The 72,089-nt window shown below is 42.4% G+C and overlaps 2 protein-coding genes and 1 long non-coding RNA gene across 7 annotated transcripts; 1 reads left to right on the top strand and 2 right to left on the bottom strand.

Annotated features, from left to right (window-relative positions):
- Positions 1-11,610: 11,610 nt before the first annotated feature.
- On the bottom strand, positions 11,611-25,819 carry gigyf1.S (GRB10 interacting GYF protein 1 S homeolog). Of its 5 annotated transcripts, none has more exons than XM_018239769.2 (25): positions 24,402-25,819; positions 21,950-22,005; positions 21,654-21,783; positions 21,394-21,489; positions 21,184-21,304; positions 20,983-21,091; positions 20,725-20,765; positions 20,435-20,614; positions 20,155-20,360; positions 19,824-19,920; positions 19,548-19,751; positions 18,803-18,927; positions 18,578-18,728; positions 18,258-18,424; positions 17,681-17,772; positions 17,464-17,556; positions 17,228-17,328; positions 17,064-17,149; positions 16,709-16,840; positions 16,416-16,586; positions 15,572-15,735; positions 15,309-15,457; positions 15,030-15,184; positions 14,310-14,442; positions 11,611-14,148 (listed from the first exon to the last, which is right to left on the bottom strand). In XM_018239769.2, the coding sequence occupies exons 2-25, from the start codon at positions 21,982-21,984 to the stop codon at positions 14,096-14,098; spliced, it is 2,991 nt and encodes a 996-aa protein (XP_018095258.1). In that variant the 5' UTR covers positions 21,985-22,005; positions 24,402-25,819; the 3' UTR covers positions 11,611-14,095. The 5 variants fall into 5 exon arrangements, with proteins under 5 accessions (XP_018095258.1, XP_018095256.1, XP_018095259.1 ...); XM_018239767.2 differs by having other exon boundaries at positions 19,824-19,923; positions 24,402-25,818; XM_018239770.2 differs by having other exon boundaries at positions 19,824-19,923; positions 21,190-21,304; positions 24,402-25,818.
- Positions 25,820-35,499: 9,680 nt separating this feature from the next.
- Positions 35,500-44,451, top strand: LOC121402291. Its single transcript, XR_005966723.1, has 2 exons — positions 35,500-35,622; positions 44,286-44,451. It is a non-coding gene; the product is annotated as an uncharacterized LOC121402291 (long non-coding RNA).
- Positions 40,882-66,147, bottom strand: LOC108703568 (chloride channel protein ClC-Kb-like). Its single transcript, XM_041589003.1, has 22 exons — positions 65,811-66,147; positions 61,359-61,487; positions 59,769-59,897; positions 59,520-59,659; positions 56,316-56,393; positions 55,585-55,663; positions 55,382-55,507; positions 54,945-55,029; positions 52,537-52,638; positions 51,810-51,897; positions 49,817-49,999; positions 48,853-48,922; positions 47,238-47,348; positions 46,669-46,882; positions 46,390-46,523; positions 46,079-46,209; positions 45,786-45,831; positions 45,406-45,470; positions 44,951-45,019; positions 44,740-44,844; positions 44,536-44,622; positions 40,882-41,201 (listed from the first exon to the last, which is right to left on the bottom strand). The coding sequence occupies exons 1-22, from the start codon at positions 66,007-66,009 to the stop codon at positions 41,079-41,081; spliced, it is 2,493 nt and encodes an 830-aa protein (XP_041444937.1). The 5' UTR covers positions 66,010-66,147; the 3' UTR covers positions 40,882-41,078.
- Between the last annotated feature and the right edge of the window lie 5,942 nt (positions 66,148-72,089).

Genomic DNA, 72,089 nt, shown 5'->3' with positions numbered 1-72,089 from the left:
TATAGCTCATGTACAGATGATATAAGTATCAAGTGTTGGTGCTGCTGGGATGCATAGCGTTAAAGATAAAAACATGGTGCTTGTTGTGGTAACAGAAATCTCCTGTGCGAGGCTTCTCTATGTGTGATGCCTATGTGAGTGTTCACAGCAAGTCAGCAGAACATGTACTGATGGAACCCACCACTTTCACGAGGAACAGAAAATGTTCTGTATATCACAAGGTTCTGGAGTATTACTGCTCTGAGAATGGTTTCTGTGTTTGGCCCGAGAGCACAGGGGCCACAGGGTGGAGCTGCTGAGTGAGGAGTCTGAGAAGAAGAAAGAGAATCTGAGGAAAGTTCTGGAGAAACTGAGGCCAGAGAGAGGAGACAGAGAGAGGTGCCCATAGGCTGCAGGAGCCCAGGAGAGAAGTGGGAGAAAGGGCAGCCGGTGAGATGGAGAAAGTCACTGGCCAATTTGGGGGCACCATGGAATGTCTGGAAACTCCAGAGAAGCGAGTCCTGAGTGCCATTGACAGCCAGATACCTGTGACTTGAGTGTGAGAAGAGCTAAGCCTTTCCGGAAGCCCTCCACGAGGAACTAATTACTAGGTATGGGAAATTCACCCTCCCAGTGGAGACCCTGTTGTTGGCAAGGTTTTTTTTTTGATCTCTGGGGTGCCTCATCTGTGCACCAGTTGATGAAACACTTTGTCGTTAATTAACAATTCCCTATGGACACTTGGGTTTAAAGCACAAATCTGAAGGTAACCTGTATTTTTTCTTACAAGGAAGAGATTGGAGTAAAAACTTCTGTATTTATACATAGTTACATAGTTACATAGTTAAATTGGGTTGAAAAAAGACAAAGTCCATCAAGTTCAACCCCTCCAAATGAAAACCCAGCATCCATACACACACCCCTCCCTACTTTTAATTAAAATTCTATATACCCATACCTATATTAACTATAGAGTTTAGTATCACAATAGCCTTTAATATTATGTCTGTCCAAAAAATCATCCAAGCCATTCTTAAAGGCATTAACTGAATCAGCCATCACAACATCACCCGGCAGTGCATTCCACAACCTCACTGTCCTGACTGTGAAGAACCCTCTACGTTGCTTCAAATGAAAGTTCTTTTCTTCTAGTCTAAAGGGGTGGCCTCTGGTACGGTGATCCACTTTATGGGTAAAAAGGTCCCCTGCCATTTGTCTATAATGTCCTCTAATGTACTTGTAAAGTGTAATCATGTCCCCTCGCAAGCGCCTTTTTTCCAGAGAAAACAACCCCAACCTTGACAGTCTACCCTCATAATTTAAGTCTTCCGTCCCTCTAACCAATTTAGTTGCACGTCTCTGCACTCTCTCCAGCTCATTTATATCCCTCTTAAGGACTGGAGTCCAAAACTGAACTGCATACTCCAGATGAGGCCTTACCAGGGACCTATAAAGAGGCATAATTATGTTTTCATCCCTTGAGTTAATGCCCTTTTTTATGCAAGACAGAACTTTATTTGCTTTAGTAGCCACAGAATGACACTGCCCAGAATTAGACAACGTGTTATCTACAAAGACCCCTAGATCCTTTTCATTTAAGGAAACTCCCAACACATTGCCATTTAGTGTATAACTTGCATTTATATTATTTTGCCAAAGTGCATAACCTGCATTTATCAACATTGAACCTCATTTTCCAGTTTGCTGCCCAGTTTTCCAGTTTAGACAGATCACTTTGCAAAGTGGCAGCATCCTGCATGGAACCTATAGTTCTGCACAATTTAGTATCATCTGCAAAAATAGAAACAGTACTTTCAATGCCCACCTCCAGGTCATTAATAAACAAGTTGAAAAGCAAGGGACCTAGTACAGAGCCCTGTGGTACTCCACTAACAACACTGGTCCAATTAGAAAATGTTCCATTTACCACCACTCTTTGTAGTCTATCTTTTAGCCAGTTCGCTATCCAGGTACAAATACTATGTTCCAGGCCAACATTCCTTAATTTAACCAGTAACCTTTTGTGTGGCACTGTATCAAATGCTTTAGCAAAGTCTAAGTAAATCACATCCACTGCCATCCCAGAATCGAGGTCTCTACTTACATTCTCGTAAAAAGAAATTAAGTTAGTCTGGCAAGATCTATTACGCATAAAACCATGCTGGCACAAACTCATAGTATTATGATTTGCTATGAAGTCCAGTATCTTATCCTTTATTAACCCTTCGAAAAGCTTTCCTAATACTGACGTCAGACTAACTGGCCTATAGTTTTGAGGCTGAGAACGGGATCCTTTTTTGAATAGAGGCACCACATTAGCAATTCGCCAGTCTCATGGCACAATACCAGATCTCAATGAATCCTGAAAAATTAAGTAAAGAGGTTTGGCAATCACAGAGCTAAGCTCGCTAATTACCCTGGGATGAATACCATCTGGCCCTGGACCTTTGTTAATCTTAACCTGTTCAAGTCTCTTTTGAATTTCTTCTTGTGTGAACCATGCATCATTAGTTGTATTACTAGAATTGGGAGTGTTAAGAAGGAAACCTTCACTTACTGGTTCTTCATTTGTGTAAACAGATGAAAAATACGAGTTCAGAATCTGCGCTTTTATGATCGAGTGGAAGGTCCTGTTTTACTCCTGTTTGCTGGAGCAATTGAACCGCCTGTTGTAGATGTTCCTTTTGGGGGGGGTGGAATATGTGCGGAACCTCCTTGGTGGTAGGTGGAGTGAAAGGGGAATTCAGTAGCCCTGTTGGATTATAGACAGTACCCAAGAATCTGTAACATGTGTTTCTCTGTAGCCTACCACCTACCAGATCTGGCCCCTGCTGAACGAGTCAGGCCGATGTGGTTCGGTTTGTGGCTGGTTTCTTGGTGTTGAGACGACGTTGTTGTTGCCATGGTGTTCTGCGTTTGTTGGTCTGGTCAGATGGAGATGACCTAAAGGTAGACTGAAAGGGGCAAAATGGTCTGGACTGAGATGCCCAACCCCTTCTATTGGAAAATCTGTTTGGAGTATCGAACCTTTGTTTCTTTCCAGTAGGTAGGAAGGCGCTCTTCCCTCCCGTTACCTCTGCTTTGATTTATTTTATGTCAGGGCAGAACAATGAATCACCTGTGAACTTTATGGATAACAGCCTCAGCTTAGAAGCTGTGTCTCCTGACCAGTGACAGAGCCACAAGGCTCGTCTTGTGACCACTGCATTTGTTGTTGACTTGGCTGCTAGTTTAACAATTTTTATTGCTGCCTCTGTGAGGAATGAAAGTGCAGCCATTAATGCCTGTAGTTCCTGTTTTGATGATGATGATGGGTTTCGGGCCAATTCCTGTGCCCAAAATCTGGCTGTACACGCCAAGCCAGTGGAAGCCGTTGCTGGTCACAATATTAGTAGTAGTCTTTTAGATACTTCAGAATTAGTTGTTGAGGGATGGTCAGAATCAGAATTTGAATGTAAATGATCGGAGGTATCAATGTCTGGAATGGGGGTACCATCCTCCTCCTGAATCGGACGCCAACCCCTCCTCTGAGTGAAAACCAGTGCAGGCATAGCTTTACGCTTCTTTGCTGGTCTACCAATCTGTGTCTGACTCCCAATTGCTGTGTGGTTGGACTGTGTTCATCCACTGCAAAAATTCCCCCAAATTGTGGTGGCACCTGGGTAGGGGTTGGTGAGGATTAGTTCCAGGGCATGGATGTGAGGGTGTCTATTATCTAGGGTGCCTGGTAGGGGAGGCGCACCCTAGAAATATTTTCTAGGACTGCTCTGCGTGTCCATTATGACCCAGCTTTCTTCAGGGTCCCTCCAGTATCTTGGCACAAATCCTGTGCTAATCCACACACTAGAGAACAGCTCTGCGTGTCCTCTATGTTGTGTGTTGGCTGTAGTCTTGAACTGGATTAGATAACTTCAATAATAAATAGTAAAACCTACTAAAAGAAAAAACAAGATGAATAATGCTGTCCTTCACCTCCAAGGCAGGACAAAAAACTGAGGTGAAGAGGTGGAGCCAGACCCTATATACAGGGGGGAGGGGCCAGGAAACAATCTTCTGTCCCGTCTCCAGAGGTGAAGAATGACAAAAACCATAACTTCTGCACTGATAGGAAGGCCGCTAGAGAAAGAGGAGCTTTTTATCCAAGTCTGGGATCTAATGGAAATAAAGAAGAACGAACTGTCCAGGAAGATCCATTACACTGAGGAGCTGTGCAACATGGCAGATCCACTCACTGTCCTACAGGAATCACATGGAGCTGCTGATAAAGACTATATAAAGGTCCCTGCTGTAGGGGATCTGAATGTGGGACTGATCTTAGAGACATTACTCACAGGCTTAGCAGAGTTCCATTTGGGTAAAGCTCCCCATAGACGCGACGATTCTTCTTGCCGAACGACTGATTTTAGGGAAGCCTGACCAATCCTTTGAAATTATCGTGCGGTTAGTGGTATCGATCGTACATCTTACGATTTTTCGGCCGACATCTGTCAGGAAATTGATCGGCCAGGTCAAAAAATCTTTGTCGGTCCCAGTGCAATCTATCTGTTTGCAGGGCCAAGCAGGCAGCTCCCCTTTGTTTTCCTGCCAAATTGGTCTTTTTAGTTGATGGTAAATTCGTACGATCGTTCTGAAAAGATCAGGATCTAATCTTTTAAAAATCTCAACATCTATGGCCAGCTTTAAGGGAAAGATCTATGGCGAGAAGGTTACCGACATGTTAAAAAAAGTCAAATGCATTGAAGTCTATGGGTGACAAAATAAACCAGATCTCTCCCACCACCATGTTTCACAGATGGAATAAGGTTCTAATGCTGGAATACATTATTTTTCTCCAAATGTAACACTCCTCATTTAAGCCAAAAAGTTCAATTTTAGCTTCACCTGTCCACAAAACCTTCTTCCAGTATCCTGGCTTGTCCACATGATCTTCAGCAAACTGTAGACGAGCAGTGGTTTTCTCCTTGCTTCCCTGCCATACACACCCATTGCTGTTTAGTCTTCTCCTGATGGTGGACTCATGAACATCGTTGCTTAGAATTTACACGCCTTGCTGTTGGAGTTATCTTTAATGGTCAACCACTTCTCGGTAGGGCAAGAACGGTCTTGAATTTCCTCCATTTGCAAACTATTTGTCTGTTGATTGGTGGAGTCCAAAATCTTTAGAGATAGTCTTGTAACCTTTTCCAGCTTTATGGGCATTAGTAACTCTTTGTCTGAGGTCCTCAAACACTTCCTTTGTTGGAGCCATGATTCCTATACACAAATGTGTTGTATGTGTGATCAGGCTTTGCCTGTTACCCATTCTTTCAACAAAACTCTCACTCACCCCTGATTTCATCCCATTGACTGAAAACACCAGACTTTGATTTCACCTTCAAATTCTGATAATCCTAAGGATTCACTTACTTTTGCCACACGTAGGAATATGATCGGATCAATAAATACATGACCAAATATAATCATTTTTACTTTATTTGTTTGACTAGGATTTCTTCGGTTACTTTTAAGACTTGTTTGAAAATCAGATGTTGTTTTACCTCACATTCATATACAAATACAGAAAAAAGGGTTGACAAACTTCACAAAATCTGGCTCTGTTAATTAAATGGGTTTATTAAAATAATACATTAGAACAATAAATACAATGAAAATGAGTTTATTAGTGGAAGATAAGCCACAAGGAGCTTTATAAACATGTGGTGATGGATCAGGGGGTCGGTCTGTGCTATTCTCTGGTTGGTAAGTGAACAGTTCTGCTGTACTGACTGGCTCTTAGGTAAATCACTTTGCTGTGTTCTAATTGGCTGGCAGCAGAGGCACTCAATGCCATTCAATTGGTTAATCCCTATATTTTCCAGGTGTAACTGAAAATCTTTACAACTTATGATGATTTTTGGAGAGGGGTAGAGTTTAAACCAGTGATGGTCACATCTATACCCCTACATGAGACATCCACGTGAACATGTAATGATATCTACAGTCCAGCAGAATACGGATGTATCTGTAATTGATGCCTGTCCAGTCAATGTTCTCTCACGGTCCACTTCTTATTCATAGTTGTCTATTTACAGACAAGTTCTTTCCATACAGGTTACAGGGCAGCGTCCATGACCAAAGCACAGAGGGTAAGGCAACACGTGTGCCAAACGTCCCCCCAAAATCCTCCGCCACATTTTCAGAGAGATCATTCGCCATGTTATTAGTTTGACTGTATTTGTAGAACACAAACATATCAAAAGCAGATAAGTTACAAGCGTACAGTTAAAGCTTTAGACACAATTTATAATGTGCCACTTTTAATTTGAATATATGCAAATTATCTTTCTATGTAAGATCACTATGACTCAAAATATATTTATGATAATTTGAATATATCATTAGCCTTTACGGTTACCCATATCCGCTGCCAAAATCATACGTCATTCGTGTTAATTCTTAAATATAAGATCAATGACGCCCTATGTTAATGAGCAATACGATGATTCCAGTGTTCTGACAGGTTGAGCTGAGCGGAAAATAGATTATTCCCATTCGATTTAAATATATGCAAATGAGATATGTTTTGATCCTTTTCGGCTTCTCATCTGGTTGAAAAAGAAATTCTCTTAATCATTAATATCACTTTATTTATGTTCTCCATAGACCAATCCATGAGACCTAAAATACGTTTATCAAAATTGTAGGTTTCCATAAGTGATTCAGTTTTCAATAGAATATGAAACAAGTACCAGCAGTCGCTTTGGTTATTCATTTGTAAGAGGATTTGAGTGGAGATTTTTCTAAGCAGCAATTACTGAACTACAATTTGGATTCTTGTGCCCCCAGCATTGCTCTACCCTAACATGGGGCACTAAGCACTGCTACAGTTGGTTCTAAAATATCAAAGTATTATTTTTTTTTAGCAAGTCTGGTAATATCCTCAGTTGTCAGGGCAATGTGGCATTTGGGGCTGAAATCAAGACTTTGGAAGAAGCAGAAAACAGACAGGAAGAATGTTCACATGAAAGGTAACCTTATCTCAAGGGTTAAACAAATGTGCATGGGAATTAGGGTTGCCACCTGGCCTGTGTTTGATCGGCCAAGACTGGACCAGTGTTACATATTTATATGCCATGTACTTGCCAGTCAATCCACACCTGATCCACCCTTTCTCCATAAGATTTAAAAACAAACTTTGACAGTAAAAACCAATGAACCTTCCCAGTACTCCCCATTCAGGGGCAATGGTCTTCAGATCCTCTTTGCTGCAAGGCTAGGAAGGGTCCCATTGCCCCTGATACAAAATGCATAAGTGTTGGTGCCGGGCACATTCGCACGTATTGATCAGACCAGAAAAATAGTGAATTAAAAATTGAAGCTTTATTATATAGTCATCTCTCACCTGATGCGTTTCGTGTCACTAGGACACTCATCATAGGCTATGGGTTGGGTCTCTTTTCCTCTGACTCCTCCATTGTTCCTCACTAGCAGATACAGCAGCTGAAGACTTGGTAGCCCCCAAGCTGCTGCCCAATACTGAACTAAGTGGCTGCTCTTTATGCCTGTCCTGTGGGCTCTTGCTTAATCAATTCTGTTTCTCTTCCTCACTTTCTAACTGCTTCCAGCTTCCAAGGGCCAGATATCCACATTGACAGCTAAAACTGGGGCTCATTGGGCCCAGAAACCACTAATCATATTTTTTAAAGATCCTCCTTGGGACTTGAACTTGGTTCTCAGGCTACTGATTTCTCAATGGAATATGTTCCACTTTAGTTTTTATCTTGGAAGATCTTTTTTTCTTATCTTGGAAGACAATTTTTTTGCCAGCAATTACATTGACCAGAAAAGTATGTGAAATTCAGGCTCTATGTTTTGCCAATCACATCTGTTCTTCTTTCACAATAGACTGGTATTGAGACTGCCTGAAGCTGCGTTTGGGTTTCATATCAGTCAAAATGTAGCACTCTTGGCTTTTCCCATGCTTGCTATGTTGTATTAAATCTATCTGATTAGGGTGAGACCTGTGAGAAGCTTCTGGTTATTCCAACAGGACTGAAAGTTGCCTTCCATGTCTCTAGGGTTACTACTGCAAGATGGAAAGAAGCTCTATCATTGAAGAAGCTTGCCAAGTCAGTTCAGTGGCATCTTTGGCTAATGCCCATTCAACCAAGGTGTTTGTGGCTTGCTGGGCCCAGGCATCACCAGAAGACCTTTGTAAAGTGGTCGCTCTAATTTCTACCTTCTGCTACACAAAACTGGATGTTTTTTTCTGAAAGTCAAGCAACATTTGGAGAGTGTGTTCTTCAGGCTGCCCTTGCCGACAAACATTTTCTACCTGTTGTTTATTGGGGACAGTCCATCGGTGCCACTGCCATCATTTTTCCCCCAGACTGTAACATAACAGTGGTAACATCTACAGGGTAGGCTGGTAAGGAAGACTGATTTGCTGTCCTTTCACATGGTGGGAGAATAAACCACTTGTGCCCACTGCCATGTTACAATGGGGGGAAAGAAAAAAAAAACTGTGATACATTTTCCATTTGCTCCCTGTGGCTTCAGGGACAAAGAGGTGCTTTTCCCTGATGCCCCACATTGGCTGTTGATGCAACTAAGACACAAATGTGCTCAAGCCCTCTGTCCTCCATTGGGTTCTGGGGATGATCTATTTATTCCTCATCTACTGGTGAGAACAAAGTCCAGGCTCCTGTTGAACCCAGCTCCTCTCCACATCAGCCTGTGCCGCCAAGCAGGCGAGACCACAGGATTAGAATACTTAGTAACATCATGTAAGAAGCCAAGTCATTTCTCAGATGCTGGAAAACAAATAATATTTTAGGAAAAAAACTGATTCTGTGTTGGATTATGGAATTCTTGCAACTGGGTTGGACATTTTGGGTTCTCTTCCGATGTGTCCAAGCTGGTCAAACAGGAACATCTCTTTCACCTTCGGCTACTGCTTGCAATGTTAGTTTTACATGGATCAGGCTCTGAAATTAATAAAGAGTAACTACAAGGCAGAGAGATGTCGCTTAACCAGGCTCAAAAAAAAAATTTGCCCTTTTTTAAGTACAGTGTATCTCAAAGGGGTTTTCCATCCGTGTCTGCATTTCGTCCCTCCATTTTTGCTCTCCTATAAAAGCAGATAGAGATGCGCAGCCTAATGCAATCTGACTTGGTTCTCATGGTTTGGGCCCAGGGCAAAACTACATTCCTGATAATTCGGTGCTTAATACTTTGTGGAATAGTTTTGGGGGGGGGGGCTTTCCTGTTTCAGCAGAATAATGCCCCCCTCCATGCACAGAGCCAGGTCCCTATAGCATGGGCTTGCTAAAGAGCCAGAGTACAGAGCCCAGACCTTCACCCAACTGAACCTTCCCAGAAGCACCAGGGCAGATATAGAAGCAACAGGAGGTGCAAGTGCATATTAAAGATGGACAGCTCAGTGCTAGAGGCAAAACTGGAGAATAGAGGGATCAATGCTACACCAGAGGGAGGACTGGAGGAATACATTAAAATAGGAGGCCACTAGGGCATGCCGGAAAATTACCAAAAAAGGAAGAATCAAGGGGATTTGTAGTAGATGTAGAAGTGGGATTTATGTAGGAGGAATAATCAAAGGGCAACAATAATGTACAAACAATAATGTACAGTTGAGCTGCTGGCTGAGGGCAGCAGACAATGAGGAGGAGTAAGAGTCGTTGCTCAAGGGTAATATGGATCCTAGTTGGAGGGAGGAATGGAGAATGCTGGGGGTGGCAGTTGCATGTGCCACCAAGGGCTCCCGCTGCACTTTAAGTGAATTGATTCTGTCCTCCCACTGGAATATGAAATACACTGTAATCATGGATCTTTCTGAAGATTAAACACCCGTTTGAGTATGGACAATCCATAGCTGCCTGGGCTACACTCATCGACAGGCACATGCCCCATCGGAGAAGCGGCCAAGTCTTGTTGCCTCTGGCAGCTGCCAACACACAAACTGAAGATACGAGGAGCCTGGAGAAGGAACCTGCTGCAAGTTATGGATGGGAATAGCTGCTAAATGGAGAATATGTGAGCACAGGCAGCACAGCAGAGAGGGTATATATAATACACGGGTAACACAGACATCAGTAGCAGACAAATGAGATGCAAGATGATTGCCTTTGTAAGCTCACACTCCTAACAAGTGACTTTACACTGCATTTCGCCACCTTCCCACAGTTTCCCATAGTTCCTTTAGTCAAAACACTAACACCACCATTTATTTTGCATACAGGTTTTTATCAGGATATTATTGGAACACAACTTCCTCAGACAACAAAAAAGAAGCAAAATGTGTGGCTGTGAAACACAAGGCGGCACTTGTGATGTATCTATTTCCACACAACTAAAAAGCGACGTCACACAGAGGGCGCTGAACGCACAAAGATGGCTGTGGCACGGCCCCTCGTGGCCAAGAATCTGCAGCAACACAACAAAAGCCCTCGACTAGAAGCGTCACACACACAGAGCCCAGCCAGGGGGCGCTATATACCTCTCTCTATATACACAGTGCACAAAGCACGGCCACTTCACTTCAAACCTTTAATACTGAAAAATAATAATATCACGAGAGAAAATGAAAGAGGCCAGAGAGGTAAGTACAGACGTGTGTGTGTGTGTGTGTGTATATATATATATATATATATATATATATATATATAATATATATATATATATATATAATACACAAAAGCCATGAATATCTTGTAAATTATATCCTTATAAACGGTGAGTTCTGATGTCATTCTGTCACATGACTCACTGAAATTTGTGTATTATAATAAATAAAGTACCCCCAGTTGTAAAATATGAGGATATTAGAAGTTACCTCGGAGTTCCATGACCTGTATAAAATGAAACTCCTCAGTAACTTATAATATCCTTATAATTTACAAGAGGGGGTACTTTATTCACTATATATATATATATATATATAAATAAATACACCTACACGTGAGTACACACTCGTCCGTATACACACACACACACAGAACCAGGATTTAGGTTAACAATTTTTTGTACCAATTGAAATCAGAATTTTTGACACTAAACGGCCACTGTGGTTCTGCCACCGCCAGTTGTGATACCGTAGCAGATATTTTACTTTAGGAACCTGGGCCTCTGGGTCTAGTAACAGACACAAACCAACCAGAGAGGTGCGGCAACCGCTTCTTAAGATGGCCATAGACGCACGGATAATATTGTATGAAACTAATTTATGTATGATAGTCGCTGTGTGTATGGCGGGACACGAGACGACTAATGTCAGCAGACGACTTTGATATTGGTCGGCTCGTCAATCGGGCCGGTTGGGAAATTTTGATTGGGCGCCTTTGATACAGGTAGAATTTAATTGTTTCTATATTTTTATCTGACCATTCAGCTCTACACGTGTGTATTGAAACTAACAATCTCTCCTGGAAAGATCGTAATTGCAACGTCTATGGCCACCTTTAGCAGATCTGATTGGTCGCTATGGTAACTACACAAACTGTGAATCACCTATAAGGTCATATCCCCACCCCCACCTAAATCTGGTTGGCTGAGACTTTGTTTTGCCAGCGTCCACATTTCTAATGCCCTCATATCAAAGCGCACACAACAAACGAGAGAAATTTGAAACAGATCTAAGCTGTGTTTCGTGTGTATTTACACCAGCGCAGGCATTTCTCTATAGACACACACAGAGGTTTATTTACAGTGTGACATATGGATGTGCATGTATACATCCTATAGAGCCCAGTATGCCTGACTATTAGCTTATATTGTTGTATATTAGCTAGGGATGCAACAAATCCAGATTTTTTTTTTCAGCCGAACCAAATCTGAATTTGCATATGCAAATTAGGGGCATGGAGGGAAATACCGTGACTTTTTGTCACAAAACATGGAAGTAAAAAAGGTTTTCCAATATCCACCCCTAATTTGTATATGCAAATTAGGATTTGGTGCATCCCTACTATACACAGGCACAATCATATAGAAATGCATATATGTATGTGTGTGCAGGGCTGGAATACACCATTGTTGTGGAGGGGGAGGAGATACTTACAAGGGGCGTGGCTATTTCCAGGCCTGCACATTAAAGGGAGTCTGCGTGATGCTATACACAAACATAAAAATGAGTTACATTCAGCACAGTAGACAAAAGGAAAAAATCCCCCCCCCCATTTTATACACACTGCAATTGCAGGGACCCACTTTTTGCTGGATACCCCCAATACAGAGCCTGCACAGGGGCCCGAACTATTTACATTTCCCCAATAGGGCAGAGTCCTCGCCCGCCCTCGGGGCTACATCGGCAGTAACATTGCTGGATGCCAGCTCCTGCCCGAATACATTCTTGCGGCAAACATACACATGAAACCCACAGCAAAAACAAGAGAGTCTTTTTAGGCATAAAACAGGTGGATTTAGGCAAATGAGCGCTTCCCCTGCTGCAGTTCTATTTACACAACACACAAGTGTCACAATTACGAGTCTGTGGCCGGCCTCGGCCAGAAACACTGGTTTGTTTGGAACTCCACTTCCAGGAGTCGCCAGTCACATTATCACGGTGGTCTGAGCCCCACTAGTCGCTGCGTACAGTGGGACAGACAAGCGTTGGGTGGTTGGTAATTAAGGGTAGACATCCTTATCTGCTGCTCCATTTCCCAAAGTGTTCCGTAAAGGATCCTTGCGCTCGGGGCAGCGTACAGTTTCCATGTCGAAATTAAGGCAATTGACACCCAATAAAAGGCTTTCTCCATATCCCGCCCTCTCGGGCAAGTTCTTTTTGTAGCTTTGGGCATGGTCCCGCCTCGTCGGAGGACTCTCCCACTGTTCCGTCATTAGCAATGGCGTCCTTTCTCCAGGACATTTGTAAACAAAAGCAGGATTAAACACAAACCAAAAACACATCTGTGATGAGCAGGTACCATACGAACCAATCAGTTCCTTTAAAAAGAAAAGTGATATTCAATCTTTCCCCTATGAGAATGAGCAGAGGTGTAGCCACACCCCTCCCGCTGCAGGAGGAGGAGTCACGTGGGCTTTTTGGGCTGGTAACAGGCGCCTCATAGTCCGTAGAAAGCACCGGCGTGAACCCGCCCACTGTGACATCACATCCTTCACAGGACACAAGATCAGGGAGGGGATTGGAAAGAAGGTCGAATGATCCTTCAAGGGGACAATAGGTGGTTGTCAAGGGGGGTAGAAAACGATTTTTTTTCCTATTTTTTTTTTTTAACAGTTTTTTTTTAACAAAAACAAATGTTTATATTTGTGCAAAAATGAACCATTAAAATGCAAATATTCCCCCCCCACCCCAAAAATAGCTAAATAAGTGCATTCTTTCAAGTTTTGATGGATTATCCGCTTCTCCTCTCTCCAAGAGAAAACTCAACGCGGAATTCTTCCGCTTTGCTAAAAAAAAAGCGCAAAAAATTTAAGCTTTTTTTTCTCTTTTCAGATGTTGTTTTTGTATTTCTTTTTTTTTTCTTCTTTTTTTTCTAAACAAAAATAGATTTAGAGGAAAAAAAGACTAACAAAAAAATAAGTGTTTTTGGCTGCATTTTTCAAAATAATTTTCTTTAATAGTTTTTTTTTTTCTTTGCGCGAAAACTTCACTTTTGGATACAAAAAAAAACAAGTCAGAAACTGTCAAGTTAAAAAATAGTCATAGAATAAAAAAAAAAAAAGTCAACGCAAAAATAATGTCAAACTATTAATAAACAGTCAAAAAGTCGCTATATCCAGTTTTCCCTCCTTTTTCGGATGGTTTTCAAAACTTTTTTTTATATAAAAAAAAAAAACAACTGAACAAAAAATTCCAAAGAAAAAAAAGGAATAGTTCATAATTTTGATCAGTTTCTGTAAAGTGCATTTTTTAAGGTGCTTTAAAATGAGTGCATCATATGTTTTGGGGAGTGGGGGGAGGAGACAGGGGTTTCCCCTTATTGTAGCTCCACCCCCTCCTCCCTGGCTCTGGCTGAGATACCAAGTACCCCCTTTCTCTCCCAGTCTATAAGCCCCTAAACCTCTTCGAGAGGGAGGGGAGAGTTTGCAGTGCATTAGGCGCCGCTGCTGGGGCGGCAATTGAAATAAAAAATGGCGTCAGGGAAAAGACGTCTCTTCAGTAGTCATCAATGGCTTCCATTTCATTAGGGGAGCCATGGAGGGAGTAACCTAAAAAGAGAAGAGCAATTCAGAGGTAAAAATACAAGTGGGGTCTTCAGCTTTCTTTTGTGGTCACCCCCACCCCCCGGCAGTCCCTTACATAGCACAAGCAGTGCTGTCACCATCGGTTAACCCTCAGTAGAGAAAGTGGACAATGAATGGGGTCCTACCCAATATGCTGGGGTCTGAGTGTAACATTTGGATCCTCCTCTTCATTTTGTTGCTTTGTGTATCATATGCGCTTGGCTTGGAGTTCTGGGATGACGGGAACATGGATGGAGCCAGCCAGGAGGTATCCAGAAGCTTAAAGGACAAATAAAGCAATAAGGGGTAGAGTGTATAACAATGCAGAGTAGACACAGTGAGGCTCATTTATAAACACTGGGCAAATGTACTCCTGGGCAGTAACCATAGCAACCAACCAGTGATTAGCTTTTATCAGTCAGCTGCAGGGTGAACACTGAAAGCAATCATCTCATTGGTTGCTATGGGTTACTGCTCAGGAGCAAATTATCCCAGTGTTCATAAATGAGTCTCACGGATACTGAACCTGGAACCGAAATATGAAATAGCAAAAGATCCCAACTGAATCCCCAGGCTACTGTTCTACATGACCATGATAAGCCAGGCCCAGGCTATTTCTCACACTCCATTGACTACCATGACTGTATATTTATGGGAAACCAAGATCTAATGTTATTGGGAGCGGAACCTTTAGTGCCATTATGGCTGCAGCGTAGTCACCCACACCATCTTCCCTGCCAGGCTCAATGAGCTGATTCTGAACTTTACTCCCAGTTATATGATAAGGCAATGAACCATTTCCATGGCAATATATAAACACTGGTCCACAATTAGCTGCACTATTGTAAATTTATATATACGCTCACCTGCTGCCTCTGGCTGGCTTTGTACTTTGCTCTCCGTTCAAGGAATTGTTTAGCAAATTCTTTGGCTTCGAGAGTCTCTCCCAGGCAGGATCGAATATAATCATGAACATCGTAGGGCGACTCCAGCTCCTTCAGAATGGCCACCAATGTAGGGACTGCAAGAGACACGGGGGGGAAGTCAACATAAGAGAGCGTCACACAAACAGAGATACAATAAGGATTAGAGATTGATTTTTCAGAGAGTCAGAAACAAGTCCTTCAGCCCCAATACAAACTCACCATCCAGGTTGTTGGAGGTGTTGAGGATGTGTAACATTTGTTCACACCACTGAGTGAAACCGTCAGACGGTTTGAATCCCTGCAGAAGTTTCAGAAGCTTCTCTTCCTCTTCGGTTTTCTTCCGGCGAGCAGAGGCAGCGTATGTATCTCTGGGTGCAGAAAAAAAACAGGGGTCAGTGTAGAATATAGCAAATAGATAGACTGGTCTGAGGTCACATACGCTGAGCAAGAGGCCGGACGGGGGGCAGCCAGACATAACTTACGTCAGAGAAGGGCTGCTCCTGCTGTTACGTAGCCCCCTGCAACTGCTTGTAGATTTTACACCGTCATCCCAAAGGCTCTTTTCAGGCCCACCCCAAAGAGAGCCAGACTCAGCCCCCCATTGAGAGGACAGAACCGAAGCATTAGACATTCCTAAATTTCCATGCTAAAGAGAAGGAAGGGAAAACAGATGATTAGTACCACAACAAAAACCTTTAATGATCACTTAAAGGGGTTGTTCACCTTCCACACCCTTTTTTTCAGTTGTTTTCAGATTGTTCCCCAGAAATAAAGACTTTTTTCAATTACTCTCCATTATTTATTTTTTACTGATTTTCCAAAATCTAATTTGAATGTCCCTGTCTCTGGTGTTTCAGTCTGGCAGCTCAGTAATTCAGGTGCCGACTCTGAATTGTTACAATTTTGCAACATTGAGTTGATCCATTTCTCAGCAGCATCTCTGGAGTATTAGCAACCATTGTATCAATTCTAACAGCTGCCTTTAATGAAATCCAGAGATTCTGCTCAGCAGGGACAAAGATAAGAAATGTATCCATTAATTGTATCAATTTAGAACAGTTATGGGAGGTCGGCGACCCCCAGAGCTGCTTTAGAAGGTGAAAAACTACACTTTACAATTCAATATTAGAAAAGCAGTGACACATAGGAAATAGAAAGTAATTGGGAAAAGTCATTATTTCTGGTGATCTGTCTGAAAACAACTAGTTGTTTGAAGGTGAACCATCTCTTTAAGGAGCCCACCTATTAGTGATCCCAAGTAAAGAAGTTCTTGTGCCTATAACATGTGCTGCTAGAAGTACAGACTTTATCTCCCAGTATTCTCACCCCTGGCCTTGATGTCTGTCCTCTCTGCTTCAGTAGCTGCCCCTCTCTCTCCTGCATCTCCAACATGGCTTTAAGAGACAGTCCCTTCCCGTGAGACCCCCATGCAGCTGGTGGAGATTGCTGGCCACTCTGCTGGAGAAGCTTCAGGAGCAGTTCTTGCTGCTGGCGGGACTACATAACGGCAGAGACAGAGGAATAAAGTTATATAGTGAGTGCTCCACATGAAAGCTGTTCTTATTTTCCACTCAAAGCTTCGGACAGTCCCAGAAAGGTAACGTAGCCCAGACAGTTACCTGCTGCTTGCGTCTGTATATCTCCTCTTCTTCTCGTCGCTTCTGCTCTTCCTGGCGCCTCTTTTCCTCCCTTCTCTTTCTCTCCTCCTCCTCCCTCTTGGCCCTGAGTTCGGCATCTCGGCGTTCCTGCAGCTGAAGTTGGCACAGAAGTGATAACCCACATATTCCCCCCTGCCACAACACTACAGCCTTGTATATATATTCTACCCTCACAGCATTGTCCTGTATTTACCCGCCCATGACAGCACTGTATTTCTCCAGACTACACCTTCCACTTGCCAACTTTACTACTCTCTGGTAAGAGATCCATCCCCACTGATCATGATCATTATTTCCCCAATTAAATAAATCCTACCTTCTGATGCAGTTGCAGCTGCTGTTCCAATGTTGGCCCCTGAGATGCAGTTGTACCGGGCAGGTCCCACAGTGCAGGGTCCCCACCTGTGCAGAAAGAGTCAAATTAGAATGTGTCTGACAAACAGTCAAACAGTTAGTAGGTAAGGGGAGAGGGAAGCTCACCGGATGTCTGCGTAGCTGAGGTATGTAGATCCCACAGGGATCCAGTGTCTGGCACAGAGAGAGATCTATTCATAGCAGGAAGGAGAGCAGACTCAGATGATCTACACATAAAGAGACAGAAAGGTGAGACACATATACTGACACATATACAGATATGCAGGTGAGCTGGCACACAGGTAGGACAGTGGGATGGCTGCACTCAAGACATGGCACCATCACAAAATGGAAGAACGTACCTGGATTTTGAAGGGTTTAGCTGCTGCAGGAAAAGAGCCAATTGCTGCTGCTGCTGAGGAGTCAGATCTCCAGTCTTTTGGGGGTACTGCTGCCTACAAGGAACACTTACAGGTTACAAATATAAACAAATGGACCTACTCAATACACAGTGGGGTGAGCAGTGATATATAAAGCCAAGCTGTAACATTATACACACCGCAGACATATGAGACTTACCGGTTAATGACCTGGAGCAGATACTGGTGCTGCAGCTGCTGGTACAGAGCTAATTCCTGCTGCTTCTTCAGACTCTGCTGATCAATATTACTCTGCACGATAAACAACAGCACATATGTGTAACATACACAGATAGACACACTCACAGACACTGGAAGCTTTAACAGAGTGGGGAAATGTAACCCTCCAGGAAACAAGAGAGAAACTAGAAGAAAACACCTGTCCAGAACATCAATCCGGCACCCTGAGGGGCCAGCCATAAATATAATATTTTCATTAGGAGACTAGGGATGCACCAAATCCAGGATTTGGTTTATGATTCTGCCTTTTTCCAAGGCAATATGGACAAATCCAAATGGCAGACAGATCTACGTGTTCTAACGCTATAGGCAAACAACCTTGTATATAGTGGGATTGTACAGCAGGGAAGCAATAAGATGAGCTATGCAATGAAGCAGCTCTCAGGTTGCCTCATAGAAGAAACAGAAAAGCAAAAAAAAAAAAAAGGAGCAAGTGCATGTGAGTTCTAGGATACTATAGCCTTTATACGGTTGTCATACACATTAACAGTCCTTACCAGCAGGGGAGGAGGGGAGGGCCCGGGTGCAAAGGGGACACGCCCCCACATCTTGATGACCTCCCCAAGGGGCTGGAATCCCTCGTCACAACCTCGTTTCACTAACAGGGACATGGTGAAGTATCCAGCCTGGCACCACTCTGCCATCTCCTGTGTGGTGAATGGACCTAGGGTGTAAGAGGGAGTGAAGAGCAGAAAGCAATGGACATTAAGAAGTGGCAATTGAGAGCATCAGCTGACAGTTAGATATATCTGCCCTGGAGCAAAAAGCAGTGGCACTGCAGGCCTGTGGGTCACTGTATTCATTATAATCCCCTTACCCTGAATCTCTCCTTGTGGATCCTTGTAGAACCATTTCATTGCAGCTTCATGAGACAGTGGGAGAGCAGCAGCATTATGAGAGCGAGTGGAGGAGAATCCATCTTCTTCCAGGGAGGAATCTTGTAGGGAAGCCACCAGCTTCTCAGCCTCCTACCAGCAGAGGGACACAGTGAGTACCATATAGAAAGTCCTACACACACCATACTGATATAAGGGGACATTACCTGCTGGAGATGCTTCATTCCTTCATCCTCCTCTGGATCCCCCACAGAAAATTCAGTAGCAGCAACTGGGGGGGAGGAGGAGGTAGGAGGGGACAGAGACAGGGGAATGAAGGTTCCAGGATCACCTGAGAGGGAAGAGGACATAATTCGTGTTGCTACAGTATTTTTGTGGTAGCGAACACCCTACCTGATTGCATGAGTGCCACAAGAGACTAGAACATGTAAACATAATCAAAAGTCTGGGACTAGATGTTTTTCATCCCAGGGTACTTAGAGAGCTTAGCTCTGTGATTGCCAAACCTCTTTACTGGATTTCCCAGGATTCATTGAGGTCTGTCATGGTGCAGAGAGACTGGCAAATTGCTAATGTGGTGCCGCTATTCAAAAAGGGATCCCGTTCTCAGTCTGTAAACTATAGGCCGGTTAGTCTGACATCAGTGGCAGGAAAGCTTATTGAAGGGTTAATAAGGAACAGAAGTTTCTTTTAAAGGAACAGAGTAGGGGGTTCATCACAGTGAGGATGGGGAATGCCAGGGGATGTTGATTATGTTAATGCTTTTAGTGGTTTGGATGATTTCTTGGACAAGCAGAATATCCAAGGCTATAGTGCTACTAAATTCTACAATTAATATTGATATTGGTATATATAGTTTATCTGAGTGTGAGTATGGGCACTGGGTTTCATTTGGAGAGGTTTAACTGGATGGAGTGTCTTTTTTTCAACCAAATTTAACTATGTAACTACCAGCATTACACTCGCCTTCCTCTCCTGGTCCCTGTTGCTTCTCTCCCTGCACCAGATCTTCTCCATCAGCAGAGGGCAATTCAGGGCATGTCTCTTCCTCATCATCAGTATACAAAGACCCTCCCCATATCAGGTTAGGAGGAGCAGAACAGCTGACAACAACCTCAGGAGTAGCATCTTCGTGGGCAATGGAGGAATCTTCATCTGTAGGGATAAGTATAGAGTCAGTACTCCGACTAACCTTGTGACCCACACACGTGAGAGAGAGGGACTTACCCTCAGGCCTAACAGATCCCTCCTCTGCTTTATGCTCTTCTTCCTCAACTCCCAGGAACTCCAGCTCTTGTTCCTCTATGATGGTCTCTTTAGGGCTCTTCTGTTGGAAAAGTAGATCATGTGTGAGTTAAGCAGTTGAGGCTTCTTCTAGATACAAGAGCAATTTCTGTGACAGCTTCCCCCAATTATCACTCTGGAGTTTCTCTTTAACAGAAGCCATTTAATAACTTGCCCTCTCTTCCACCTCACAGCCATCTCCAGCCACCCAACTCATATGATCCTTTCTTCACCAAATCTCATCATTAATGGATTCCAAGGGCAAGTTCCCAACCTTAAAAGAGAAGAAAGCCCCAGAGGAATCAAACGTTCCCATCTCATCGTCCTCATCTTCCATGCACCACTCGGGGAGGCCGTCCCTCTCATCTTCCTGTGCGCTGTCCCCTGTCCGACCACCAGAATGGGGAGTAGAGCCGCTTTCAAAGTCAAACTTTCTGCGCCGTTCCCCATGATCCCTCCAACCAGCAGAACGTGGAGCCTCTGGAAGCAGCGAGGGAGAGAAATTAGTATCACGACTATATGGGAAGATACAGAAAGAGAAGACAGACACCAACCTCCAGTGCTGGCAGCAGGACTAGTGGATCTCCACCTCTCGTCTCTCCTAGTCACAGCCAGTCTCCAGTTGCCATCCTCATCTTCCTCTTGCCCTTCACGCAACGTGCGCCAGTTTTCACTGTCTGACCGGGCAAACTCTTTCCGAGAGGGGGCACCAGACTCTTCAAACCCGACATGAACTGCAAACAAAGAAGACAAATCTATTGAGATGAACAGTAGTGAGAGAGCCCATGAGATACAAAGAAACAGCGGGCCAGAATGCTTATTGGCCACCAGTAAAAGCACTTACCAGCCTCTCGCCGAATTGGCTTCTCAAACCTCCGCTCTCCTCTACAACGACAAACAGTGAATCAATGTACAACATCTACACTTCTGATAAATATCTTGGATTTGGTTCATCAAACTCCTCCCTCAGCGCTGTTTCTGCCCCAAGCCTTTATAAACAATGCTCTTCAATACAGAGGGAAAGGTACTGGGAGTGTGAGAATAAGCCCCTCCCTGTTACTCAGTAGCCAGTATTCAGTCTATATGGCCCAGCGACTCTCACCTGTCTTCCCAACTCTGACTCCGATGAATCTCTCTTCCACCACGGCCAAACCCAGAGTCTTGCTCATCTAATGGTCGTGGGTAAAGAGTGGAATCTCCCCGACCTCTCCCTGTGAATGAGCAGCAAAGCAAGAGTGTAACGTAGCCCTCAAGCTGCTGGTCCGGCTCCAATGATGCCCGCGTCCCCCCTCATCTAACATACCATTACCTCTCCCCCGAGTGGTGCCTCTGCCTCTTGTTGCCCCACTGGCTGGTGCTGTTGTTGCCCCTTTCCCCATTAATCTAAGAACTGGAACACTGTTCACCGATAACGAGAAGTTCCTCTGCAATGAGACAAGTGTAAATCAGTTTAATCCCCCCGTCTCCAATTCCACATGAACCCCCATTAGCTGGTCCCCTGGGCAATGATTACCTGCTCCTCCTCAGTGAGTGGAAGCAGAGCCAGAGGCTGCAGGGGTTCCTCATTCACAATCACAGCAAACTCCTTGTCCTGCATTTCTTCTGGAACCTAAAGGCACAGGACAGGTCAGGGCAAGGTAGTGTGCTACAAGGAAGTGTGCTACAAGGAAGTGGGCTAGTGGGAAGGGGGCTAGTGGGAAGTAAAGAGCTAATAATTTTCCAGGAGAGCAATAGAAAGTGGTTAATGTGTATATGGATGTGTCAGTAACTCACCTTATTGTCCTTGATATAAAGTGCTAACATCTCCTCACGTCCGTAGCGATACTCAGCAAGTTTATACTTTGGCATAGCGGGGGAGGGGGGTGGGGAGGCCACGGAGCCCCCACTGGATAGTGCTCTGAGCCTGCAAGAGATGAGTCCATGATTAAATACAAGCCCAGAGAGGGAGGGGCTATCAGCAGATCATACAGAGAAATAGGTGCCAATTGGCTCCCAAAGGTACATGTGCTTTGGTTTGTCAAGCAGCAGCTCCATTTAACCCCCCCTCCCCCAAAGTGTATGTTACTCACCATTCAGGCCCAAAGTTTAGGGTTTCTGCAGCCATATTGATTGGGTGTTCAGGTACCTGCAAGAGACAGAGGCTCAGTGAATATAGAAGGGCGGGCTTCTTACACTGTGACTAGGGTTGCCACCTGGCCAGTATTTTACCAGCCGACTAATAAAAATGATGCTTGACCTCAATGTTATTAATAGAGAACAAATCTAAATATACAGGAAAACCAGTATTTTTTTCCAAAAAGGTGGCAATCCTGCGGCCCCTGCAGAGGGTATTAGCAATGTATCCTCTTGACTTGCTGTAATAACATTCAACCCCATATCATGACACCACCACATGCAGCTACACCCCCACTGACATGAACCCAAGTCACAGAGTGGAAAAGCAACAACAATAGAGAGTAACAGAGAGCAATGGAGAGTAACAGAGAGCAATGGAGAGTAACAGAGAGCAATGGAGAGTAACAGAGAGCAATGGAGAGTAACAGAGCGCAATAGAGAGTAACAGAGCGCAATAGAGAGTAACAGAGCGCAATAGAGAGTAAGAGCGCAATAGAGAGTAAGAGCGCAATAGAGAGTAAGAGCGCAATAGAGAGTAAGAGCGCAATAGAGAGTAAGAGCGCAATAGAGAGTAAGAGCGCAATAGAGAGTAAGAGCGCAATAGAGAGTAAGAGCGCAATAGAGAGTAAGAGCGCAATAGAGAGTAAGAGCGCAATAGAGAGTAAGAGCGCAAAAGAGAGTAAGAGCGCAATAGAGAGTAAGAGCGCAAAAGAGTTATAGAGAGTGAGTAAGAAAGAGTAATAGAGAGTAAGAGAGCAATAGAGAATAATGGGCTCAGACTGAAGCTGCAGTTTAGTTGTGGGGTCAATAATCGGGTCGTGTTTAAAGGACACATGTGTAAAACAAGACTGTGCCCGTGCATTACACTTTTATATACAAAAGGAACCTGCTTAGTAAAACAGTAGTGTTTCAGGTTTATTGAAATTTTCAGCAAAAAGCCTACTAGTCCCACCCACCTGTTCCACTTGTTGCTCCTTTCCAAGGCTGTGCAGGGGGGCAGCTCACTGAACTGTAGGACAGGAACCAATCAGCTGCTAGACGGACCTGATAGGGAACTGACGCCTGTGATTGGCTATTCCCCATTAGGACACGCCCATCCCTCATTTGATACACAGACAGTATGAGATAATGAGTAGCCCAGAGTGAAATCATATATTATTGCCTCATATAGATACTATATGACTACATATGCTATTGGTTTCAGGAGAGAAAGTTCCCTTATAAAAAGGAGAAGCCGATACCATGTTGGTTGTGCCTGTAAGTGGCCACCAAGCCCCGTATGGCATCCCTGTGCCACCCAAAGTAGCCCTTTAATATCAACTACACTTTCAGCTTTTCCCAGCAGCTTCTTTCCCTGGAGGCACCACTTTATAAAGGGATTGTTTGGCCTCAAACACTTGTTTCAGTTCAGTTGGTTTCAGACAAGCAGAAATAAAGACTTTTCCCAATGACTTTCTATGTGTGACAGTTTAGCAGTGCTGTGTGTATGGCATGAGCCTAGTAAATACTGTTTGCATGGAATTGCTTGGGAAGGGCTCATTTTAGTACTTCTCACCCTAACAAGTTCGGTTTTTCCATAATATTGAAGTTTAAGTCTAATTTTTCACATTCTAAAGCAGCTCTGGGAGGGGGGGTCGCCGACCCTGTAACCTGTTCTAAATTTATACATTTAGTTGATCCATGACTTTCATTACAGGCAGCTGTTAGAATTGATACAATAGTTGCTAATTTTCCAGCGATGAGAAATGTATCAACTAAATGTTGTAAAATTGTAACAATCTGCATCTGAATTACTGAGCCGCAAGACTCAAACACCAGAGACAGGGACATTACACTTCAATTTTGGAAAAACTGTAAATAATAAAATATGGAAAGTAATTGAAATAAAATCTTTATTTGCAGGGGAACAATCTGAAAACAACTGAACTCGACTGTTTGGATAAAATAAAACATGAATACAATATGTTAGGCAAAAATGTAATGTATAAAGGCTGGAGTGACTGGATGTGTAACATAATAGCCAGAACACTACTTACTCTTGCTTTCCAATGATTGGTTACCAGGCAGTAACCAATCAGAGACTTGAGGGGAGGCCACATGGGACATAACTGTTGCTTTTGAATCTGAGCTGAATGCTGAGGATCAATTACAAACTCACTGAACAGTTATGTCCCATGTGGCCCCCCTTATAGTCACTGACTAACTCAGAGTTAGAGAGCTGAAAAGCAGGAAGTAGAGTTCTGGCTATTATGTTACACATCCACTCACTCCAGCCTTTATACATTACATTTTTGCCTAACTAACTATATTAGATACATTATTTATTTTGTACAGTCTATTTATTTACCCAGTTTTTATTTTTATACTGAACAATTCCTTTAAGGTGCTTTAACTAAATGAACTTACCTTTCAACTGGCGCTATATCCTTGCTGTCACTATGAGCTGAATGTTGTCCAGTCCAGTAGCTTTAATCAGGGGGCGCTGGTCCTTCAGTACAAGGGTGTTGCTGCCCCCGGGGGTCCAATCCTGAAGAGTCCTGTGTACGTTTCACACAATATTCCTTGGCTTAAATGGAACCAATTGGGTGGCCAGCACTGGTCACTACTGAAGTCTGTGAATCCAGATGTTACACGTGTCCCTCCTGCTTTGTGTACGTGTGTGGGTCACTACATACATAACATACATGACATACTACATGTAATTAAGCCTGAAGTCTCCTGGGTGCCATGCTCAGTCCCTTGTGTGTATAGTAGCCTCACCAAGCTCTGTGTTTGCATATACTGACACTGGCTACCAGTCCTGTAAACATGTGCCCTCTGGCTATAGCCTCTCTCTATACTTATATATATATATATTTATACAGAACGGGGCTCAGGCCTCTGTGGTTTCCCTATGTAACGAGTCACAATGTCCGTTCCTAAGACTCTATATATAAAATATATATATGGGGCTTTCAGCTGCTCCACAGTCTCTTAGCTATAGAGAGGCCTGTGTATCATGTATATCCTTGTTGCTCATGTGCACAACTAGAACACCCGGCCTCTCTATAGGGAGATAAGTCAGTGTGTACAGAAGTGACCCTCTCTACAGCCCAGCAGCCTCACTCTGCTCTCTCACACCTGACCCTATGTGGAGGCTACTTGTATGGACACTGATATGTGGGCCCCTGGCTAAGGAGACAGGCTGTAGTTGTGTATGTGGGGCCCCTGGTTTAGGATAGACGCTGTAGTTGTGTATGTGGGGCCCCTGGCTAAGGAGACAGGCTGTAGCTGTGTATGTGGGGCCCCTGGTTTAGGATAGAGGCGGTAGTTGTGTATGTGGGGCAGTAGCAGTTGTGCGTGTGGGTAGGAGGCAGAGTTGAGGCTACGGGTCCCTGCAGGGGTCAGAGAGAGAGAGAGAGAGCGAGAGAATGTCGGCGGGCGAGGCCTATGAGCTCCAGGAGACGTGTGCGCCTGTCATTGGCCTGTGCTGGGCGGGTGTCCGTGTGAGGAGCTGAGGCCTATTCAGATGAATATATATATATATTTAGAGAGAGAGAGAGATATGTGCGTGAGAGTGCGGGGCCTGTATTGCTGAGTGGATACGTGAGGCCCGCGCGTTACGTCTGAGGCGTCTGTCCCTCCCGAGGCCCCAGCGCCTCTCGCGGTCTCCGCTTTGCCACAGGGGCCCCTCGCCGGCTCCCCTCCCTCCGTGCGTCCCTCTGCAGCTGTCGCTCGGGTCGCGATAGTCCTCGTTACGTCACCACACGTCACGCTCCCTCCGCCACCTCCTCAGTGTGCGGGGAACCCAGAACAAAATGGCGGCCGGGCCGCGAGGTCACGTGGTCTGTCCTGTCCCGGGGGGCGGGGCTGCCTGAGACCATGTGACCGTACGAAAACAACACGGACGCGAAGTCAGGAGGGCGTGGCACAACTCAGCAGGTTTTTTTTTTTTAAAAAAAGTTCAAGAACCACAAACTTTATTGAGTAAAAGACAAAGGCGTTGCTATTGGTCGCTGTTTGTGATTATTGCTCTCATGGTACAGTGCTGGGAACTTTCTTATATTTAAATTAACTTTTAGTAGGGTGCACACAAGGATATTCTGAGACAATTTAGCAACTGCTTTCCTTTTTTTAGTATTTGTGGGTTTTATTCAGCAGCTCTGGCTAAGGTTGGTTGCTAGGGTCCAAATTCCCCTAGCAACCATGCACTGATTTGAATAAGAGACTGGAATATGAATAGGAGAGGCCTGAATAGAAAGATGAGGAATAAAAAGTAGCAATAACAATACATTTGTAGCCTTACAGAGCATTTGTTTTTATAGATGGGGTCAGTGACCCCCCATTTGAAAGCTGGAAAGAGACAGAAGCAAATAATTCAAAAACTATCCAAAATAAATAATGAAGACCAATTGAAACGTTGCTTAGAATTAGCCATTCAATAACATACTACAGGTTAATTTAAAGGTGAACTAACCCTTTAAGGAACATTTCACTTATTGTCTTTGTGTTCCCTTTCAATGTGACAGTTGCTGCTGCATTACTGAGGGTCCTTACTGTGCAGCATTACATGTAGGTGGAGCTGTTCCAGGCTGATCAATGTGACAGTTGCTGCTGTATTACTGAGGGTTGTTACTGTGCAGCATTACATGTAGGTGGCGCTGTTCCAGGCTGATCAATGTGACAGTTGCTGCTGCATTACTGAGGGTCCTTACTGTGCAGCATTACATGTAGGTGGAGCTGTTCCAGGCTGATCAATGTGACAGTCGCTGCTGTATTACTGAGGGTCGTTACTGTGCAGCATTACATGTAGGTGGAGCTGTTCCAGGCTGATCAATGTGACAGTTGCTGCTGCATTACTGAGGGTCCTTACTGTGCAGCATTACATGTAGGTGGAGCTGTTCCAGGCTGATCAATGTGACAGTTGCTGCTGTATTACTGAGGGTTGTTACTGTGCAGCATTACATGTAGGTGGCGCTGTTCCAGGCTGATCAATGTGACAGTTGCTGCTGCATTACTGAGGGTCCTTACTGTGCAGCATTACATGTAGGTGGAGCTGTTCCAGGCTGATCAATGTGACAGTTGCTGCTGCATTACTGAGGGTCGTTACTGTGCAGCATTACATGTAGGTGGAGCTGTTCCAGGCTGATCAATGTGACAGTTGCTGCTGCATTACTGAGGGTCCTTACTGTGCAGCATTACATGTAGGTGGAGCTGTTCCAGGCTAATCAATGTGAGCAGTTTGCTGGGCTGGCATTACTAGAGGGCCTTATGTGGCAGGCAATACATGTATGGTGGTTAGTGTTCCAGGCTGATCAATGTGACAGTTGCTGCTGTATTACTGAGGGTTTACTGTGCAGCATTACATGTAGGTGGGCTGGTTCCAGGCTGATCAATGTGAACAGTCCGGCTGCTGGCATTACTGAGGGTCCTTCTGTGCAGCATTACATGTAGGTGAGCTGTTCCAGGCTAATCAATGTGAACGTTCGGCTGTGCATTTACTGAGGGTTGTTACTGCGGGCAGCATTACATGTAGGTGGGCTGTTCGCTAGGGGCTGATCATTGACAGTCGTGCTGCTATTACTGAGGTTGCCTTACTGTGGCAGGGCATTTAGCATTAGGTGCTGGGCTGGGGTTCCAAGTGGATCTATGTGACAGTTCTGGGCTGTTTAGCTGGAGGGTCCTTACTGTGGCAGGCATTAATGTAGGTTGAGGGCTGTCCAGGGCTAATGGCTATGTGAGAGTGGCTGCTGGCAATTAGCTGAGGGGTTCGTTAGCTGGTGCAGGGATTACATTGTAGGTGGCGGCTGTGCAGGCTGATCAATGTGACGTTGCTGCTGTATATAGCTGGAGTGGTCTTACTGTGGCTGAGGCATGTACATGTAGGGGTGGAGGCTGTTCGGGCTGTGCATTTGACTGTAGTGTGCTGCTGGCTATTAGCTGGGTGGTCCTTTACTGTGCAGCATTAGTCATGGGTAGGGGCTGGCGCTGTTCCAGGGGCTGATCAATGTGACATTGCTCTGCATTAGCTTGAGGGTCGTTCACTGTGGTGCAGGTTTACATGTAGGTGGAGGCATGTTTCAAGGTGCATGTATCAATGTGACAGTTCGCTTGGCTGTTAGCGTGAGGGTCGTTACTGTAGCTAGCATTACATGTAGGGTGGCGTGTTTTCCAGGGTGCATCATGTGAGAGATTGGCTGGGCTGTATTTATGGAGGGTCGGCTTAGCTGTGGGCAAGCATTAAACATGTAGGTGGTAGGCTGGTTCGGGCAGGCTGATCATGTGAAGTTGCTGGCTGGTATTACTTGAGTGGGTGCCTTAACTGTGGGCAGAGCATCTAGCAGGTAGGTGGAATGGCTGTTCTATGACAGCTGTATCATATGTGAAGTTGCTGCTGCATTATTGAGGGGTGCTTACTGGTGCAGGCGATTAACGTAGGGTGGCGGCTGTTGCCAGGCTGATCATAGTGTGAGCGGTTAGTCTTGGCCTGCATTAAGCTGGAGGGTTGTTACTGGTGCTAGCGATTAATAGTAGGGTGGTAGCTGTTGCAGGGCTGATGCACTGTGAACAGTTCTGGGCTGTATTATGGGAGGGTGCTTACTGTGCAGATTAGTGTAGGTGGAGGCTGGTTGCCGTAGGCCTGATATATGTGCAGTTGCATGGCTGGGGGGCAATTTACTGGAGGGGGGATCCTTACTTAGGGATGTAGCAACGTTCGAAAAAAGTTGCGGCGAAACATATTCGCGGTGAACTTGCTGGCAAAAATGGGCGATGCGTTTGGCGCGAACGGTTGCGAACTGCCATAGGTATTCAATGGGTAATGCGATACTTTAACATTAGTTAAAAGAGCATTTTCTGAGCAGATAATGATTTTAAAGTTGTTTAAACGGGTGCAAGTCGACCTGACTAGATGGGGCTATGCAGAGGGGGTCAAGGGCTAAAACTGTATCTGTAAATAATCTGCCTGTGTGTGCGTTGGAAGAGATTATGTGTATGGGGGAGAGTTAGCTGGTAGTGATTTGCAGGGAGGGTCAGATGATAGTATGAGTTTGCTGGCTAGTATGTTTGCTGTGATAACTGGGCTGCTGTTATTTGGGGGGACAGAAGTCTGCAGGATTTGGAGGGACATTTTAGCTTAGTAGCTTGCTGGCTAGTATTAAGCTGTATGCTCTTTTAAACAACTGGGCGCATACCGTTACGCATGGTAGGCATTGTTTGCGCCCAGTTTTTTTGGTACGGCAGTCCGTAGCTGAAAGCATTAGTACAGTTGCTGCAGAAATTAAATATGGGCCGTATATAAATGCTGAAATGTAATGTTTTTCGGGCGGCATGATACGTTGTACCTGGTACGACATTGTTTGCTCGGTTTGTTTTTGACGGCAGCACTGAAGAGCAGTTGCTAGAAAAATTATGCATTAAATAGGGTCTGAACAATATAATTTTTTGGTTGGGGCAGCCACTGAGGACTTAGGAGGCCGAAATTATGGCTATATAATGCAGAAAATTGGGCTTTTTTTGGGGTCGGGAGAGGCATTACCTGGAAGCATAAGTTGTGAAGGACAGTTGCCATGATATACAATTATGCGCGCCGTTATATATATGCTGAAATCTACATTTTTTTGGGTTCTAGGGGGGTGCACTGAAGGGGCAGATACAGGAGGGCTGAGAAATTAATTTAATGCGGTGGCTATATAATATGCAGAAAATATGGCATTTTTTTGTCGTGCAGGTCGACTGACAGCAGCAGTTGCGGCAGTAAAAAAATTATGGGCTATTTAATGGCTGAAAATGAGGTCATTTTTTGCATATAACGTTGAGTCATAAGTATGGCTATAAAATTTAAGCGTATTTTCAGGGCATTATATGAGCTTATTTTTCTGGGCGCTTCTGTAGCTTCGATGTGGGGCTGCGGCCAAAAACTTGGGCAATCATATGCTACATTAGGGCGGGGCTAACTGTATAGACTGACTGAGCAGCGTGGATAGCGGATTACGTAAAATATTAGGTGGAATGCTTGCTTGCACTAAAAGTAGTACTTCCGGTGTTTTTCTTGTAGTACTGGTAATATTATGGATATTTAGAGCTATGAATGGGAAGGCATAGGTCAATCACGGCTCGATGGCGCGGTATGAGTAATAACTAGTGTGGCAAATAATAGGCGCTACAAAGGGCAATATGCTAAAAGGTCAATTGCTTATACACTCGCTGAATTACAAGGCGGTTAGTAATAAAAAAAAGTAAATATATATATAAAAATGAATTATGTAAAAAAAAATTAATTAAGGGGTTTGGGTGGCTGGCTTTGACTAACTTAGGGAGAGCGATTTTTACAGGGACACAGTCTGCTCCAAACGCCTTGGGCTAGACTTAGATAGAACTGGGCTGCCTTATAGTAGTAGTATTAGTAGTAGTAGTTATAACAAACAAAAAAAGTAACAATAAAGGCAGTGCTTAGGAAGGACTAGCTGTTATTGGCAGCAGTGTCAGGCATGTATGAGATCGAGAAAGGGCAGGCCTAGGCTGCGGCTAGGCACTGCAGCTACATACTGAGAGGCTTAATGGCAGTAGTAAGGTAGAGATTAGCTAAGCGCATAAAGGGCAAAGCTACTAGCTAAATATGTAGCCGTCTTCAAAGCCCCTGGCAGCTACTTTCTGGTCGCTTCTCCATTAAGATGGAGCGTCACTGCAATATACAGTATTAGCTATGGCTGGGGGCTAAGGAGCTATAAGCATGGTCAACGCTGTCGGGGCTGTGAATTGCACTAGACAGGGGCTTGAGAGGCTTAGCTGCTCTGCCTTAGCAGTTTTGCTTTCTCAGCGAGCACCCTCTACAAGTGTTAAAAGAACGAGAGTGAAAAAAAACGCTGGGCTAGGGGAGGCTTGGTTTTATAGGGAAGACGGGTAGGTGGTCTAGGGAGAGTTCTGATTGGCTGACTGTACCTGCTGGTCTGGGGTGAGAGGCGCATAAAAAAAAGCAGCACAGCCTAATGGCGAAACGCGGCAATTATGTGCAGAGACAGTGCGCGGGCGATTCGTCGCCGCGGTCGCTCGTTCGAACATTCCCGGCGAGCGTGAAGCAGCCGCTGTACCGATGGTTCGCGCCGCGAAAAGTTCGCCGGGCGAACAGGTTCGGCGAGCATCTCTAGTCCTTATCTTGTGCAGCATTAGGATGTGAGGGTGGTAGGCTGTTTCGCAGCTGATGATGTGAAGTTGCTGCTGCATTAATGAGAGGTTGTTCACTGTGGGGCATGGTACCAGGCGCACAACCTCATTACTATGTAGGGGTGAGCTGTGCAGGGGCTGATGCATGGTGACAGTTGCTGCTGTATTATTCTGAGGGTGCGCTTACTGTGGGCAGCATTACATTAGGTGGCGCGTGTTCCAGCGCTGATTCTAATGCTGACAGTTGCTCGCTTGCATTTACTGAGGGTCTTACTTCGTTCAGTGTGTGGTGTTACCAGGTCTGATCATGTGAGAGTTGCTGCTGGCATTACTGAGGGTCTATGTGGGGCGAGCATTACATGTAGGTGGAGCTGTTCAGATGATCCATGTGACAGTCGGCGTGCTGTATGTACTGTGAGGGGTTCGTTATGTGCAGCATTACTATGTAGGTGGAGCTGTTCTAGGCTGATCTATGTGAGGCAGGTTGCTGCTGCATTACTTGCGGGTCCTCTTACTGCTGCAGCATTAATGTGGTGGAGGCTTGGGTTCCACGCTGATCAATGGGTGACTAGTTGGGCTGGCTAGCATTATGGTAGGGTTGTTACTAGTGTCAGCGTATTACTGTAGGTGGAGGCTGTTCCAGGCTGATTCAATGTGACAGTTGCTGTGTATTACTGAGGTGGCGCGCGGCTTACTTGTGGGGGTGTGCAGGGGCATGTACATGTAGGTGGGGCTGTCCAGCTGATCGCTTATGTGCGTATGTTGGTGCATGTTCATTAGCTGAGGGTTATGGTGCATGCAAATTAGCGAGTCGTAGGTGCTGCTGGGTTTTAGCTTGATGGCTAAATGTGAGAGTTGTGTGCTGCATTACTGAGGGTGTCCTTAGCTGTGCAGGCATTAACTGTAGGTGCGGTCTGTCAGGCTGATCATATGTGACGTCGCTGGCTGGTATTTACTGGACGAGTGGTCGTTATCTGTGTGCAGGGGACATTACATGTCAGGACTGGTACGCTGTTCAACGGCAGGCTGATCATGTGAGCAGTTCGCTGCTGGCATTACTGAGGGGTCGCTTACTGTGCTAGCATTAACATGTAGGTGGAAGGCTGTTGCGTGCTGATCAATGTGAGTCAGTTTGCTGCTGGGGGCATTGCTGAGGTGGTGTGTAGCTGCTGTGCAGCATTACACTGTGGAGGTGGAGCTGTTCCAGGCTGATCAATGTGACAGTTGCTGCTGTATTACTGAGGGTCTTACCTGGGTGGCAGGCATTGAATGTAGGTGGCGCTGTTCCAGGCTGATCAATGTGACAGTTGTGGTGCATACTGGAGGGTTCGCTTAGCTGTGGGGCAGGCACATTACATGTAGGTGGCGCTGGTCGCAGTGATCAATGTGACAGTTGTTGCTGGATTACTGAGGGTCCTATACTGTGCAGCATTACATGTAGGTGGTCCGCTGTCCTAGGGCTGATCTAATGTTGAGCATGTTGCTGGGCGGGGATTTACTAGCTGAGCGGGTCGCTTTTTACGTGTGGGGCAAGTGTCAATTAGCATTATTTTGTATGTGTGGAGGCTGTCTGGCTGTATTGAATGTGTACAGTTCGCTGGCTGTAGTTAGGCTGGAGGGTCCGTTACTGTGCAGGGTACAACATGAATGTAGGGTGGAGCTGTTGGCACAGGCTGATCTCTATTATAGTGAGTCTATGTTGTCTAGCTGTATTACTGGAGGGTTCGTTTACTGTGCTAGCTGATATACATGTAGGTGGAAGCTGTTCTAGGATGATAGCAATGTGCCAGTTCGCTTGGCTTGTATTACTGTGAGAGATGGAGTCGCTTACTATGGTGCGAGTCATTACCTGTAGGATGGAGCTGTTCGCAACGGCTATCATATGTGGACTTAGTCTGGCATGCTGTATTAGCTGAGGGTCATTAGCTGTGGTGGCAGGCATTACATGTAGTGTGAGGCTTGTTCGGCTGTATGGTGCAAGTGTGGACGAGTTGGCTGGCTGGGGTCTGCTATTAGGCGTGAGGGTATGTTACTAGGTGGGGGACAGGGGCATTACAATGTAGGTGATGGCTGTTGTCCTTAAGGCTGATGCTATGTTGTGATGTGAGTTCGCGCTGTATTACTGAGGGTCGCTTACTGTGGCAGCTTATAGCATGTAGAGATTGGGCGGGCTGTTCAGCTGATCAAATGTGACAGTTGGCTGCTGGCATTACTCGTAGGGTGCCTTAGCTTGTGGGGCGGCAGATATTATGCATGTAGGTCGCAGCATGTTCTAGGCTGTATCTATATGTAGACTAGTGTTGGGGCTGGCTGCATTACATGATGGGTCGGGTGATTCCTCTGTGGCATGCACTTAGCATGTAAGGTGGAGGGCTGTTCGCAGGCTGATCATGAGGTTATGGGCCGACAATATTTCGGCTGACTAAATGGGCAACGTGGGCATACTGGCTTTTCAGTGGCACAGATACTGAAGCCATTGGCTAACTGGCTAGTGGTGGTTTGGGAGGGGCAGCGCGAGCGGCACTTAATGTTGTGAACAAGTGGGTGGTTAAGAAGTCAAGGGTATAGGAAATGCTAGTGGACAATCTGGAAGTTCAGGTAAGGGAATGAGGACGAGGAATAGTCTTGGGTTTTTAGTCAATAATTATTGGTTTGGATTTTCATTTGCAGATAGCCATTCAGGCCATTGTGTTAGTTATATCAGGATCGTTACTACTGCGGCCGAGGGTCCTTGTGCTTCATTGTAATAGTGAGATACTCTGATATTATTTTATTATTATCTAAATGTTTTTATCTTGTTCTACATCTGCTACAAATGTTATATTATTTCATTTTTCATACTATTAAGGATATTTTCACTCATTTTTATCGCTTTACAAGACACGTGTGAGCTAAGGAAACACGATGGAGGATTGGATGTTTTATTCACCGGACTTTTTACACTCAATTTCTTCACACAAACTTTTTTTTTATTGACTTGTAGGGTAGGACCACACGGATGTTTCCGGCGCAATCTGACGTTGCATACGAGGGTAATGAGGTAAGTGATCGCACTGTCGGGTGGCTGATGGGAAGCGACACGACTGTCAGATACAGACGCACAATCACGTTGGATCAACATGTGGCATACGGCGATCACTGTAGCCTACTTTCTGTCCATAGCAGACCGATGATATGCATATTTGTGCTTTGGACCGGGCGGGAATCCGCACTTCTTGTATTTTCATCGACGGCTCCCATCATACTACATTCGATTGGCATCTTACGTCCCTGCCGCTACTATGTTTTATTCTTGGTTAGGCCTCACAACACGCTTGTAGTCTGGCCGTTAGCCTGGGGCTCCACTCGGGCATGCTAGTGTCCGTACCCGCAGTCAATCGCGCATTATTGGCAGGCTCAGCGCGCATATACAGCATCCAATTAGGAAGGGGCCCCAGCAACTCATAGTTCACACATATTCAGTATGCAGAGGGAATGATGGTGATACAGAATGATTTAATAAGTTGAGGCAGGAGCAGTGACACTAATGTAGCGGGAGCACCAGGAGGGCACGTGTAACTGCGCATGTGGGGGCAGTGGTGAGAGTCTGTTGCCAGGGATTAAGGTCAGGCGGGCAGGGCTGATGAGGCGTCAGCTGCCCTAGGCAGGACCGGATACAGCACCGATTGTTGAATGGGCGGATGTTGTTGGCGGGTCTTCTCGGAACTAGGGCGCAGGTTCGGGGCGAATAGTCGTCTGCGCGCGCCTCAGAGCTTGCCAGATCGTCGGTGAGTTGTACGGAGGAGTGGCTGGGGGACGATGGGGCGGCAGAGTTCCGGCGGGGATGAAGGAAACTATAGCTGGCAGCTGTAGGTAGGGCGGCATAGTTAGCGCAACGTCCGATGCGGCAGCCAACGCATGGAGCGCTCACTTCCTGAAGTCGCCCGCTAACTTGAGCACTCCGGCACGGCGGAGCGCACTGAGCTCCAGGAAATCGACTGCATTGTATTGCAGGTAAAATGTGCATATGGGCTTGCGGCGAGCGGCGGGAGGCGAAGGGCAGCGAGGTGTGATGGTAACTGCAGCAGAAAAAAAAAATTTATCAAATGTGCTAGATGCTTAATCGTAGATCCGGCATGTCGCTATTCGTGGATCATATACTATGTTATTTACGTCAACAGGGGCATGTGATTGGAGCTTTTCTACTTTCGCCATGGTCACAACCGAGTGCTAGACGGGGCTCGTTCTTTTCCTGAGCAGGGCAAGTTGATTGGGCGGGCCAGGAGTCAGTGTGTTTGGCTGGGAGAGCAGGGGCGTGGCAGTTGTCTGTCTGCTAGAGGTACAGACAAAGCCACGTGACGTCGCGAATCAAAATATGGCTGCTGGGCAGAGGAGGGCCGCTGGGAGTGACACGTGGGATTCTGGGCGCTTCTCTGTTCTCCGCATGTAACCGACTCACCCCAAGTAAAAGTCACACGGAAGGAAGATGAATTCGATTACTGATTAGGTGCGATGCGCTCGCATTTATCCCGTAGAATATAGTTTACCGCAAGATCCTCACTGGCAAGCGTTATGAATGCAAGACGGTCCCGCGTCAGCGCTATGTTATTACGGTGAGACACGCCTCTGTGCTGAGTAAGAGCGCAATGTGATGAGGTGGCAGCTGTTATCACTAACGCACGCTGGCAGAGGCGCACTGTACATAGCTTTGAGCGCCATGTTGGAGTTTGGCGTTTCACTTCTGTACGTGTTGGAGCGTCTTCCTTCCTGTTCAGCAGGGTTGCCAGGTTCCCAGGCAAATTGGGCTACTGATTTAAAGGCATGGAAAGTACAAACTAGCCAAGCTACAGATTTGGGCTACTGTTTGGGGCTATTTGGCTGGTTGTACTCTGAAACCGAAAGTTTTTGGTGGGCCAGAAGGGCGGTGATCCAGTGGCATGTTGGGTCATGTGAGTTTTTGTTTAAAAGCATTTGCGGCACTGCCAAGTTGAATGTAAGACTACAATACCCAGCATGCAATGGGACTGACTTTTCAATATTTTTACCAATATTTAATGAAATTGTATTTGTATTAGGCCTTATACTTCCTGGGCCCCTCTGTACTTACTCTCCTTACTTTATGTGAAAATGTGCAAAACAGCAAACATTTGAAAAAGGCATATTTACATGTATATCTCATGGATGGCTATCCTCTTTATATATTTATATATCTAGTGATATATCGCTTATATATTTATATATAAGTGATATAGATCATCTTATAATATTTATATCTAGTGATACATATTCTGCTTATGATCTTTATATTATGTCGATTCATATCGCTTATATATTTATATATAGTGATGCATTCCCTTATTATATTTATATATAGTGATCATATCCGCCTATTATATTTATATATAGTGATCATTATCCCCTTCTATATTTATATCTAAGTGATCATATCTCTAATTTATTTATATATAGTGATGCATATCCCTTATATATTTTATATTAGGTGGATATCCGTTCTTTATATATTATATATAGTGTCATATCCCTTATATATTTTATATAGTGATCATATCCGCCCTTAGTATATTTATATATCTCGGTGATTAATCCCTTTATATTTATCTATAGTGATCATATGCCGCTTATATATTTTAATAGTGGTCATATCCCCTTATAATTATATATAGTGATCATTATCCGCTTATAATATTTATATATAGAGTGATCATATCCCTCTTTATATTTTATATATAGTGATGCATAGTCCCGCTTATTATTTATATATAGGGTCGATAAATAGTCGGTGCTTATATATTTACATATAGTGATCTAATCTCCCTTAATACTAATTTTATATATAGTGATGCATAATGCCCTCTTATATATTTATATATTGTGATCAATATCCCCTTATATATGTATATATAGTGATCAATATCGCCCTATATACTTTATATATAGTGATCATATCCCTTATATATTTATAAATGTGATCATAATCCCTATACTATTTATTATATCAATGATCTATTGCCTTATATATTTATATATAAGAGATATGATCGCCTTATAATATTTATATATAGTGATCATATCGCCTCTTATTATTATAATAGCATGTGATCATATCCCCGCTTATATATTTAATATATAGTGATCGATATGCCACTATATATTTAATATTAGTGATCATATGCCCCTTATATATTTTATATATAGTGATCATGATGCCTTATATATTTATATATAGTGATCATAGTGCCCCATTATATATTTATATATAGTGATGCATATGCCGCTTATATACTTTTATTGATGGATATATCCTTATACTATTTATATATAGTGATCAATATCCCTTATATATTTATCATATATGATCATATCCCTTATATATTTTATATATAGTGAATCATATCCCTTATATATTTATATGTGATCATATCCTCTTATATATTTTATATACAGTGTCATATTCCCCTTATAGTATTTATATAGTGATTACCCCTTAATTTTACATAATGTGATTCATATCCCCCTTATATATTTTTATTAGTGGATCATATCCCTTATATATTTATATATAGTGATCATATCCTTTATATTTATATATAGTGATCATACCTTATATATTTATATTAGTATATATCCCCTTATATATTTATATATAGTGATATATCCCCTTCATATAGTTTATGATATAGTGATTCATATCTCCCTAATTTTATATATAATGATCATATCCCGCCTGTATTATTATGTATGTGATTCATATCCCTTATTATATTTATATTAGTTGATCATATATCCTTTATATATTTAATATCAAGTGATCATATGCCCCCTTATATATTTATATATAGTGATCATATCCTTATATATTTACTATATGTGATAATATCCCCTTATTATATTTATATATAGTGATTCATATCCCCTTGATATATTTATATATAGTGATCAGATATGCGCTTATTATAATTATATATTGTGGATCATATCCCTTATATATAGTTTATAGTAATAGTGATCATATCTCTTATATATTTTATATCTATAGTATCATATCCCTTATATATTTATATATAGTGATATATTCCCTTATATATTTATATATAGTGATATATCCCTCATATTTTTATTAGTAGTGATCATATTTCCCTTCATATTTTATATTTTATCGTGGATCATATCCTTATCGTCTTTTATAATATCGTGATCATTCCCTATATATTTATATATAGTCGATATATCCCCTTATATATTTATATATAGTTGAATCATAGTCCCTTATATATTTACTATATAGATGATCATATCCCTTATATATTATATATAGTGATCATATCCTATTATTAATTTATATATAGTGATCATATCCCTCTTATATATTTTATATTAGTGATCATATCCCTCTATATATATTTATATAAACATGTGATCATATCCCCTTATATATTTATATATAAGTGATCATATCCCTTATATATTTACATATAAGTGTCAAATCCCCTTATACAGTTTTAATCATATAGTGATCATATTCCCTTATATGATTTTATCATATAGTGATCATATCCCGCCTTATAATTTTATATACTAGTGGATCAATCCCCTTATATATTTATATATAGTGATCATATCCTTATATATGTTATATCATAAGATCGATCATATCGGCCCTTATATATTGTTCTTATAGTATCCGTGATCATATCGGCTTATATAATTTATTAATTATTGAATCATATACCGTTTATTATTATATAATGTTGTCATTAGTCCCTTATATATTTATATATGTGATTATATCGCTCTTATATATTTATATTAACAGTGATATATCCGCCACCTTATATATTTATTATAGTGATGTCTATCCTTATATAAATTTACATATAGTGATCATATTTCCCCTTATATATTTATATATAGTGATCATATCCCTTATATTATTTATTATAGTGATCATATCCCTTATATATTTAATATATAGTGGGACTATATCCTATATATTTATATATGTGATCTATCCCCTTATATATTTAGTCATTATAGTGTCATATTCCTTAATCATATTTATATAATAGTGATCATATCCCTGATATATTTATTATAGTGATCATATCCGCTTATATATATATATAGTGATATATCTCTTATATATTTATATAGTGATGATATATCCCTATATAATTTATATATATGTGGATCATATCCCTATATTTTATATATAGTGATCTATCCTTTATATATTCTATATTAAGTGATCATATTCCCTTATTATATTTATAATAGTGATCATATCCGCGTTATAATATTTATATATTAGTGTATATCCTCTTATATATTTTAATATATAGTGACTCATATCCTCTTATATATTATTATATATGTGATCATATCCCCTTATATTTTATATATAGTGATAATCCCTTATATATTTATATATAGTGATCATATCCCCCTTATATATTCAATATATAGTGATCATATCCCTTATATATATTTATTATAGTGATCATTCCTTTTTTTAAATTTAATACTTTTTTTTAAAAATAAAATTAATAGGTGAAAATTTTTTTCAAATCTCCCTTATATAAATTTATTTATAGTGATATATCCCCTTATATATTATATATAAGTGGGTCAGTATCCCTTTATAGTATTATATATAGTGATCATATCCCTTATATTTTATATATAGTGATCATATTCCCTTATATATTTTATATATACGTGATCATATCCCCTTATATTATTTATATATAGTAGTAATCCTATCCCCTTATATATTTTATATATAGTGATCTATCCCATTATACTATTTATATATTAGTGATCTTCCTTATATATTATAATAGTGATCATATCCCTTATATAACTTATATATAGTGATCATATCGCCATATATATTTATATATAGTGATATATCTCCTTAATATTTATATATAGTGATCATATCTCCTTATATTATTTATATATAGTGATCTAGTCCGATCTATCCCTTATATATTTATTATAATGATATTCCCCCTTATATATTTGATATATAGTGATGCTGCCCTTATATATTTATATATAGCTGAGTCCTATCGTCCGCCCTTGAGTATATTTATTATAGTGATTATATCCCCTTATATCTTTAATATATAGTGATTAGCATCCCCTTATATATTTATATTATTAGTGTCGGCTATCGCCCCTTTATATATTATATATATGATCATATTCTTAATTATTTTATAGATCACAACTTGCCCAACAGTATATTTTGTAGATGGGGCATTATCAGCGTTTGATAAAGGGGTAATAAGGCCCCTCTCCTCCCACAAAGCAATATGCCATTGAATAGAAGACTATATGAGTGTAGGGGTCAGCGATACCCCCAGTGCAGTTACTTATGGAGAGGAGTGAGAATGTGCTGAACATGAGACATTAGACACATTGTGCATCGTAGAAAGTCATTCTGTGGACTGAACAGTAGGAGGAGCCTCAGCATTGACCAATGAATTGTGTCTGTGGGAATAAAGGAGAGGACTGGGTTGGAAAGATGAATGACAGGGAATTTTCTAGGGAAAGTCCATTACTACTAACCAAGATGATAAGCTCCACATTGCCACTGATATTAGATTGTAAGCTCTTTGGGCAATTCACTTTCAAGTGCTTTTAAGGTTGAAGTTGGTCTCTCACCAAGAGACTCACAGACACACAAATATGGGCCCTTGTGAGACAGGTGTGACCCAGTGTGGGACAGAACCACAGAGTGTGACACTTAAATATGTGGCTTTTATTACAAACAACAATAAGTAACAATGTGTGTGTGTTTTATGTGTCAGTGTGTGTGTTGTGTGTGTGTCAGCTGCAAAACAACAATAACATAAAGGGTATGAAATGACACAATAATGTGGCCCCCAGGCGTTCCACTGGTAGACATGACAGTTGGAGTTCAGTAACAGTTGGGAATCAGCTGGCAGTTGGTCCTGGGGCCGGTGGGGTCAGTGGGTTCAAGTGTAGGGTCTCCTCTGTCTCCTCCCGAGTCCTGGGGCTGAATGTCCCTTTCACTGTCCCATCAACGGCCTCTTTTATCTGTGCCAAGTACAGACACCCCAGTTACTCACATTCACCCCATCAGCTCCCTGACTACTTACTCACTGGATCATACTATATCATTTAATACTACTCTATACAATTCTTCTCTTTCCTCCTTGCTTCTGTTCACTTCGCCTCCTCTGCTCATACATTCATTCTCTTCCTCCCTTCGCTTCTGCTTCACTCCCCCTCTCTGCTTCCATACATTCTTTCTTTCCCCTTCCTGTCTGCTTCATTCCCCTCCTCTGCTCCATTACAATTCTTATCTTTCCCCTTCTTCTGTTCACTCTCCTTGCTCCATACATATTTCTTCTCTTTCCCCTTCCTTCTGTGTCACTCCCTTCGCCTCATACAAGTTCTTTTCTTTCCTTCCTTACTTCTGCTTCACCTTCCTCCTCTGCTCCATCATACATATTCTCTCTTCCCTTCCTTCTGCTTCACTCCTTCCTCCATCTGCTTCATTCCTCTCTGCTCCACAATTCTTCTCTTTTCCTCCCTTCTTCTGCTTCATCCTGCCTCTAGCTATACAATTCTCTCTTTCCCTTCTTTGCTTCATTCCTCCTCTGTCCATACAATTCTTCTCTTTCTCCTTTCCTTCTGCTTCATCCTCTCTGCTCCATAGCAATTTCTTCTCTTATCCGCCTCCTTTGCCATTAATTTTTCCTTTCCCCTTCGCTTCTGCTTTCACTCCGTCCTCTTGCTCCATAACAATTCTTCTCTTTCCTCCCTTCCTTCATGCTTCACTCCCTCCTCTGCTCCATAAATTCTTCTCTTTCCCCCTTCCTTCTGCTTCATTCGCTCCTCTGCTCCATACAATTCTTCTCTTTCCCCCCTTCCTTCTGCTTCACTCGCTCCTCTGCTCCATACAATTCTTCTGCTCTTCCCCCTTTTCCTTCTGCTTCATTCCTCCTGCTCCATACAATTCTTCTCTTTCCGCCCTTCTTCTGCTTCATTCCTCTCTGCTCCATACATTCTTCTCTTTTCACTCCTTCCTTCTGCTTCATTCCGCCTCTCTGCTCCATACAATTCTTCTTTTCCCCCTTCTCTGCTTCTGTCCTCCTTGCTGCTCCATAACAAATTCTTTCTTTTCTCCTTCCTTACCTGCTTCATTCCTCCTCCTCTGCTCCATTTTCTTCTTTCCCTTCTTACTTGTTCAATCTGCTCATACAATTCTTCTCTTTTCTCCTTCCTTTGCTTCTCCCTCCTCTGCTCCATAACTAATTTCTTCTCTTTTCCCTCCCTTCCCTTCTGCTTCACTTGTTCTCCTCTGCTCATACATTTTCTTTTCCCTTCTTCTTGCTTGATTCCCTCTCTGCTCATACATATTCTCCTCTTTCCTCCCTTGCCTTTCTGCTTCACTTCCTCTCTGCTTCGATATACAAATTGTTCTCCTTTCCTGCTTCCTTTGCTTCATCCTCTCTGCTCATACATTCTTCTTTTCCCCTTCTTCGTTCATTCCCTCTCTGGGCTCCCATACAATTTTTTTCTTCTCCTTCCTTCTGCTTCACTGCGCCTCTCTGCTCCATACATTCTTCTCTTTCCGCCCCTTAGCTTCTGCTTATCTCCTCTCCTCTGCTCCATAAATTCTTTTTCTCTTTCTGCCTTGCCTTCTCTCTTCAGCTCCTCCTCTGCTCCATACAATTCTTCTCTTTCCTCCTTCTGCTTTGCTTCACTCTCGCTCTGCTCCATACAATTCTTCTCTTTTCTCCCTTCCTTCTGCTTACTCCCTCTCTGCTCCATACAAGTTCTTCTCTTTCCCACCTCCTTCTTGCTTCACTCCCCTCCTCTGCTTCCATACACTTCTTCTCTTTCTCGCCTCCTTCATGCTTCACTCCCTCCTCTGCTCCATACAATTCTTCTTTTCCCCCTTACTTCTCTTTCATTCCCTCTCTGCTCCATACAATTCTTCTTTCGTCTCATTGCCTTCTGCTTGTCACTTCCCTCTCTGCTTCCATAACAAATTCTCTTCTTCCCCCCTTCTCTCTGCTCCATACAATTCTTCTCTTTCCTCCCTTCCTTCTGCTTCACTCCCTCCTCTGCTCCATACAATTCTTCTCTTCCCCCTTCCTTCTGCTTCACTCCCTCCTCTGCTCCATACAATTCTTCTCTTTCCTCCCTTCCTTCTGCTTCATTCCCTCCTCTGCTCCATACAATTCTTCTCTTTCCCCCCTTCCTTCTGCTTCATTCCCTCCTCTGCTCCATACAATTCTTCTCTTTCCTCCCTTCCTTCTGCTTCACTCCCTCCTCTGCTCCATACAATTCTTCTCTTTCCTCCCTTCCTTCTGCTTCACTCCCTCCTCTGCTCCATACAATTCTTCTTTCCCCCCTTCCTTCTGCTTCACTCCCTCCTCTGCTCCATACAATTCTTCTCTTTCCTCCCTTCCTTCTGCTTCACTCCCTCCTCTGCTCCATACAATTCTTCTTTCCCCCCTTCCTTCTGCTTCACTCCCTCCTCTGCTCCATACAATTCTTCTCTTTCCTCCCTTCCTTCTGCTTCACTCCCTCCTCTGCTCCATACAATTCTTCTCTTTCCCCCCTTCCTTCTGCTTCACTCCCTCCTCTGCTCCATACAATTCTTCTCTTTCCTCCCTTCCTTCTGCTTCATTCCCTCCTCTGCTCCATACAATTCTTCTCTTTCCCCCCTTCCTTCTGCTTCATTCCCTCCTCTGCTCCATACAATTCTTCTCTTTCCTCCCTTCCTTCTGCTTCACTCCCTCCTCTGCTCCATACAATTCTTCTCTTTCCTCCCTTCCTTCTGCTTCACTCCCTCCTCTGCTCCATACAATTCTTCTTTCCCCCCTTCCTTCTGCTTCACTCCCTCCTCTGCTCCATACAATTCTTCTCTTTCCTCCCTTCCTTCTGCTTCACTCCCTCCTCTGCTCCATACAATTCTTCTCTTTCCTCCCTTCCTTCTGATTCACTCCCTCCTCTGCTCCATACAATTCTTCTCTTTCCTACCTTTCTTCTTCTTTCCTTCTCTCTTCTCCTTTTTGCTCCATATAATTCTCTTTTGTGTGTGTGGGAATATTGCTGATATTCTTTTTGCTTCACTACATCACACTTCTCCTTTCTGCTTCACAGAGATTTCCTTAATACAAAATGCTATTGTGCTCACGCACCTTCTGTCAACATATCTGGACCCTGGAAGGCCATGATTACTAACCTAGATGATAAGCTGCACACGTCTGGAGTTGATATAAGATTGTAAGCTCTTTGGGCAACTAATAAAAAATGCTATTGTGCTGGCTCTACTTCTTCACATGTGGATGCTGCTAGTGAGCGCCTAATTCTGTACTGAGTGATGTCATTATGATGTAAGAAGTGAGCTTACCTCAGATAGTGAAACCACTCCCACAAGGCGCCCAATACGGGTGACATAAGCCGTGCGCAGGCCGAGGAGGTTGAACAAGTCGTAACACTGAGGAGAGAGAGAATCATTTGTCATGAGACTCAGCCTCCCAAACCCGACCCCCAGGACCCGTCTCTTGTTCTCTCCTAAACATCTCCCCTAATTCCCGTCCCACATGGGACTCACCTGATAGAGTGTCTGTTTCTCCAGCAGTCTGTATGGAGCCGGGTCTATTGTCAGATATTCCAACGGGACCTCCTGGTTCAACTGCTGACACTCCCACTCCTCCACCTGCAATACACACTCACTGAGTGTCACACTCATACTCACTCTGCACCACTCACTGGTCACTCTCTTTATCTCACTAGAACGCTCTGCTCCTTTACCATTTACTCACCATTTTCAGGTAGTGGCTTTTAAATTTAGTCGAGCGTCTCCTGCGCGAGTCTGAACGACTTTTGTGTTTCTAAGAAAAAGAACAGAATTTCAGCCTATGTATTTGCCCAAACTATGTGCGGCTTGTGCTAGTCACTAGGGATTGCAAGCCCAGGGGTTCAGTGTGTAGATTGCAAGCCATGGGGTTCAATGTGTAGATTGCAAGCCATGGGGTTCAGTGTGTAGATTGCAAGCCCAGTGGCTCAGTGTGTAGATTGCAAGCCCAGTGGCTCAGTGTGTAGATTGCAAGCCCAGGGGTTCAGTGTGTAGATTTCAAGCCCAGGGGTTCAGTGTGTAGATTGCAAGCCCAGTGGTTTAGTCCCTGGGGATAATTTCTGCTACAGATGTCTGAGACAAGACAATACTGTGGAGTTTTGTGGTGCAACATTGAGACGACCCTCCCCAGACATCACTTACCTCCTCACTCTCATATACAACAGTCTCCTGGCCACTGTATGTGGTGTCTGTGTACTCACACTCATCTGCAAATAGGGACAAGCACAGAGGCAATTTACAGGGGGCGGGGCAGGGAGTCTGTGACTCAAGTGGTGGGTGTGGCTACAGCAGTCTAATGGCATCTCACAGTGAAGCTAGCGGGGACAATGAACTGTAATATTGTAATATACAAAATATAAAAGTATCAAGAGCTGATATTGGGGTTGACATGGTAACACCAGTGCAGTCTCCGTAGCAACATGTCAGCTCTTGGTGTTTCTCTTGTAACTGACAGTAGTCTGACCCAGATGGAATACACGTTGGTGGCCATTTTATTATCCCGTATGGCACCAGCTACTCACCAATGTTCTGCAGCTCGGCCTTTTCACTACCATTGTCTCCCATTGGCTGAAATAAAACAAAATGATGTTTGTTTCCACTTTACCTTGGGCTCCCCTCTGTCCTACAAGAATTCTTTTGTCTTATCCTTAGCCAACTTCTCTCTTTAGTCATCCCTCCAACCTCCTTCTTCTCACTCCATCTCCCCAGTCATATTATGTCTTCTCATTATCCCCAACGTCCTTATGAATTGTCCACCTTCATTGACTTCCATCCAATCCCACCTCTCCCCAGTCTGCCCATTCCTCACACTTACAGTGAAGTTGCTGCTGAACTTCTCCCCGGTTTTGTCCAACATGTACTGGATCCTGCGCTCGGTGCTCAGCTGATCCGCCAGGAGCTTCGTCAGGATCTTGCGACTCACAGAGCCCAGGAGAATCTTGGATTCTGGGAATGGGAAAGAGCAGGAAAAGAGACATCCCATGGGGAGATTTAGGTGAGACCCAAGTAGAGTGAAAGTACAATAAGGTTTCTATAATACAGAGGAAAACAAGTTGATGGACTAATGGTGAGAGACTAGAAAGGGTTAGTGGAGGAACGTTATAATAGAGGGAAAACATAAAGAACCTTCGGAATCCACAATGGGGAATTGTTTCAGGTCAGAAGATTTGAGGAGACTCCGTATGTTCCTGTATTTAAATCCTTTTATAAGATATTGCAAGTTGGTCACCATAAAGTCCTCTGCGCAGATATCATGTGCACTACGGACACAAACATACACTCATTTACTTATTACATTTACTTTATTTATTACATTTCCTTTAGTTATTACATTTACTTTATTACATTTAGTTCTATACACACACACACACTATAACTCAAAGAATCACCAGCAGCATCACTGACCTGTTTTGCCCCATCTTAAGCTTTGGAAGATACGGAAGTTTCTTGACAATAATTATAAGGTCGAAGAAAGAATTCTGGTAGCTCTGACTAATGGCGTTTGCAATAAGAACAGCAATAAGTACAGGGAGAATATGGGACATCTGACCGGACAGCTCAAACACCAGCAGTGCCGTAGATAAAGTGTGAGTAACTGCACCAGAATAAGCAGCAGCACCTGGGAATAGGGAGAGAGGGAGAATAAGAACATATATTGGGACAAATATTGGGTAGAAATGAGAATTGCATGAGAACTTGAACGTTTATGATGTGAGGCATATTGTTATTTGGGAGCAGTTTACATTGTCCTCCCTGGCTGCCCCAGTTGAAGTCAATGGTCTTCTGCCCAAATCTGCACCCGACACCTTCAGACACTTTTAATTCAAGTTCATGGAGGACCGATTTGAATCATTTTGTTCCCCTCCCATGAAGGTACAATTAATTAAGCTACCAATTAATAAACTTGACCCAAAAACTAAGGGCCTCGTCCCTGTCCCATTTATTCTTTGACCAGAATTGGACTAACACTCTACCTGCCAGTGCATATCCCGCCGGTGTTATTTTGATGGGGATACCCTCAGAGATAATCCCATCGGGAAAGATTTTCGCCATGATCTCTCCATAAAGCCTTCCGAGTCCAGCGCCTGTGAGAGGGGAACAGTTACTTGTGTAAAGTAGGAGTAGGGAGCACTGTACTCATGTAGCTGAAGAGATATCAAGCTCAGTTAGTTGTGTAAAGTAGGAGTAGGGAGCACTGTACTCATGTAGCTGAAGAGATATCAAGCTCAGTTACTTGTGTAAAGTAGGAGTCGGGAGCACTGTACTCATGTAGCTGAAGAGATATCAAGCTCAGTTAGTTGTGTAAAGTAGGAGTAGGGAGCACTGTACTCATGTAGCTGAAGAGATATCAAGCTCAGTTACTTGTGTAAAGTAGGAGTCGGGAGCACTGTACTCATGTAGCTGAAGAGATATCAAGCTCAGTTACTTGTGTAAAGTAGGAGTCGGGAGCACTGTACTCATGTAGCTGAAGAGGTATCAAGCTCAGTTACTTGTGTAAAGTAGGAGTAGGGAGCACTGTACTCATGTAGCTGAAGAGATATCAAGCTCAGTTACTTGTGTAAAGTAGGAGTAGGGAGCACTGTACTCATGTAGCTGAAGAGATATCAAGCTCAGTTACTTGTGTAAAGTAGGAGTAGGGAGCAATGTACTCATGTAGCTGAAGAGATATCAAGCTCAGTTACTTGTGTAAAGTAGGAGTAGGAGGCACTGTACTCATGTAGCTGAAGAGATATCAAGCTCAGTTACTTGTGTAAAGTAGGAGTAGGGAGCACTGTACTCATGTAGCTGAAGAGATATCAAGCTCAGTTACTTGTGTAAAGTAGGAGTAGGGAGCACTGTACTCATGTAGCTGAAGAGATATCAAGCTCAGTTACTTGTGTAAAGTAGGAGTAGGGAGCACTGTACTCATGTAGCTGAAGAGATATCAAGCTCAGTTACTTGTGTAAAGTAGGAGTAGGGAGCACTGTACTCATGTAGCTGAAGAGATATCAAGCTCAGTTACTTGTGTAAAGTAGGAGTAGGAGGCACTGTACTCATGTAGCTGAAGAGATATCAAGCTCAGTTACTTGTGTAAAGTAGGAGTAGGGAGCACTGTACTCATGTAGCTGAAGAGATATCAAGCTCAGTTACTTGTGTAAAGTAGGAGTAGGGAGCACTGTACTCATGTAGCTGAAGAGATATCAAGCTCAGTTAGTTGTGTAAAGTAGGAGTCGGGAGCACTGTACTCATGTAGCTGAAGAGATATCAAGCTCAGTTACTTGTGTAAAGTAGGAGTAGGGAGCACTGTACTCATGTAACTGAAGAGATATCAAGCTCAGTTACTTGTGTAAAGTAGGAGTAGGGAGCACTGTACTCATGTAGCTGAAGAGATATCAAGCTCAGTTACTTGTGTAAAGTAGGAGTCGGGAGCACTGTACTCATGTAGCTGAAGAGATATCAAGCTCAATTACTTGTGTAAAGTAGGAGTAGGGAGCACTGTACTCACGTAGCTGAAGAGATATCAAGCTCAGTTACTTGTGTAAAGTAGGAGTAGGGAGCACTGTACTCATGTAGCTGAAGAGATATCAGGTTGACCAACTATAGACGTACCATAGACAAAGACAGGGAGGAAGTAACCCGCTGGGATAATCATGGTGTTGGCAAACAGGAGCATAAAGAACTGGAGAAGAAGAGAATATCCATAAGAATAAATGCTGTGCCACAATAGGACATAAACTGTAACATTCCCGGGGTCCCACAAGTCCTGCCCCTGTTAAATCTCTGTATCTGCTTTAAGAAATACTGCAGGACTCTTAAAAAGTGGCACCTTCTTTGATGAATGTGGGTCACTCACTCACTGTGTAACTCATGTAGAAAGACGTCTGACAAAGGGGATACTCCCCCAAAACGTTACATCACTGACACTAATAAATGTGTAGGGGTTCTCCCCGCTTCACTCACCATTGAGTGTTGGTACTACTTCCTTGTAACTCATGTAGAAAGGCTCAGAGGTGTTACTGGATTCCTGTGGGATTGTCCGTGTCCATGATGAAGTGACCTCTCATGACCTTGCACAACACAATTCTAGTAATGGCTACAGGCACAGTGTTCAGCTACAGGAGCCATCGTGCAACCGCTTACCTGATTATGATTATACTACAGAAAATACTGACCCAACCTGCTGTCATCAGCTCAAAGCAGACAAGTGACAGTTTGGAACAGCAGCAAGATAGTCACAGCCCGTAAGCTCTATCACAAAAGTAACAAGTGAATTACTAGATCTAAGCTACAGGACTTCTGGCAGTTGCACCTACATGACCAACAGGAGTTCTGGCAGTTGCACCAACATGACCAACAGGAGTTCTGGCAGTTGCACCTACATGGCCTACAGAAATTCTGGCAGTTGCACCTACTCCCTTGTGCAACCAATGACAGCAAAGCTGTAAGGAACTCGACGTGCCGGCTTACTTAGCTTGTAATTATCAGAAGTATAGACAGTTCATGAAAATACTCACAACTGGTGGTGGGTTTCCAATTGGCATTCAGTACAAGGCAAAGGTCTTCAGAAACTTACTTTCAGTACCACAAAGCAGGCCAGTATCTCTAGAGTTGACATATTCGGGTTAGTCCACTGTAGAAAGTTGTTATGGTAGCTGGGATTGGGAGGTTGGCCGGTGATGTTTGCACCCAGGGAGAGTTCCTCAACGCCCCATGTTATGTTGTTGAAGAAGGTCTCTAGATGTTCCTTCATGGTCAGCTAATGAGGGAGTAAAGTCTTGTTTTTCTGATGGCCATAAATAAAGGCAAATCCAACAACAGAAAAGAGGGAATCAAATGAAAGTGTAGAACTGGATAGAGGGAAAAGTAAGAAGCACATTTATTTAAAGGAGCATAAGAGAAGAAAAGATAGTGGGAAAAAAGCAAGAAATCAAAGTTGGTTATAAATTGAGGGGAAAGGGGTGGGAGGAAACCTTAAATGGTTTGTTCACCTTTGAGTTTACTGTTAGTATAATGTAGAGAGGCATATTCTAGACAATTTGTAATTGGTTTTCATTTTTTATTATTTGTGGTTTTTGACTTATGTAGTTTTTTTATTCAGCAGCTCTCCAGTTTGTAATTTCAGCAATATGGTTGCTGTGAACAATTACCCTAGCAACCATGCACTGATATGAATAAAAGACTGGAATATGATTAGGAGAGGCCTGAATAGAAAGATGAGGAATAAAAAGTAGCAATGACAATACATTTGTAGCCTTACAGAGTATTTGGTTTTTTTTTAAGACCCCCTTTTGAAAGCTGGAAAGAGTCAGAAGAAGGCAAATAATAAAAAAAATGAAAAAAAATCAATGAAGGCCAACTAAAAAGTTGCTTAGAATTGCCCATTCTATAACATACTAAAAGTTAACTTAAATGTGAACCACCATTTTAAATGACTTGGGGTGACAACTTGTTAGGCAAGGCAAAAGAGAGTGGATACAAAGAGAAGGCAATGAAAGAGAGAAGATAGATGGAGGAAGCAATTGAAGAGAGGGATGGATAGCAAGGAAGGGAAGAGAGAAGATAGGAGAAGGCATGCAAAGAGAGAGCGATAGAAGGAGAAGGAAGATAGAAGGAGAAAGCAAGAGAAGAGAGAAGATAGGAGAAAGAATGTAAAAGAGAGAGTGGATAGGAGGAAGATAGGAGGAGGCAAGAGAAGAGAGAAGATAGTAGAAAGAATGTAAAAGAGAGAGTGGATAGGAGGAAGATAGGAGAAGGCAGGAGAAGAGAGAAGATAGGATAAGTCATGCAAAGAGAGAGTGGATTGAAGAAGAAAGAAGATAGGAGAAGGCAAGGGAAGAGAGAACATAGGAGAAGGCATGTTAAGAGAGATTGGATAGAAGGAGAAGGCAAGGGAAGAGAGAAGATAGGAGAAGGCATGCAAAGAGAGAGTGGATAGAAGGAGAATGAAGATAGAAGGAGAAGGCAAGGAAATAAAGAAGATAGAATATAGGAGAAGGCATGCAAAGAAAGAGTGGATAGAAGGAAGATAGAAGAAGAAGGGAAGAGAGAACATGCAAAGAGAGAGTGGGTCGAAGGAGAAGGAAGATAGAATGAGAAGGCAAGGAAAGATAGAAAATAAGAGAAGGCATGTAAAGAGAGATTGGATAGAAGGAGAAGGCAAGGGAAGAGAGAAGATAGGAGAAGACATGCAAAGAGAGAGTGGATAGAAAAAGAATGAAGATAGAAGGAGAAGGCAAGGGAAGAGAGAAGATAGGAATACCTGCAAAGAGAGAGTGGATAGAAGAAGATGGAATAAAGAAGGAGAAGGTCATGGAAGGGAGAAGATAGGAGAAGGCATGCAAAGAGAGAGTGGATAGAAGTAGAAGGAATATAGAAGGAGAAGGTGATGGAAGGGAGAAGATAGGAGAAGGCATGCAAAGAGAGAGTGGATAGAAGGAATATAGAAGGAAAAGGCAAGGGAAGAGAGAAGATAGGAGAATGCATGCAAAGAGAGAGCGGATAGAAGGAGAGGGAAGATAGAAGGAGAAGGCAAGGGAAGAGAAGATGGGAAAGGAAAAATCACATACCCGTGTGCCGCCTAAGTATTGGCCAAATCCATGTGGAAAAGTGATACTGGCCAGAACCCAAGAGACGAAGGCGGCGTATAAAATGCGACTGTAACAAGAAGGCAGGACTCATGAGCACCTCCTGCTGACTGTATGTGGCATTACAGCTATAATCTATATACTATATACACATTGCACGTTACATAGAGATCCTACTCTTTTATTTATAATGTCACTGTCTGTGATGTGAAATGGTTTATTGCCCCTGTCCCAGTGCTGCCCCCCATACCCCTGAACATTGCAGGTCTTTATAAAAACCAATAAAACAGCTGAAAGGTTAAACTATTGTTTTATATAAATAAAATTATCCCATTCATTTTCTTGTTTAAGGTCCTGCCGAGACCTCCCTCCCTGCATTAAATAAAGTGCAGCTCAGTTGCCCGGGGCAAGAGGTTTGGTATAGACACAATATCATGAAAGGAACGTACAAGGGCTCCCTCTAGTGTTGGCTCCTCACTCATCAACTCATCACTTGGCCATCAGTAGCCCAGAGACTTGTGCCCGTGCACAACCTGCCGTGATTGGGGGTCTATAAGAAGTAATTTGATGGGAGGGGCTGCTGGGAATAGTGAAGTTATTTCCCTCTCTACTGTCATAATAAAACTGTCATAATAAATGTCTAATACCACAGGGATCCAACCCCACAAATGTCCCAACCCCAAGACTGACTGTCAGTAAATGAACTTACTTATTCCTGATAAACTTGCTGATTCGTGGGTGATTCTGTAGGAAGAGCAGAGTGGTACGGTGCAGAAACAGGTACACACAACATACGCACCCACATACTACTCTGTGGAGACACATTCAATGTATAAAGTGACACCCCAAACTATTAAATATACCTCAGTTACCATATACCCCTTATATATTTATATATAGTGATCATATCCCCTTATATATTTATATATAGTGATCATATCCCCTTATATATTTATATATAGTGATCATATCCCCTTATATATTTATATATAGTGATCATATCCCCTTATATATTTATATATAGTGATCATATCCCCTTATATATTTATATATAGTGATCATATCCCCCTTATATATTTATATATAGTGATCATATCCCCTTATATATTTATATAAAGTGATCATATCCCCTTATATATTTATATATAGTGATCATATCCCCTTATATATTTATATATAGTGATCATATCCCCTTATATATTTATATATAGTGATCATATCCCCTTATATATTTATATATAGTGATCATATCCCCTTATATATTTATATATAGTGATCATATCCCCTTATATATTTATATATAGTGATCATATCCCCTTATATATTTATATATAGTGATCATATCCCCTTATATATTTATATATAGTGATCATATCCCCTTATATATTTATATATAGTGATCATATCCCCTTATATATTTATATATAGTGATCATATCCCCTTATATATTTATATATAGTGATCATATCCCCTTATATATTTATATATAGTGATCATATCCCCTTATATATTTATATATAGTGATCATATCCCCTTATATATTTATATATAGTGATCATATCCCCTTATATATTTATATATAGTGATCATATCCCCTTATATATTTATATATAGTGATCATATCCCCTTATATATTATATATAGTGATCATATCCCCTTATATATTTATATAGTGATCATATCCCCTTATATATTTATATATAGTGATCATATCCCCTTATATATTTATATATAGTGATCATATCCCCTTATATATTTATATATAGTGATCATATCCCCTTATATATTTATATATAGTGATCATATCCCCTTATATATTTATATATAGTGATCATATCCCCTTATATATTTATATATAGTGATCATATCCCCTTATATATTTATATATAGTGATCATATCCCCTTATATATTTATATATAGTGATCATATCCCCTTATATATTTATATATAGTGATCATATCCCCTTATATATTTATATATAGTGATCATATCCCCTTATATATTTATATATAGTGATCATATCCCCTTATATATTTATATATAGTGATCATATCCCCTTATATATTTATATATAGTGATCATATCCCCTTATATATTTATATATAGTGATCATATCCCCTTATATATTTATATATAGTGATCATATCCCCTTATATATTTATATATAGTGATCATATCCCCTTATATATTTATATATAGTGATCATATCCCCTTATATATTTATATAAGTGATCATATCCCCTTATATATTTATATATAGTGATCATATCCCCTTATATATTTATATATAGTGATCATATCCCCTTATATATTTATATATAGTGATCATATCCCCTTATATATTTATATATAGTGATCATATCCCCTTATATATTTATATATAGTGATCATATCCCCTTATATATTTATATATAGTGATCATATCCCCTTATATATTTATATATAGTGATCATATCCCCTTATATATTTATATATAGTGATCATATCCCCTTATATATTTATATATAGTGATCATATCCCCTTATATATTTATATATAGTGATCATATCCCCTTATATATTTATATATAGTGATCATATCCCCTTATATATTTATATATAGTGATCATATCCCCTTATATATTTATATATAGTGATCATATCCCCTTATATATTTATATATAGTGATCATATCCCCTTATATATTTATATATAGTGATCATATCCCCTTATATATTTATATATAGTGATCATATCCCCTTATATATTTATATATAGTGATCATATCCCCTTATATATTTATATATAGTGATCATATCCCCTTATATATTTATATATAGTGATCATATCCCTTATATATTTATATATAGTGATCATATCCCCTTATATATTTATATATAGTGATCATATCCCCCTTATATATTTATATATAGTGATCATATCCCCTTATATATTTATATATAGTATATATAGTGATCATATCCCCTTATATATTTATATATAGTGATCATATCTCCTTATATATTTATATATAGTGATCATATCCCCTTATATATTTATATATAGTGATCATATCCCCTTATATATTTATATATAGTGATCATATCCCCCTTCCATTCTCTTTATTAACATACTCACCCCAGGATGGCATAAGAGAGATATTCTGGGAGGTCGAAGGGAAATTCCACGCGCCAGTTTGTGGTGAAGAGAATGGCGACCGTCTCTAAAACAGAATTGAGTAGAATAAATATATAAATATAAATATATGTCTAAAACATAATGAGCAGAATATTTGGTTGGTAGGAGGGGAGTGATGCTCTGCACAAGGCCAGTAAATTGAGTGTAATGTGAGGGGCACAGAGGAGGCCACATATAGAAATAGATATATAGATATAGAGATATAGAGATATAGAGATATAGAGATATAGAGATATAGATATAGAGATATAGATATAGAGATATAGATATAGAGATATAGAGATATATGGTTTATGATGCACAACAGACACATTACAGGAGAGGTTCTGTAGGGTTGTGTGTAGGGACATTGAGGGGCTCATTAAAGGGTAACTTACCTTTCTCACGGTTAATGACGGCGAGGAGGCGGAACATAAGTGCGGCACACGTTGCAGCAAAGAATCCACGCCAGTAATTCCTGACAGCAAAGTGAGTGGCAGTGGCTTCCACACTAAAGAGCACACCTGAGCAACAGATACACCATTAATATTCTATATATCAGTCTGTAAAGTCACGTGTAAAGTAAACGTAAGAAACCTACCTCCCACTGGTGCCACAAAACAGCAGGCCACGCCCACAGCCGCTCCAGCAATTAACAATTCGTATTTCCGACTTGGATTCTGCAGAATTGAAATTAAAATTGCTGATTGTGGTGGGATACAGGTCGTCTCACACAAGGTCCCTCTAAAGGTGGCCATAGACACACAGATCTTATTGTACGAATGGAGGATTCGTACGATTTTCGGATTGTGTGTGGCGTGTGCCGACATCTTTCGTCCGGCGGAGAACGGTCGTTTGGTTGATCGGTCAGGTTTGATTTTGACCCAACTGATCCCGCCGGAGCCCACGGCACATCGTAATCTGATCGTTCGGCCGTATGGTCAGATTACCCCCGATATAGCCATGCCTGTTAATGGCATATAGGGGAAAGATCCGCTCATTTGCCAACATCGCCAAATGAGCGGATCTTTGCATCTATGGCCACCTTAAGTCATGGGGTCAGTGACCCCTCCCTCTGATGGGACAAGGGGCTGTCTCACACTCAAGGTCCCTATAATTTATAGGGTCAGTGACCCCGCCCTCTGATGGGATAATGGGCATGTCACATTTAGAATCCCCATAATTGATGGGGTCAGTGACCCCTTCCTCAGATGTGACTGCAGAGAGTAGTGGGGGCTGTAGGAAGATCTATGTCATATAATCATGGGGGCAGAGGAGACTGTGTGATGTAATACAGGGGCAATGATTGGTTGAACACGTCACATTATTTACCTCCTTGGCTCCAACAAGTTTGACCATAAGTCTGCCCAGCTGAGTAGCGAGTATAGTAGCCATATGCACAAATGGGCCCTGAGAAGAGAAGAAAGTGTGAAATGATTGTCACTTATATATATAGAAAGCACGTGGTATGTATATGGGAAGCACGTGGTATGTACAAGGTATGTATGTATATGGGAAGCACACTGTATTTATTTGGGAAGCACGTGGTATATATGTGGTAAGCACGTGGTATGTACATGGGAAGAACGTGGTATGTATATGGGAAGCATGTGATATGTATATGGGCAGGTGGTATGTATATGGGAAGCCTGTGGTATGTATATGGGAAGCACGTGGTATGTATAAGGTTAGCACGTGGTATGTATAAGGTTAGCATGTGGTATTTATAAGGGTAGCACGTGGTATGTAAATGGGAAGCATGTGGTATGTATAAGGGAAGTACGTGGTATGTATATGGGAAGCTCGTGGTAAGTATATGGGAAGAACGTGGCATGTATATGGGAAACATGTGGTATGTATATGGGAAGCACGTGGTATGTATATGGGAAGCACGTGGTATGTACAAGGTATGTATGTATATGGGAAGCACACTGTATCTATTTGGGAAGCACGTGGTATATATGTGGTAAGCACGTGGTATGTACATGGGAAGAACGTGGTATGTATATGGGAAGCATGTGATATGTATATGGGCAGGTGGTATGTATATGGGAAGCCTGTGGTATGTATATGGGAAGCACGTGGTATGTATAAGGTTAGCACGTGGTATGTATAAGGTTAGCATGTGGTATTTATAAGGGTAGCACGTGGTATGTAAATGGGAAGCATGTGGTATGTATAAGGGAAGTACGTGGTATGTATATGGGAAGCTTGTGGTAAGTATATGGGAAGAACGTGGCATGTATATGGGAAACATGTGGTATGTATATGGGAAGCACACATTATGTTTATGGGAAGCACATGGTATGTATGTGGGAAGAACGTGGTATCTATATGGGAAGCACGTGGTGTGTATATATATATATATATATATATATATATAATATCAAAACAGGGGGGTTGTGGGAGCACTCTAAAGGCTTTAAAGTATATATATATAAGTATAATAAATGCTATTGCATATGCACCCAAATAGGGGTTACCTTGTTACAAAGTTATGATCATAAAATTGATAAGCCACCACACCACGTCAAGCCCTCAGTGAAAAAACAGCGTTCCACGGACATTGATTACAGGTAATGCTAAAATGCACATAAAATATAAAACAAGTTAGGGACCGCCATTCGGGGTTTACCTTGACGTGGTATGGTGGCTTATCAATTTTATGATCATAACTTTGTAACAAAATAACCCCTGTTTTGGGTACATATGCAATAGCATTTATTATACTTATATATACTTTAAAGCCTTTAGAGTGCTCCCACAACCCCCCTGTTTTGATATTATATATATATATATATATATATATATATATATATATATATATATGGGAAGCATATGATATGTATATGGGAAGCACGTGGTATGTATATGGGAAGCATACGGTATGTATATGGAAAGCACGTGGAATGTATATGGGAAGCACATGGTATGTATATGGGAAGCACGTGGTATGAATGTGGGAAGCACGTGGTATGTATGTGGGAAGCACGTGGTATGTATGTGGGAAGCACACGGTATGTATATGGGAAGCACACGGAATGTATATGTGAAGCACATGGTATGTTTATGGGAAACTAGTGGTATGTATATGGAAAGCACGTGGAATGTATATGGGAAGCACATGGTATGTATATGGGAAGCACGTGGTATGAATGTGGGAAGCACGTGGTATGTATGTGGGAAGCACGTGGTATGTATGTGGGAAGCACGTGGTATGTATGTGGGAAGCACGTGGTATGTATGTGGGAAACACATGGTATGTATATGGGAAGCGTGTGGTATGTATATGGGAAGCATGTGGTATGTATATGGGAAGAACGTGGTATGTATATGGTAAGCATGTGATATGTATATGGGAAGCATGTGGTATGTATATGGGAAGTACGTGGTATGTATATGGGAAGCGTGTGGTATATATATGGAAAGCGTGTGGTATGTATATTGGAAGAATGTGGTATGTATATGGGAAGCACGTGGACTGTATATGGGAAGCACATGGTATGTATATGGGAAGCACATGGTATGTATGTGGGAAGCACGTGGTATGTATGTGGGAAGCACGTGGTATGTATGTGGGAAGCACGTGGTATGTATGTGGGAAGCACGTGGTATGTATGTGGGAAGCACGTGGTATGTATGTGGGAAGCGTGTGGTATGTATATGGGAAGCATGTGGTATGTATATGGGAAGAACGTGGTATGTATATGGTAAGCATGTGATATGTATATGGGAAGCATGTGGTATGTATATGGGAAGAACGTGGTATGTATATGGTAAGCATGTGATATGTATATGGGAAGCATGTGGTATGTATATGGAAAGCGTGTGGTATGTATATGGGAAGTACGTGGTATGTATATGGTAAGCATGTGATATGTATATGGGAAGCATGTGGTATGTATATGGGAAGAACGTGGTATGTATATGGTAAGCATGTGATATGTATATGGGAAGCATGTGGTATGTATATGGGAAGTACGTGGTATGTATGTGGGAAGCACGTGGTATGTATGTGGGAAGCACATGGTATGTATATGGGAAGCGTGTGGTATGTATATGGGAAGCATGTGGTATGTATATGGGAAGAACGTGGTATGTATATGGTAAGCATGTGATATGTATATGGGAAGCATGTGGTATGTATATGGGAAGAACGTGGTATGTATATGGTAAGCATGTGATATGTATATGGGAAGCATGTGGTATGTATATGGAAAGCGTGTGGTATGTATATGGGAAGTACGTGGTATGTATATGGTAAGCATGTGATATGTATATGGGAAGCATGTGGTATGTATATGGGAAGAACGTGGTATGTATATGGTAAGCATGTGATATGTATATGGGAAGCATGTGGTATGTATATGGGAAGCGTGTGGTATGTATATGGAAAGCGTGTGGTATGTATATTGGAAGAATGTGGTATGTATATGGGAAGCACGTGGACTGTATATGGGAAGCACATGGAATGTTTATGGGAATCATGTGGAATGTATATGGGAAGCACGTGGTATATATATATGGGACACTTACCACTTTCCCCAGGAATATGGTGCTGCCGGCAGCCAGGGTGCAGGTGACCCCAATAAGTTTGGCTATAAAAGTTCGCAGGGTAAAGAACTCAGCCAGGACGACACCCCTTAGGGTCACTTTGATCTCAGGGATCCCAGAACCTGCAACAGACGAATCACTTTGTAATGGAAGTGTCAGCCTGGTGGGGGGCGGCCAGAGCCCAGTTTTGGCTTCATCCCATGTCTCATTGAGGCATCTGGGGGCACTTACCTGCCGCCTGGGGGGATATGTACTTTGCCACTCCAGCCGACGTCATCATGAGCAGCACGTGGTACAGAACCCAGGAGAAGTATTGTAGGTAGAGGTATTGGTGCAAACGGTCATACACCCACAGATTGGCTGTAAGGGGCAAGAATACACACTGGCTAGAGTTCTTTGTAATAAAACACACTAACCACCCCCTCATAATAACACTGTAACTAAGGAACCCCCCTAATAATAACACTGTAACTTAGGAACCCCCTAACAATAACACTGTAACTAAGGAACCCCCTAATAATAACACTGTAACTAAGGAACCCCCTCATAATAACACTGTAACTAAGGAACCCCCTAATAATATCACTGTAACTAAGGAACCCCCTCATAATAACACTGTAACTATGGAACCCCCTAATAATAACACTGTAACTAAGGAACCCCCTAATAATAACACTGTAACTAAGGAACCCCCTCATAATAACACTGTAACTAAGGAACCCCCCTAATAATAACACTGTAACTTAGGAACCCCCTAATAATAACACTGTAACTAAGGAACCCCCTAATAATAACACTGTAACTAAGGAACCCCCTCATAATAACACTGTAACTAAGGAACCCCCTCATAATAACACTGTAACTAAGGAACCCCCCTAATAATAACACTGTAACTTAGGAACCCCCTAATAATAACACTGTAACTAAGGAACCCCCTAATAATAACACTGTAACTAAGGAACCCCCTCATAATAACACTGTAACTAAGGAACCCCCCTAATAATAACACTGTAACTTAGGAACCCCCTCATAATAACACTGTAACTAAGGAACCCCCTAATAATAACACTGTAACTAAGGAACCCCCTAATAATAACACTGTAACTAAGGAACCCCCACATAATAACACTGTAACTATGGAACCCCCTAATAATAACACTGTAACTAAAGGACCCCCTCATAATAACACAGTAACTATGGAACCCCCTAATAATAACACTGTAACTAAGGAACCCCCTAATAATAACACTGTAACTAAGGAACCCCCTAATAATAACACTGTAACTAAGGAACCCCCTAATAATAACACTGTAACTAAGGAAACCCTCATAATAACACTGTAACTATGGAACCCCCTAATAATAACACTGTAACGAAGGAACCCCCTAATAATAACACTGTAACTAAGGAACCCCCTTATAATAACACTGTATCTAAGGAACCCCCTAATAATAACACTGTAACTAAGGAACCCCCTAATAATAACACTGTAACTAAGGAACCCCCTAATAATAACACTGTAACTATGGAACCCCCTAATAATAACACTGTAACTAAGGAAGCTGCACCTAGCAACCCTGCGCCACTTACCTCTTCTCTGTGTTGCACTTTATTTGCTTTAATCACTATCAGGGGCCACACACATGAGATCTCTTATAGGACAGACTGATGGAAGGGACTTCAGTTGACTCTTACACACAGGACCATTGGGTGCTGCAACCCCTAAATCTCATTAAATCTCGTTCCCACCCAAAGACAAACTAGGGAGACTACATTCCCGTGGGTTGGGAGGTTAAGGAATTTCTCTGGGAAACAACTCACTTCTCTGCAGCTTTGCAATGGTCACGTCCAGTCCGAAGCTAATGGTGGCCATACAGATCCCCAGTAAGAACAAGAAGATCCAGTCCTCTCCCACCCGCAGGAGTAGTCTGCGCAGGGCAAGTCCCACGGCTACAATGTAAAAGGAAGAGGTTACACACGACTATATGTCCCCACCATTCATGTTGTATCAATGTAAGGAATGTGCACAATGTACAATGGGGGGCTCATGTACAATAGGGGGCTCATGTACAATAGGGGGCTCATGTACAATGGGGGGCTCATGTACAATGGGGGGCTCATGTACAATAGGGGGCTCATGTACAATAGGGGGCTCATGTACAATAGGGGGCTCATGTACAATAGGGGGCTCATGTACAATGGGGGGCTCATGTACAATGGGGGGCTCATGTACAATAGGGGGCTCATGTACAATAGGGGGCTCATGTACAATAGGGGGCTCATGTACAATAGGGGGCTCATGGGATCACTGTAATGAGGAGATCCTCGGGGTTTCTGAGAAAGAGACAAGGGACAGATGCAACAACTGTACAAAATGTATCACTAGTAGAGTCCCATGTTCTCATACACTTTATTTGTATACAGGGCAGCCATCAGGGGGGGACAGGGGGGAGAGTTGTAGGGGCCCGAGGGTAAGGGGGGCCAGGCCACTTCGCACTTTCTTGATAATCCGGGGCCCCCCTGCTTTCTGAGAGCTGCTGACTTCGGGAAGGCAGGGCAGGAGCACAAGGGGAGGGATCTTCTGTCCATTACTTCCCTTTATTGGTCACTGAGTTTAAGTCCCGGTTGAGCTGCTAAGGGATTGGATAGTTGAGGTTTGAACTTCTCCTCCAGCTCATCCAATCACCATGCAGCTTTACGGGGACTTGAAGTTCTGTGACCAATAAGGGAAGAAAATGTTGTCACTGGAAGAAGATGCAGCCACCTGTGCTCCCCTCCTCCCTTCTGTAGTTGGCAACTCACTGACAGCAGGTGGGCCCCACTAATGAAGTAACTGTAACATGGCAGGGCCCCCCTAAAGGTAACCCTTTGTGGTCCCTATTGTGTGGTGGGGCCCTGGGCACCAAATGTTTTTTAAACTTCTTGGGGGGGGCAAGTTTTTTTACATGGACATTTAAGGGGGGCCATGGCGACCAATTTTTTTCCCCATATGGGGTCCTAGCCACCAATATTTTTTAATGGGGGGCCCTGACCACAAATGTTTTTTTCAATGGGGGGGCCTTGACCACCAATATTTTTTTTATTAACATGTGGGAACCATAGCCACCAATGTTTTTTTTGTGTGTGATGGGGGGGTGGACCTGTGGGGTGGGGAGGGCGGACCTGTAGGTGGGGCTTGTGGTGGGCGCAGCCCAGGGGGCCCAGGAAATTTTTTCATATGGGGCCCTGCGATTTCTGATGGCGGTCCTGTTTGTATATATATATATATATATATATATATATATATATATGTGTGTGTATAACATCACAGGAGGAGACAGTCACTGTTATACTGGTAATGTCACATACCCTGTCGTTTGGTCTTTATAATTCACATTAAATCAAAGAAGAGGCAAAGAAAGGCAACTAAGCTGAAAAAGGGAATAGCAAAGGTTTGCCAAGTTGGGATTAGTTACATTGGAGAAAAGAGGGTTAAGGGGGATATGATCACTATATATAAATATATAAGGGGATATGATCACTATATATAAATATATAAGGGGATATGATCACTATATATAAATATATAAGGGGATATGATCACTATATATAAATATATAAGGGGGATATGATCACTATATATAAATATATAAGGGGGATATGATCACTATATATAAATATATAAGGGGATATGATCACTATATATAAATATATAAGGGGGATATGATCACTATATATAAATATATAAGGGGATATGATCACTATATATAAATATATAAGGGGATATGATCACTATATATAAATATATAAGGGGATATGATCACTATATATAAATATATAAGGGGATATGATCACTATATATAAATATATAAGGGGGATATGATCACTATATATAAATATATAAGGGGGATATGATCACTATATATAAATATATAAGGGGATATGATCACTATATATAAATATATAAGGGGGATATGATCACTATATATAAATATATAAGGGGGATATGATCACTATATATAAATATATAAGGGGGATATGATCACTATATATAAATATATAAGGGGATATGATCACTAAAAATATCCAAGCCACTTATACCCTAAATGGGACTGCACTAGGCAAATCCATTATGGAAAAGGACCTTGGAGTCCTTGTAGATGATAAACTTGGCTGTAGCAAGCAATGCCAGTCAGCAGCATCAAGGGCAAATAAGGTCTTCACTTGTATTAAATGGGGCAGAGAGTCACGGGAGGAGGGGGTCCCACTGTATAGAGCACTGGTAAGGCCCCATCTAGAATATGCCCTACAGTTTTGGTCTCCATCACTCAAACAGGACATTATTGTATTAGAGAGGGGACAGAGAAGGGCAACTAAGCTGGTAAAGGGGAAATCTTAGCTATGAGGAAAGACTGGCCAAATTGGGGATGTTCACTCTGGAGAAGAGGCGCTTAAGGGGAGATATGATAACTATGTATAAATATATAAGGGGATCATATAATAATCTCTCTAATGATTTATTTACCAGTAGGTCTTTCCAGCTGACACAAGGTCACCCATTCCGATTAGAAGAAAAGAGGTTCCAGCTAAATATTGGGAAGGGGTTTGTTACAGTGAGAGCTGTGAAGATGTGGAATTGTCTCCCTGAATCAGTGGTACAGGCTGATACATTAGATAGCTTTAAGAAGGGGTTGGATGGCTTTTTAGCAAGTAAGGGAATACAGGGTTATGGGAAATAGCTCATAGTCCAAGTTGATCCAGGGACTAATCCGATTGCCATTTTGGAGTCAGGAAGGAATTTTTCCCCCTCTAAGGCAAATTGGAGAGGCTTCAGATGGGTTTTTTGCCTTCCTCTGGATCAACTGGCAGATAGGTAGTTAATAAACAAAAAAAAAAAAGGTTGAACTCGATGGACATGTGTCTTTTTTCAACCTTACTTACTATGTTACTATGTTACTATGTTACTATATATAAATATATAAGGGGATATGATCACTATATATAAATATATAAGGGGATATGATCACTATAGATAAATATATAAGGGGGATATGATCACTATATATAAATATATAAGGGGATATGATCACTATATATAAATATATAAGGGGGATATGATCACTATATATAAATATATAAGGGGATATGATCACTATATATAAATATATAGGGGGATATGATCACTATATATAATATATAAGGGGATATGATCACTATATATAAATATATAAGGGGGATATGATCACTATATATAAATATATAAGGGGATATGATCACTATATATAAATATATAAGGGGATATGATCACTATATATAAATATATAAGGGGATATGATCACTATATATAAATATATAAGGGAGATATGATCACTATATATAAATATATAAGGGGATATGATCACTATATATAAATATATAAGGGGGATATGATCACTATATATAAATATATAAGGGGATATGATCACTATATATAAATATATAAGGGGGATATGATCACTATATATAAATATATAAGGGGATATGATCACTATATATAAATATATAAGGGGATATGATCACTATATATAAATATATAAGGGGATATGATCACTATATATAAATATATAAGGGGGATATGATCAGTATATATAAATATATAAGGGGGATATGATCACTATATATAAATATATAAGGGGATATGATCACTATATATAAATATATAAGGGGGATATGATCGCTATATATAAATATATAAGGGGATATGATCGCTATGTATAAATATATAAGGGGATATGATCACTATATATTAATATATAAGGGGATATGATCACTATATATATAAATATACAAGGGGGATATGATCACTATATATAAATATATAAGAGGGATATGATCACTATATATAAATATATAAGGGGATATGATCACTATATATAAATATATAAGGGGGATGTGATCACTATATATAAATATATAAGGGGATATGATCACTATATATAAATATATAAGGGGGATATGATCACTATATATAAATATATAAGGGGGATATGATCACTATATATAAATATATAAGGGGATATGATCACTATATATAAATATATAAGAGGGATATGATCACTATATATAAATATATAAGGGGGATATGATCACTATATATAAATATATAAGGGGGATACAGTATGATCACTATATAAAAATATATAAGGGACAGTAATGAAATAGAGAAAGTACAGAGAAGAGCAACTAAGCTGATAAAGGGAGTAGGGATCAGTGAGTGATATACAGGAGTAAGAGGTGTAGTAGAAGGGCACTTACGTGTGAGTAGTCGGGTTAGACAACCACATGCCTGATGTAGCCGGCCCTGTTGGTCCTTGTCGGTGGCCGTGTAAGAAAAAGCCTCACTCATTTCACTCTCAGCTTTACTCTCCCCGCGCTTCTCTTTCCTCTCCACTTCACTCACTGACTCTTCTCCCTGGTGAGTCTCCTCCAGTTTGTCTGAGCGCAGCACCCCCATGTCACCTTCACGTCTAACACTGTGACTGTCACTTGCAGCCAGTCCTTATATACCACATAGAGTCATCCCTCCCCAGTATAGACCAGTACCAGTTGCTACTTAAAGGCACAGGGCACGCAGAGCAGAGCACACAAATAGTCATTGTTTAGTGTTCAGGTGTGTGTGTTTGGGGTGGGGGAGAGACTGCGACAGAGACAGGACAGTTCTACACAAGAGAGATAAGGAGACAGCTGTGAAAGGGGGTCACATTAGACAGCAAGAGACAGACATAAAGACAAGGGTAGTGGAGAAAGGGGGCAGAGACCCCGGAAAGCAGGGGGCGCAGGTAGTTAGTATAAGGGGGTTCTATGGGGTGGACAGAAAGACAAACAGAGATTTTATAGGTGAAATTGCAGAAAGACAAACAGAGAGGGGACAGAGGGCCGTATAGTCACAGAGATAGTTGTAGTTGCACTGGCACTCACTGGCCCGGGAATCTCACAGACAAATACCTGCACTTTTGGGCCCAATTGTTACATCAGTAAATATTTCTCTTGCCCTCCATGAAATGATTCCTCTATTTACAGAAGCTCTGCCCTTCCCGGGCCCCTCACAGCCTGACATTGAGGGGCCACATGTGTCCCAGACTCATATAGAGCCAAAGATGGACACAGGGCTGATGGGAGTTCTTCTTGGCTGGGCCCAGTGACCGGGAAGAAAGACTACGGGGCACATTTATCAAAGGTTGAATTTCGAAGTGCAAATATATATTCACCTATAAGGGGCCCAGTCTGAAGGTCAGTTAGGGGGAGATTTGGGGTGAGTGTTTATTTGTACCCTGGGTACCCCTGGAACTATAGCAGGGTGACTGTTACCCCAATGTTTCTATATATCTGTAACCTTGTTATGAGCTAAGGGGGTCCAGTCTGAAGGTCAGTTAGGGGGAGATTTGGGGTGAGTGCTTATTTGTACCCTGGGTACCCCTGGAACTATAGCAGGGTGACACCCCAATGTTTCTATATATCTGTAACCTTGTTATGAGCTAAGGGGGCCCAGTCTGAAGGTCAGTTAGGGGGAGATTTGGGGTGAGTGATTATTTGTACCCTGGGTACCCCTGGAACTATAGCAGGGTGACACCCCAATGTTTCTATATATCTGTAACCTTGTTATGAGCTAAGGGGGCCCAGTCTGAAGGTCAGTTAGGGGGAGATTTGGGGTGAGTGTTTATTTGTACCCTGGGTACCCCTGGAACTATAGCAGGGTGACTGTTACCCCAATGTTTCTATATATCTGTAACCTTGTTATGAGCTAAGGGGGTCCAGTCTGAAGGTCAGTTAGGGGGAGATTTGGGGTGTGTTTATTTGTACCCTGGGTACCCCTGGAACTATAGCAGGGTGACACCCCAATGTTTCTATATATCTGTAACCTTGTTATGAGCTAAGGGGGCCCAGTCTGAAGATCAGTTAGGGGGAGATTTGGGGTGAGTGCTTATTTGTACCCTGGGTACCCCTGGAACTATAGCAGGGTGACACCCCAATGTTTCTATATATCTGTAACCTTGTTATGAGCTAAGGGAGCCCAGTCTGAAGGCCAGTTAGGGAGAGATTTGGGGTGAGTGTTTATTTGTACCCTGGGTACCCCTGGAACTATAGCAGGGTGACTGTTACCCCAATGTTTCTAAATATCTGTAACCTTGTTATGAGCTAAGGGGGCCCAGTCTGAAGGTCCGTTAGGGGAGACTTGGGGTGAGTGATTATTTGTACCCTGGGTACCCCTGGAACTATAGCAGGGTGACACCCCAATGTTTCTATATATCTGTAACCTTGTTATGAGCTAAGGGGGCCCAGTCTGAAGGTCAGTTAGGGGGAGATTTGGGGTGAGTGTTTATTTGTACCCTGGGTACCCCTGGAACTATAGCAGGGTGACACCCCAATGTTTCTATATATCTGTAACCTTGTTATGAGCTAAGGGGCCCAGTCTGAAGGTCAGTTACGGGGAGATTTGGGGTGAGTGTTTATTTGTACCCTGGGTACCCCTGGAACTATAGCAGGGTGACTGTTACCCCAATGTTTCTAAATATCTGTAACCTTGTTATGAGCTAAGGGGGCCCAGTCTGAAGGTCAGTTAGGGGAGACTTGGGGTGAGTGATTATTTGTACCCTGGGTACCCCTGGAACTATAGCAGGGTGACACCCCAATGTTTCTATATATCTGTAACCTTGTTATGAGCTAAGGGGGCCCAGTCTGAAGGTCAGTTAGGGGGAGATTTGGGGTGAGTGTTTATTTGTACCCTGGATACCCCTGGAACTATAGCAGGGTGACACCCCAATGTTTCTATATATCTGTAACCTTGTTATGAGCTAAGGGGGCCCAGTCTGAAGGTCAGTTAGGGGGAGATTTGGGGTGAGTGATTATTTGTACCCTGGGTACCCTGGAACTATAGCAGGGTGACACCCCAATGTTTCTATATATCTGTAACCTTGTTATGAGCTAAGGGGGCCCAGTCTGAAGGTCAGTTAGGGGGAGATTTGGGGTGAGTGTTTATTTGTGCCCTGGGTACCCCTGGAACTATAGCAGGGTGACACCCCAATGTTTCTATATATCTGTAACCTTGTTATGAGCTAAGGGGGCCCAGTCTGAAGGTCAGTTAGGGGGAGATTTGGGGTGAGTGTTTATTTGTACCCTGTAACATAATCTAATTGGGAGGTTATAGAAGCCCAGACAAGAGATGGGCTAAGAATGAGCCTTCAGTTAACGAGGGGGGATGGGGTGGATGATTAATAAGGTACAAAATCACTAGGTGCTGAATCAAATACAAAGGAGAAACAAAATACAGTTTTAAAGCCCCATGTTTTGGCCTGAGGACGTTTCCTTAGGTGGAACTTTGCTGAAACTGAAACGCTCAGTTGGAGAGTATTTTGGATATTTGTAGCAATAAGAAACACTGCTGAGGTCCCACTCTGGGCAATATACGAAAGCTAAAGACTAATTAGTTCATTATTATAATATTATGATTGGGCCCATTCAGCAGCGTCTGAGCCCGGGGCCCTGGTTACAAGAGGCGACAATGGGAGAAATCAAGTTGGAAGGAAAGGGAGATGTTTGGGATTGGGCTGGAGCAGCTCATCTCTACCCGTCATGGGGGGGTCCCAGTTAAACATTGACTCCTGGGGGACAGTAAAAGAGTTTATTGCATCAATAAAAGGTCAGAGTGGATGAGTCAGGGTTATAGGGAAAAGGATTCACTTTGTTTATATTCTTCACATGCTCAGCCTTCTTATATACCCCCCCCCCCAAATTCCTCCCCTCACTTCTCTGTGTGGCCCCCCAGCAGGACTGGACTGGGAGTCAAAATAGGCCCTGACATTCCTAATACTCAGTGGCCCAAACAGCCCCCAGCAGCCCACTAAATACTGACTTTCTATGGGACCTTACAGCAGCCCCTCTGGCATTTGCCACAACCCACAGATTGTCAGTCCGGGCCTGTCACTTTAAGGGAAATTTAACCCCTGCCAGACCAGGAAGAATCTACTTTGGATTCCCTGAAGCTTCTCCAAGTTAAGGGTCAGTTCACACATGAGATTTGGGGAGATTTAGTTGCCTGGCAACTAATTGCCTCTTCTTCTGGGCGACAATCTCCCCGAACTGCCTCCGCGTGTCTTCCCATCCGCTATAATGAAAAGTCGCCTGCGCTAAAGCACACGCGGCAATGTGTTTTCCGAAGTTGCCCGAAGTTTCCTTATGAGGCAACTTCGGGCGACTTCTAAAAACACAGGTAAATCTCTCCCGGCTGACACTCACTTTCAGACAGCTGCAAGACTGGTATTAGCAGTGTAAAACTGAAAATATTGTAAAAACCACCAATAACACAAAATGTTTGGTTTGATTGATTTGTTTGAGTTTAGACCCTCTGGACACACACACAGGCTCCCATTCACAACACACAGCTCATATGAGTACAATGTGGTCACACATAGGCAATATAAAGGCAAAGACTGCTGATTGGCTCGTTGGTAGGATCACTTGATCCCAGTCAGGCCTGTGCTGTATCTCAATGGTTCCCAAACTGTGCGGCTGCTCTCAGTGGTTGGGGGGGAGTCACCCTGAAGGCAGAAATTTGCTCCCCTAGACACCCCTAATACTCTGTAAAATGATGTGTGCCAAATATTTGCCCCACTGCCCACTCTCATATACACAATACAAACACCCACATACACAGCACTGCACCCCACAGGTACCCACACACTCACTATTGAGCAGTTGATGTTAAAATAACAATAGGAATAACAATAATAGGATATAATACACAAGAGCCATGAATATCTTCCAAATTAGATCCTTATAAATGGTGAGTTCTGATGTCATCAGTTATAAACGGTGAGTTCTGATGTCATTTCTGTCACATGACTCACTGAAACTTGTGTATTATAATAAATAAAGTAGCCCCAGTTGCAAAATATAAGGATATTAGAAGTCACCTCGGAGTTCCATGACCTGTATAAAAACACTCAGCCTTCGGCCTCATGTATTATATGGTCATGAAACTCCTCAGTGACTTATAATATCCTTATATTTCACAATAGGGGCTACTTTATTCACTATATATAATTTATTATAAATAATAGTAATCAGAATCTGCACAGCAATGAATGTGGCCCAGAGTTTCTCATCAGGTGCTGCTCTTGGGCCCAATATCGGCTACTGGTTGTCACTTACTGTAGGCCAGCAGGTAGGTGTGTTTATACGTGTGTGTGTGACACTTAATTGTGAGTCCACAGTGACTGTACAGAGTCTCTCCAGCACTTGTTACACTCGTGTTTAACCCAAAACATTTGCTTTGGGCTGTTTCCTCCCCCTGGGGCTTTACCCTTCGGAGGTTGTGCAGCTCTGCAGGTGGGTGAGTTCAAGCAGAGGGTTGTGCTGCTCCTGGGGTCTAATTGTGCTGCTCCTGGAGTCTGATTGTGCTGCTCCTGGGGTCTAATTGTGCTGCTCCTGGAGTCTAATTGTGCTGCTCCTGGGGTCTGATTGTGCTGCTCCTGGAGTCTGATTGTGCTGCTCCTGGAGTCTAATTGTGCTGCTCCTGGAGTCTAATTGTGCTGCTCCTGGGGTCCAATTGTGCTGCTCCTTTTAAGTCTAATTGTGCTGCTCCTGGGGTCTAATTGTGCTGCTCCTGGAGTCTAATTGTGCTGCTCCTGGGGTCCAATTGTGCTGCTCCTGGGGTCCAATTGTGCTGCTCCTTTTAAGTCTAATTGTGCTGCTCCTGGGGTCCAATTGTGCTGCTCCTTTTAAGTCTAATTGTGCTGCTCCTGGGGTCTAATTGTGCTGCTCCTGGAGTCTAATTGTGCTGCTCCTGGAGTCTAATTGTGCTGCTCCTGGGCTCCAATTGTGCTGCTCCTGGGGTCTAATTGTGCTGCTCCTGGAGTCTAATTGTGCTGCTCCTTTTAAGTCTAATTGTGCTGCTCCTGAGGTCTAATTGTGCTGCTCCTGGAGTCTAATTGTGCTGCTCCTGGGGTCCAATTGTGCTGCTCCTGGGGTCTAATTGTGCTGCTCCTGGAGTCTAATTGTGCTGCTCCTGGGGTCTAATTGTGCTGCTCCTATAGTCTAATTGTGCTGCTCCTGGGGTCTAATTGTGCTGCTCCTGGAGTCTAATTGTGCTGCTCCTGGGGTCTAATTGTGCTGCTCCTATAGTCTAATTGTGCTGCTCCTGGGGTCTAATTGTGCTGCTCCTGGGTTCTGATTGTGCTGCTCCTGTGGTCTAATTGTGCTGCTCCTGGGGTCTAATTGTGCTGCTTCTCTGTCCCACTGAGTATCATTTATATCTCTCTTATACACAGTCATTACTTAATAAAGCCCCCCTTTTTATGAACCCAGGGCTGCTGTACACACAGTTTCACACAGCAGCCGATACTCTTCCGATATCCACTTGTTGGGGAGGTCAGCGACCCTGTATTCCCCTATGTTGTGCAGTGTAACAATTGGATACAAGTGTTGAGCGAGGAATTAAATGAGCTAAAGCTCAGTCGCCAGTAGCAGCCCAGCGAGCTATTCATTAGTCAATATTGCACATTATGATGGTTATTATGGGTGAGGGATTGGGTTATG

This window comes from Xenopus laevis, chromosome 3S (genome assembly GCF_017654675.1).
Source record: "Xenopus laevis strain J_2021 chromosome 3S, Xenopus_laevis_v10.1, whole genome shotgun sequence".
Taxonomy (NCBI): Eukaryota; Metazoa; Chordata; class Amphibia; order Anura; family Pipidae; genus Xenopus; species Xenopus laevis.
This window is presented reverse-complemented; position numbering and strand designations above follow the sequence as displayed.

Excerpts from the sequence above, each read along its gene's own strand:
- LOC108703568 (XM_041589003.1), bottom strand. The coding sequence starts at position 66,009 with ATGGGGGTGCTGCGCTCAGACAAACTGGAGGAGACTCACCAGGGAGAA. Across the intron at positions 55,664-56,315 it reads AACTTGTTGGAGCCAAGGAG|AATCCAAGTCGGAAATACGA; the intron begins GTAAATAATGTG and ends TCAATTCTGCAG. Across the intron at positions 45,020-45,405 it reads TTGTATATGAGAGTGAGGAG|AAACACAAAAGTCGTTCAGA; the intron begins GTAAGTGATGTC and ends TCTTTTTCTTAG.
- gigyf1.S (XM_018239767.2), bottom strand. The coding sequence starts at position 21,984 with ATGGCTGCAGAAACCCTAAACTTTGGGCCTGAATG. Across the intron at positions 21,092-21,183 it reads CACTCGGGGGAGAGGTAATG|GGAGAGGTCGGGGAGATTCC; the intron begins GTATGTTAGATG and ends GCTCATTCACAG. Across the intron at positions 17,557-17,680 it reads CTGCTCCAGGTCATTAACCG|GCAGCAGTACCCCCAAAAGA; the intron begins GTAAGTCTCATA and ends TGTTCCTTGTAG.